Source organism: Pinus tabuliformis, chromosome Q, assembly GCF_031772625.1.
Source record: "Pinus tabuliformis cultivar Carrire ecotype Pingquan chromosome Q, CPIR1, whole genome shotgun sequence".
NCBI classification, from domain to species: Eukaryota; Viridiplantae; Streptophyta; class Pinopsida; order Pinales; family Pinaceae; genus Pinus; species Pinus tabuliformis.
The window spans coordinates 564,936,318-565,008,406 of record NC_142296.1 but is presented as its reverse complement, the minus strand read 5'-3'; positions in this window follow the sequence as shown (position 1 = coordinate 565,008,406).

Genomic DNA, 72,089 nt, shown 5'->3' with positions numbered 1-72,089 from the left:
ATGTCGGCCTAAAGGTCATATGAAGATGTGTATAAATATCCCAACTTGGCCTCATTTGAGGGCACACCTTGGACAAGTAACTCGACTTGCAAGAAGTGAGAAGAAAGGGAAGAAGAAGAAGTGACAAGAAGGAGGAAAAAAAAAGTGCGAAGAAGAGAAAGAAGATTCTTCGAGGTAATGCGAAGTTAGATTTTCTTCTAGATTAACGAAAAAGAATTTATTCTGGGACAACGAAGTTTCTTCTGGGCAATGCGAAGTTAGGGTAGAGAGGTTTCTTCTGGGAAAACGAAGTTTCTTGTGGGAAAGAAAAGGAGAAGTTTCTTCTCGGGAAACAAGATAATGATTCTTTTGGGAAGCCAAAGCATAGACCTAGAGATCAAGATTCTCTAAGGGAAGATGTGGAGGACCAGTAAGAAGGATATAGACCGATTTTATCTAGTAGAAGGTGACGTGAGCAATTTAAGATCAAGAAGAAAGGCAAGGAAAGAAAGAGGCAAGAGAATCGATGTTAGTGACAAGGTTCTTGAGAGGATACTAGAGTCAAGGGTCCATGTCATGGTCTTGGTACTTATCAATTGAAGATCTAGAAGAAGAATTTTGATCGAGTTTTCCTCTCAAGTGGTGAGAGGTTTTGGCCCTAGATGAGAAGCCTATATACTCTGTCACATGTCTTTATTGTGCATATTGGTAATTGTCTTGATGAAGAGAACACATTAATAAGCTAACAAAGCAAAGATCATAAGCTAAGAGGTAAAAGGATATCACAAGAAATTATCAAGCAGAGAAATTGTTAACTTTGAGTGCCCTAGATTTATCAACACAAGATTAGAGAGTGGGACAGTGTGAGAGCTGATTGAGGTATTATGCATTAATTACCTGATACATATGAAGCTTATGTGAAGCAGATTTGAGCAGAAGAATATGCAGAAATGAAGATGGAGATATGCAAAATTTATGACTAGGTAAACCAACACATGGTTGTTTCTTGTTTGCATAAGGGGATTGTAGTCTCCTGTCAAGTAGTGGATTGATAAACATCAGGTTGGAGCCTATTGAGGTAGGAGCCTCCTGTGGGTTGTAGCATACAAAAAACATATAGGAGTTGGAGCTTCCTTGCATGTTGTAGCTTGCAGAAAATTGAGGTTGCAGCCTCCTGTAGGTTGTAATCTATAGAAAATCAGATGTAATAAGGAGTAGGAGCTTGCCTTTGCGTTACAACAATAATAAAATCATGGTTTTCTCCCTTTATGTGTTTCCACATATATCTGGTGTCAATATGTGTTTTTATTATGTGCTGATGTGATGTTTTGGTTTTCTTATTACTTGCTGTTCACATATTCAATTTGTTGGTCATTATTCGTTAAGATGCTCATGTAATGTTTTAGTTAATGAGTTTAATGAAAATAATTTTAATTTCCATGAATATACTAAACTAATTAACCCCCCCTCCTAGTTTAGTCAAGTTTTTATCAATTGGTATCAGAGCAAGTTCCTTTTGTATAAGCGTAACAACTTGAAGGTAGGTATGGTCGAGTCATGGACTATCAAAGTGTACCTATGTTGAGTGCAAGAAACTTTCATGAATGGAGAGATAAGGTAAAATCTGAACTGATAGCTTATCGACCCGGTGTGTGGAGACTAGTATGTGATGGCTACTGTATAGACTTCCCCTCTGTGCAAGAATAGCAATGGAATGCTAAGGAAAAATGTGTTATGTATAAAAATCTTAATACTAAGGATATTGATACAATACTATACTTAAATTCTGAAAATGAAATCTAGGATAGATTGCAACTCATGCATGAAGAAGACACTAGTAGCTGCACTGTCGAAATGGAGAAGAAAAATAGTGAGAAGAAAAAGGTTTGTCAAAAATAAATTGTTCAATCAAATGAGGCATGTTCTGCACCTGAATCTTGTGAAGGAAAGTATTGTAGCGGCTACAACCACCCTCCAAAATTTTGGCCTACACCCAATTTCAAAGGCTCCCTTGAGAGTTTCACTTGATGACTGCACACACTCGGGTTCATTCTATGAGCTCGTGTGAGTCTTCACATCCACCTCGCTTGTTCATTTCACCCAAGTTTTTGCATTTTGATGTCGAAGTCATGCTTGCAACCATGTTCTGGTCATTCTCAAGGTATTCACTTCATGTGTACATGTTGTGTTCACTATGAAAACATCTATCGCACTCACACACAGAGTCACATTCACTGTGGCACAAGTGTCATCATGGTCGACCAACAATCAATCACAAGTGTCGCACTTTTCACTTGCACCCTCGGTCAGTCATGTTGAACATGTGTGTCTGGATGGTTTGATTCGTATCGTCGTCGAGTCATGTAAGTGTGTGTTTGCAAGATCACATATGCATCTTTCACTTGTTCACACACTTAGTCATTTTGCTGAAGTTCTAATGATTGTACTCCACTCTGAATGCCGGACCATCACCCTGCGATCGACTCAATAGAATGTCACCTAGAACAATGCAGAAGCACCAAGCAAGCCATTTCAAGCTACACTACCCGCAAGAAAATAAATCAGCCTTCATGCTGGTCAACCAAAGATTTTAACTCGACAGTCACCCTGGGACTAACTCCCCTAAAAAATTGCGCAAAGGCTACAAAACTTGCCCGCTCCGCTGACTCGAAAAATTGCACAAACAGGCTGGACAGAAACTCAGTGCCCGTCCCTATGCGATTTTTCCAGTCAGGCCTCTTGACAGTCAACTGGCTACACACCAAGAAAATTGTGTAGTTTTCATGAGCAAGCTCTCTACTGCCCAGTAGCCCTCTCAACTCAAAAACTGTAGAGAGGTGATCAGTAGGCTAGCCTCCCAACATTAGGGCAGTTTTTCCTGCCAGCAGCTCCCTTCCAGTTCCCTCCAGGAATTGTGCAGTTTTTTTCTGCCAAGCTTTAGCAACTGACTGCCAGTTCCCCTCAGGAATTGCACAGTTTTAGCTGCCAGTGACCCAACAGAAAACTATGAGTTCCCTCTAGGAATTGTGTAGTTTTTGCTGCCACTGTCCTGACAACCAACTGCTAGTTCCCTTCAGGAATTGCGCAATTTTGGCTGCCAAGCTCCCATGCCCGCTCGTTCCAGAAACTGTGCAGATTTTGCCTACCCAAATTTCCTGCAGCCCAGACTCATCCCCTCAAAAACTACGCAGTTTTGCCCTCCAGCTGAGCTAGACCTCATGGATAGTCAATGTCGATCATCTTCATCACCCAGTGACTCTTGCACAGTTTTCATCAGTCGTGCCTGGAGCATCCATCCCGCCTCACAACCTTGTTGCCTCTCCCGATCACCTACATCCAAAATGATCATGTATCATGGTAGACTAGGAGGTTTTTGGATTTGATGTCGTCTCTTCATTAGTGACTGCAGGAACAGGTACACACGCAATTACATGACGCGACAACAAATGGGATGAACGAAGGGAGCACATGTAGAAGGATAGGTTCACCAACGAATGAACAAACAATGCATGCAAAGAGATGTGCTCATGGCTGGATGATCATGCAGAGATGTATTCATGAATGGACGAATGGACAAACATGCACCTTTCACAAACAGACGAATCTGTCAAGCCTTCCAACATACAAGCAAGGAACAATGTGCAAAAGAAACATCAAGAAAACCACCGACCATCAAAGACTTTGCGCACTTTGCCATGTGGAGGTGAAGCTATGACACACCATGAGGAAATACATCACCCAAAAACACAGTAGCTCGACATGCACACTAGCAACAACACCAATGTACCAACACTGTCATGTTGAGTCATGTCATGAGTCATGTCGTCCACATCTCTACTGTGGCACATACTATTAATCAATGTAATGTAACGTGGAAGTCCAAGAGACCCACTTGTTGTACAAAGAGTCATGTAAAGTTGAAAGTCATGGAAGTCAAACAGTAATGAGGGTAGTCGAACAACCACAAGGGTCAGGTTTACCCTTGGCAATAAATAACCCCTCATTTGCACATGCAAAGGAATTTTAACCTTAGCTCCTCCCGCATAGCCAAGAGATTCTGTAATATTTTCTTTGAGGAGTAAGTAGTGGCTCCAACGGCCCGCCCATGGGGTTAGTGATGTATGGTGTAACGATGTGTCTTGGAAATTTCAATTAATTCAGAAGCCTGCTAATAGGCCAACACGTTTTCACACATGTATTGTAACTGTTGTAAGACTAATCTTGAACACTTGTAATGCATGTTGCTTTAACCTGTGTTTAACACTTGAACTCATTCATTTGTTGTAATACATAATCTATTAATGAAAATGTGTTGTATATTTTGTTAATGATGTCCTTCCCATGGTGGCTACCTCCCTGGACATCAAACAAACCTTTCACATAAAATTGCTATAACAATCGTTGCACTTGCACATACTCATCCACTGAGTGTTGCACGTGTTATCTTCCCCTGTGTGTTGTGACTATCGCATCTGTGTGGACTGTTCCTCTGGAAGTTGTGCACATCCTGTTGTTTTGTGTGTTCCTATCAGAGTTGGGGCTTCCTCCTAACCGACTTGGGACTCACTCCCACCCTCTCCCTCTACAGTGAAGGAACCATTGACACAAGTGACACTTACAATCACCAGGCACACGAACCTTCTCGAAGACAAACCATACCACTCTCCTGTGTTGACAAGCAAGAGTTGAGGAAAATCCTTAAGATAATGGAAACCGAGCCCTCATACCGGATTGGACTCCCACACCAAATGGTGTGAGGTCTAGTTGGGACTTCATACCGGGGTGATCCCCTAAATGTTGGTAGGTCCAACAACGTCAACATTTCTGGCACTAGAAGGAGGGAAACCAGTTGTATATGGGTGAACATCCTCTCACACTCTTTCATCAACCATCTGGTCAAGGAAATAACTCACACTCCCTCTCACCTACGCGCGACTCTGCAGTTGGTTACTCCTCACCTCCCAAGACTGAACACGAGATTCTTTATCATCAACTTCGCTCCATTTGTCCCATCACTCGCCAGTTCGCGAAAGCAGTCGGACTGATCCCAGGCATAAAACATCTTCCATACACATCAAGAAATCCAAAAGCCACTCCTACAGGAGTTTTTGTATCATTGGTGGAAGAAGAAGTCCTTTCCACACTTGAAGGTCTGGCAGAAGCTATTGAAGATGGAGAGGAACCTCCATCTTCCAGAAAGGCAAACGAGACACTCTTGTGATCTTGGGATCAGACTCTGGTATAGGAGGCGGAGGTGGAGACGAACCAATGGACTCAGAGCCAGAACCATCAGATTTTGAAAGAGAGGAGGAGGACGAAGAAGAAGAAGAGATGGTTGACCCAAATCTGGAATGGATGACTTAGGGACCATTGGCTCTCCCAGGTGTCTTGCACAAGATGCTGAAGCGAGCGGAGAGAATGAACATCAAGTTTAACCCTGACAGCACGGTGAAGGCAGAAGATCACTTGGACAACTTCTACCTACAACTGCAGACCCTTGAGGTACAGTATGATGACGTAGCATGTAGATTGTTTCCATGTACCTTGGATGGTCATGCAACTGCATGGTATCACAACCTTCCATCGAACTCCATACAGAACTGGGGTGCATTCAAACACATGTTCCTTGAAAATTTTACTGATGACAAAACCCCAACCATGCTACTCAAAGAATTGGGAATCCTGAAGATGGAGGGAAAAGAGAAGGTAAAAGATTTCAATCAGAGGTTTACACACATATTGAATAAATTTGTAGTGGACACTAAACCTCATGACTCCATCACTGTTGATTACTACACATTTGCAATGCCAACCAGCATTGCGCGGTTCATCAAACCAGCTGCGAAACCAACACTTTTGGAAAAATGCAAAAAGGCTATTGCTGTTGTGAAAGACCTGCACGCAATTGGAGTCGTCATGGTGTCGAATCAGCAAAGGACTCCAAAGATGCGAGCAGGAAGTCCCAAGCAATGGCGAGAAAGGGTAGATACAAGGAAGAAACTGATATTGAAACCCTCACTCGCCTCATCAAGAACTTGACTATGGAAGTGTCCGAGCTCAAACAATGGAAAACAAACACATCTGCAAGCAGCCATCTGCCCAGGTAGAGACAGGAAAGCATCTCATCAGGTAGCAACCGGTTCACTCCAAAAATAGCATAGAAACTTGTGTTCCAGGTTGAATAGTGCGTAGATCCTAAGTTCTGTTCATTCCATGAAGAACATCACCTCGAGAACTCTTGTTCAGACTGGAAGCGAGTTGCAAGCTCTGTATGCAGTCATACACTTGATGCAGAAAGAAATATGCAAGAGCAACCAGAAGACACTGATGATGACAAAGAGGTTGCACCTGATGAAGCATCAAGTTCTAGGCATGTGGTGAACACATATCAGTGCTCACAACTAATGCTGAAGATGAACACCGAGAAGCAGCCCCAAAAGCAAAATGATCATTACAATCTTAGGAGTAAATGGGCTCCCCTTACACTTGGGGAAGCACAAGAAAAGATGAAACTACTATTGAGGAAGGTTGATCCACTAGCCGCCCCAAAGCAGAAAATATAGAATAAGTCCAGGAAGATAGTGACAGACAAGAGTACCTCCATTAGCATCAAACTACAGAACACTCCGCCGGATAACACAAACATCAGTCCTACCCCAGACACCTTGGTGAGCCTACTACCTCTGGACTACAATATTATGGATGACATGAAGAAAATTCGAGCGAACATTAGTTTGTTTGATTTAGCTAAGATCCAGAGTCAATGAGACATCTTGCTGCGTGGATTGGGACAGACAACATCGGACAATTCAGCCTCTACTAGCAAGGGAGAAAGCACACCTCCCGGATCACTTTCCACTGTGCTCAACACACTCCAGATGGAAGAAGAAAACTCAAGTTGCCCTACATTCCTGCTATCATTTGAAAATTTTAACTACAATGTTCACAACTTCTTGGTTGATTCTGGTGTGGCTGCCAACGTCATGCCACTTTCCATTGCAAAAAGGATCAATGCACAATGGAGCGAGATATCCACGCGAATCATCCAACTTAATTGAATATCGGTACCAGCCATTGGTGAACTATGAGATGTGATCATTCGAATATCTCATGACAGTCGAGTCCACCAATGCATCAACATAGTTATTGTGGAAATATCAGAAACATACGGTCTACTACTCAACAGAGACTAGTCCTGCAAGATGGATGAATATTTTTCTACAGACTAGTCCCACATGTGGCTTTCGTACAAGGGCGAATGAAACCAAATCCAGGTATTGTCCAAGAGGTATATGAAGCATAATGTTACCCCCCTTAATGGTGAGAATGAACTGTTGGCCTTTGCAAAACTCATGTTTGGCAACTGCCTCCTAGAAACAACATTGGGGTGTTATCCTACATGGCCAACTCCAACCCCACCAGACACGCAGTTGGGACTCCTTCCTTGCCCAATTGATGGTAATGAAACATGTACAATACATTATAACAATAGTAGCAGTAGAAGTAGCAAAAATACTAACATGTCAAACGGTCTGTGTACAGACAAGCTGTGGGCCATGGATTTTGACGGATCAAAGACACATGACGTCTTAAGAACTGGGTATATCTCAGTCACCCAAAATAATAGGAAATGCATGATTTCAAGCTGCTTGAAGTTCGAGTGCACAAACAATGTTACTGAGTACGAAACACTCGTGTTGGGCTTACAAAGTGCCATCAGCCTCAATGTGGTCACACTCAAAGTGGTACTGCACCCCGCGAACAATGTTGATGCTTTCAAGGACACAAAAGTTGATGAAGATGAGCACGCGCAACCCCCAAAAACTGTAGCTGATGGCAAGAAAGGAAACTCCACCCCCAAGGGTGTGGTTTCTCTAACCAAGCTCTATGATTTGTGGAACTTCTGTCAAGGGTCAAGAAACAACAAAACCCAGAGGTCCACCACTCTGAACGAACATAGCAACCTGGGAACCAACCACGATACAAAGATGGCCAGTCTCGGTACAAACTGCACACCGCAACAATGACAAGATTTTAACCACTTGATCAAACAATACCAGGATGTGTCCACGTGGACAGATGACGACCTGAGTACATACAACATGCAAATAATCCAACAATGTATTCCCGATAAAGGAGGAGCCAAGCCATTGCAGCAAAATCTAGGTAAAACACATATGTTGTTTGAACTCCTTATATAGAAAAAATTGACTAAGATTTTGGATGTTTGGATTACTTACAAAGTTCGTCATCATACATGGGTTTCTAATATAAGTTTTTCACGTAAGAAATCTGGGGAAATTCACTTATGCATTGATTTAAGAAATTTGAACCACTCCTGAAATAGAAACAACTACCTTGTGCCATCATCAGAGCCTATGTTGTACGCAGTATCTGAAGTAGTAGTTTCGTCTTCACTTAAAGGTCTTGTGGAATACCACTAGGTTTCGATAGTGGAACCTGGTCATCTTATACTGGTCCATGAGAAGCATGGCACACACACACGTCGTCTACAATCACTTGACGGGAGGATTGACCACCTTCCTGTCAACGACCAAGACCTCAAGCATTATTTCCAATAGGGTGGGCCGCGCCCTGTGCCATGTACATAGTCTTCTTGCTGCTTGTTGTTTTCATCGTATTTGCTTTGCTTACTATCTTTGTTTTTACTTTGTTTGTTATGCTTACTATTTATGTTTACGTTTGTTTTGTTTGCTTGATATATTACTATTTTTGTTTCTGTAAGTAAGTGCTGCCAACTACTATGCTCTGGCTTTTGAATAGAGTATGTGGCTAAAATTTGAAGAGAGTTGTGACACTACAGCACTTGGCCAATCTTGTGTTCGTCTTCTCTGTGCTTGGTTATAACCTTCGACCGATGAAGTCTTGACAGAAAATACGAACCATCCGCAAGGGAAGTTTTGGGTCAATAATGAGCCTGTGTCCACACTTGGAAGCCCCATGCCTGCACTCAGCCTTCTGCTTTGTGTGTTCAAGCTCATCCAACTAGTAGCAATAGAGAAGGGGAAAATTTAAACGAGCAAACCTATGTCAGAGGTCTTACATGATTCTCTGAAGGAACAACCTCTTCTGCTCTCAATAAGTTAGGATCCCTCTTCCACCCCAAAAATAAATAAGTTCCTATGCACAGTCCTCTTGAAAAAATACAAAGGTGAAATAAGAGAAAGGCTTCCTGCATAGAGAGTTGAAGCAGGCAACTCCTCTGGAGTACTGACCAGGCTCACTGTCAGTGGAGTAATGCATGTGTTCTTGCGTGACTCCACTGGGGTGATGTCTAGGCCTGCTGGCAGCAGAGCAACACTAGAGATGAAAACTTATACTCTGAAAATCTTCAACTCGCGAGCTAAACTATCCTTCCCGAATTCAAAACGCTGTGATCAAGCTGAACTTTTGATTGTGTTTGAATGAGTTGGCAAAAGATGAACCATGTATGTCCATGGGGTAAGTGGGGAAGCCGAAGTAACCCACATCGCGATTCAATACTCCTCGAAAGACTAAGGGCCTATGCTATCAATGAACCAAAACAGAGAAGCTAGAGTTCTACTAGTGTGTTGCCAAGTGTTGTAGCGGCTACAACCACCCTCCAAAATTTTGGCCTACACCCAATTTCAAAGCCTCCCTTGAGAGTTTCAATTGATGACTACACACACTCGGGTTCACTCCATGAGATTGTGTGAGTCTTCGCATCCACCTTGCTTGTTTATTTCACCCAAGTTTTTGCATGTTGATGTTGAAGTCATGCTTGTGACCATGTTCTGGTCATTCTCAAGGTCTTCACTTCGTGTGTACATGTTGTGTTCGCTATGAAAACATCTATCACACTCACACACAGAGTCACATTCGCTGTCGCACAAGTGTCGTCACGGTCGACCAACGATCAATCACATGTGTCACACTTGTCTCTTGCACCGTCGATCAGTCATGTTGAACATGTGTGTCTGGATGATTTGAGTTGTCTCGTTGTCGAGTCATGTAAGTGTGTGTTTGCAGGATCACATATCTGTGTTTCACTCATTCACACACTTAGTCATTTTTCTCAAGTTCTGATGATCAGACTCCCCTTTGAAATCCGTACCATCACCCCATTATCGACTCGATCAGCTGTCACCCAGAACAACACAAAAGCACCAAGCAAGCCATTTCAAGCTGCAATACCTGCAAGCAAACCAATCAACCTTCATGCTGGTCAAATAGAGAGCTTGACCCGACAGTCACCCCAAGACTAACTCCCCTCAAAAATTGCACAGAGGCTACAGACCTTGCCCGCTCCGCTGACTAGGAAAATTGCACAGACAGGACAGACAGGCAATTAGTGCCTGTCCCTATCTCCCTTAGAAAATTGTGCAATTTCTCATCCAGGCCTCTTGATAGTCAACCAACTGCTCACCAAAGAAATTGCATAGTTTTGATGAGCAAGCCCTCAGCTACCCAACAGTCCGCTTAGCTCAGAAACTGCGTAGAGGTGATTAGTAGGCCAACCTCCCAGCATCAGTGAAATTTTTCCCACAAGCAGCAGATTGCCAGTTCCCTCCAAGAATTGCGTAGTTTTTGTTTCCAAGCTCCAGTAGTTGACTGCCAGTTCCCCTAAGGAATTGTGCAGTTTTTACTGCCAGTGACCTAGTAGCAAACTGCCAATTCCCTCTAGGAATTGCGCAGTTTTTGATGCCAGTGTCGTGACAACTAGCTACCAGTTCCCTCCAGGGATTACACAATTTTGTCTGCCACACTCCCACTTCTTGCTCATTTTGGAAACTGCATAGATTTTTCCTGCCCAACCTTCCTGCAACCCAACCTGTTCCCCTAAAAAACTATGCAGTTTCATCCTCCAGCTGAGCCAGACCTCACGGAGAGTCAATGTTGATCCGGAATGCCCATCTTCATCACCTAGTGACTCTTACATAGTTTTCATTAGTAGTGCCTGAAGCCTCCATCCCCCCTCGCAACCTTGTTACCTTTCCTGGTCACCTGCATCTGAAATGATCATGTATCATCGTAGACTAGGAGGTTTTTGGATTTGATGTCGTCTCGTCATGAGTGAGTGCAGGAACAGGTACACAAACAAACATGGAGCGATGACAAATGGGATGAATGAAGGGAACACATGCAGAAGGACAGGTTCACCAGCGGACGAACAAACGATGCATGCAAAGAGATGTGCTCATGAACGGATGATCATGCAAAGATGTGTTCACAAACAGTCGAATGGACGAACATGCACCTTTCACGAACATACACACCTATCAAGCCTTCCAACATACAAGCAAGGAGTAACATGAAAAAGAAACATCAAGCGAACCAATGACCATCTAAGACTCCGCGCACTTTTCCATGTGGAGGTGAAGCTGTGACACACCATGAGGACATCCATCACCCAACAACACTGCAGCTCGACATGCACACTAGCAACAACACGAATGTACCAACACTGTCATGTTGAGTCATGTCGTCCACATCTCTACTGTGGGCCATACTATCAATCAATGTAATGTAATGTGGAAGTCCAAGAGACCCACTTGTTGTACAAAGAGTCATGTAAAGTTGAAAATTCATGGAAGTCAAACAATCATGAAGGTAGTCGAACAACCACAAGGGTCAGTTTCACCTTTAGCTATGAATAACCCCTCATTTGTAAATGCAAAGGACTTTTCACCTCAGCTCCTCCCGCATAGCCAAGAGAGTCTATAATCTTTTCTTTGAGTAAGTAGTGGCTCCAATGCCCCGCCCACGGGGTTAGTGATGTATGGTGTAATGACGTGTCTTGGAACTTTCGCTTAATTCCGAAGCCTGCTAACAGGCCAACACGTTTTCACACATGTATTATAACTATTGTAAGACTAATCTTGAACACTTGTAATGCATATTTCTTTAACCTGTGTTTAACACTTGAAATCATTCACTTGTTTAATACATAATCTATTAATGAAAATGTGTTGTATATGCTGTTAATACTGTCTTGCCCATAGTGGCTAACTCCCCGAACATTAGATTAACCTTTCACATAAAACTTTCTATAACAACTGTTGCACTCGCACGGACTCATCCACTGAGTGTTGTACGTGACATATTCCCTTGTGTGTTGTGACTGCTGCATCTGTGTGGACTGTTCCTCCGGAAGCTGTGCACATCCTCTTGTGTTGTGTGTTCTTAGCCATGTTGGGGCTTCCTCCCAATTGACTTGGGACTCACTCCCACCCTCTCCCTCTACAATGAAAGAACCATTGACACTTACAATCACCAGGCACACGAACCTCACTTCTCAAAGACAAAGCAGACCACTCTCCCGTGCTAACAAGCAAGAGTTGAGGCAAATCCTTAAGATAATGGCAACAGGGCCATCATATTGGATGGGACTCCTACACCAAACGGTGTGAGGTCTATTTGGGACTTCATACTAGGGTGATCCCTGGAATTTTGGCAGGTCTAACACCGTTAATAGAAAGTTAGCTCAAGAAAAAAAAACTTGACATAGCCTTGGCTTAAACATAAAGATTAAAGTTAATGAGATAGGATCACCGATAATGGAGTGCTTAATGAGACATGATCGCTGATAAAGTTAATTGGCGTTGAAGAATGCCGAGAAACTGAGTGGAAATCTGATGAGTCCTTGATTGTAAGACTGAAAAATGAAGGAATTGTCAAAGAAGTTTTCCCTTTACATGATTAAAATAAAAATAAGGAGCTTTTGTAGAAGTGGGCTTACAAGTGGTTGGATTTCAACTCACAACCAATAGATTCAATATACTCGTACTTTGGGGCTAAGGTAGCTACGTATTTTTTTTCTTGGGCATATACACAAGGTAGCTTCTATTTTCAACTGTGTTGGGGATAATTTTCCATTCTGTAAATTTTAATTTTGGAAGCGCTAACACAAGACATTATTACTTATTGTAAGTACCACTATACCAAATATAATGCTCTCAAAAGGAAAAATTACTTATGTTAAGTACCACTATACCAAATATAATGCTCTCAAAAGGAAAAATGATAGAATATTTTTAGTCGATAAATCAAAGCATCATATGCAGATAATAAAGAAAGAATACATGAGGCCTTCATACACTTCCAACATTAAAAATGGATTGGAGGATGCATCCTTTGATGATTTCCTAGAGTTGACATTGCAGTTTGGGATGGTGACCATGTTTTCCAGTGCGTTTTCTTTTACTTTTGTTTTTTCAACTACGAATTCATCATTACAGTAGAAGTATACGTTATGGATAGAAAAGACAGAGGAATGGATGAGATGGACATTACATTTGGCTGACATGTCAGTAAAGGTTGTTATAATTTGAACATCAGAAATTAGCCAAATGAGTTGCCAAAAGTGCATTATGAGATGAACATGCGCTTGAAGTTGCAGGATGTGTATTGCAGAAGGACGTTACATAGACATAAAACTGTGACCTAAGAAATTGAAGTCGACCTGACATACGTTACAAAGTCTATTCAATGGAACACTGGAAAAATTATGGAGCATCTCTATGTTTTCCTGGAAGTCGTGGAAGTAGTACACAATCATGGAATCCCTCCTATGTTACAAAAGTTGAACATGCCAAAGATATGATAGTGCAAAAATCCAACGCCTCATCTTCACTTCGGAAAATTATGTGTTGATGATAATTAATTGTGTTAGAGAAATTGCAGTACAATGTTGCAATTGCAGAATGAACAACATTGGGTAGCCTGATTACTGCGCAGGAATCTAAACTCTTACAAAATTATTGACTCTCTCTGTGACACAATCTGCTACCATTCGAGAATGAGGGTTATATCATTATCATGCAGTTTCCAATTTATAGAAAATTATGTGTAATATTATCATGGAGCTGCATTGTTATGATGACACATTAATATTAGGTATTGTGTTGTTGACCTGGGGTATACTATTGTGCTGTATTATATATATATTTATATTGATGTTGCGTGGTAAATATAGCATATCAGGATCAAGGTAAATATTTATATTGGAACTTTAGCTGCTCAAGTTTGAAGAAATCTCGTAGCCATAGCTACCACGTGGTTCAAGTTGAAAGTCCCTTTCTGAAGGAGGGACAAAATGATGGTCTATCTCGTCAAGGATTCTAGTGGACTGGAGAAGTGAATTGCAGGTGGAAGAAGGCAATATTTCATGGTGTCATGTCTGGAGAAACTTCTGCCGAGCCTAGAACGATTAAGTGATTATTAATGATGGGTTGTTATTGAGTTGTTTTAGAATCAAAGACAATGATGAACCTATAAAAATATAACCATGCGTGATATATTATGGCCATGTTCATATTATTTTATGGATTTGATATACATATACGTCAAAGGATTATATGATCTTGATGCTGAGTAACGTGGCTTGAAGATAATGCCTATATCTCCTGCACAACTTGAGGCGTGATACACTTGCAAATTGATCGCAATTGTAGTGGTGATATCGATAAATCCTCTTTATCATTGAATAGAGAAGTGAATGGAATTCCTATCCGTGACAATGTTATATGTTCTAACTTTGAAATTTTATGGGCATATGTTGAAACCGCCAACTCAAGGAGTAGTAGTGCGATTTGCAGAGGTTGCGATTGGTATGTGTGGAGATTCACAGTTAGAGCAAGCTGTTTTTTCTTCAATCTTCAAAAGAGGGATGGAGCTTGTCAAAGTTCAACTTTCAAGCCATAGAGAAACATTATATCAATGAGATTGGAGTAACGTTGTATAAATGTTCATTTTCCAACAATGTTTTTATATATTGGAAGCATTTTATGGTTATGGATGTGATAATATAACATTCACATTATTCGACAACAACAATGTTAATACAAGTGGCGAAGCATTATGCATTGTGTATAAGCCGAGAAAGATGCAATGATTGCCTTCGACAATGACACTTTTGGTCATTTTGCAATGTTCACGATTATGGCACAGTCTACTCCAATGTAATTGGAAATCGTCGATCATTTCTCACCGTCATGCAATTGGAAACACAGACCTGTACACACTATGTTGATGAAGGAATATTTTTTTTACGAAATTTTGCATAGATTGAAACACAATCCAAACCTTTGCAACAATAAAAAAACACATATCCATTGTGCCTCTTCTTAAAGGTACAATTTCCTTCTACCAGAGGAAGAGTCATGGATTCCCTTAGTCAAACTGCAAAGAAGAGAGACAAATACAATAGGGCAATGCAACGACATTAGGATGGGACAAGGACCCGAAAGAAGATGATCTGTCATGGATATTTGAAGAATCATCATTTGTTGGTGTGTTTCTTATATCATTAGAGTGTTTTCCTATCATGTTATTTGGTGAAACTTCTTTTCTTACCAGGTTGTTGCTAGGACATTTTACACATGATGTTGTTACTAAGTGTTCTATTATTCTTTTTTTTCAACCATATTATGGTTGTGCTGAAGATAAATATCAGTTTTGTGCTCATTTTTTCCATCATATAACATAGAATCATATTTAACATTGTGTGTTGGAGTTCTACTAATATATGATTGTATCGTTGTTGTCGTTTGAACTCAGGGAAAACCTGTTGTCAAACTTGGGACATAAGTCTGCAAGAAGCAAATTATTCATTAATGGAGAGCGATAATGTATTAGAGGAGCTTATTAATAAGGAAGAATAGGTGGTGTAACACATACACGTGCTGGTGTGTATTATGTATTTGGTGATTCTGCTAATTCTATGCCTTGGCTCAGGCAACCCGAGGACAATTCTTTTGCAGAAGCTGAGGAAATGGATATGCTAAGAGAGTTCAGTTATGATATTGAGAAAATATGGGTGCAAATTTGAACTCACCAACATGGTAAAGCTAGATATTTGTCTAGTCATGGGGTCTCCACTCATACATGGATTAACCAAGGTCCCCTCCCTCTCAAGGATCATAGGGTACACTTTCATAGAGTGTTTTTTCATTTTCACTTGAGAATTTGTCTTGACAACAGTAACAAGTATACCAAGAAGACAAATCTATTGGAGGGAAATTTTTTTTTTTTCATCCATTCTATGTTAAAAAATTTATAGCAGCATGTTGATAGAGTTGTTTTGGTCTTAAATATCCAAACCCCTTGCCATTGATGCCAAAGGGGGAGGTAAGAACAGGTTATGAACAACAAGGAGAAAGCATTTTCAGGGCAAAAGGGGGAGGATGAATGTGTTGTAATCAATGCCAAAGGAGGAGATTGATGGCATTATTTTCATTTATGGAAAAATACCAACAATATCAAGGTATGAAATACCAATAGCAAGGTATGAGGGAGAAACTTGGAGCAACAAGACAAGCAACATGAGCAAGGATCAAAGGAGCAACACAAGAGCAGCAAAGGAAAAGGACTAGCACAAGAGAAACAAAGGACTAGCACAAGAGAAACAAAGGAAACGTAGCAGGAAAATATGATGGCACATGTATTGTTGATGACACACTTGTATTGATACAAACATTATCATACCTTGGAGATAAAAGAGAACAACTTGTTAGATTGTTTCATATGTTGATTTCATATATTGTTATGACAAAGAAGTAGCAAGGTATACTATATATGGTTGTTATGTTTGCAAAGAAGATTGGTATGCTTGGTATGCTTGTTGTGTAAGGATGATTTGAATATTGGTTTAGTTGAATTGAATTGTTGTGATGCAAGGAAAAGGCAAGAATCCATGACAGCAAAGGCAAGACAAAGACATGATGCAAGGAAAAGGCAAGGACATAGACAAATTTTGTGATGCAAGACTATTTGAATATGAATGAAAGATTTTATTATTGCATGCTATTTATTTATTTTATTGACATGAAGAATATGAATGCATGACATTTGGATATGATGAAATTCATTTTATGTATTTTAATATTAAAAAATTTAAACAGTTTTGGATTTGAAGAGACACCTTTGGAATGAAAAGAGACAAGTCTTGTCATTTCATATTCATGTGAGTGGAACGTGAACAACCATCAAAGTTCATTTATAAATTTGTGCAAGGTTAGAGAGTGTGAGAGTGTGAGAGATGATTGAGTTATTATGCATTAGTTGCCTGACACATATGAAGCTTATGTGAAGCATATTTGAAGGGAAGAAGAGGCATAAATGAAGATGGAGATATGCAAAATTTATGACCAGGTAAACTAACACATTGTTGTTTCTTGTTTGCATCAGGGGATTGTAGTCTCCTTTCAAGTTGTGGCTTAATAAACATCGGGTTGGAGCCTATTGAGGTAGGAGCCTCCTGTGGGTTGTAGCCTATAGAAAACATATTCGAGTTGGAGCTTCCTTGCATGTTCTAGCTTGCAAAAAATTTAGGTAGCAGCCTCCTGTAGGTTGGAGCCTACAAAAAATAAGATGTAATAAGGAGCAAGAGCTTGTATTTGCATCAAAACAATAATAAAATCATGGTTTTCTCCCTTGATGGGTTTCCACAAATATTTGGTGTCAAAATGTGTTGTTATTATGTGTTGATGTGATGTTTTGGTTTGCTTATTACTTGCTATTCACATATTCTGTTAGGTCCCTATAATACTAGTGATTACCCCATTATTATTGTAGTTGTATCCCTTATTAATATTGTTGTGCCCCTATTGTACCCATATTGTTATTATTGTGCCCCATAGAATCCCTCTATTGTTATTTTTGTGGCTTTATATTATTATTGTTAGGTCGGCTGGGTTATATTGTGACTCCTTAGACTCCTATATATAAAAAGGAGGTTTTGTCATTTGAATCAACCAAGAATTGTTCATTTGTGTAATGTAAATGAGGTTGCCCCATCGAAGAGGCTGAATTCTAAGGCGTTCAACTATCTTTTCTATCTTTTTGTGAGCTGGTTTCATAACATTTGGTATCAGAGGTTTGGATTCTAGGGTTTCGCTGCTCCAAATAGGTCATCGTGGCATTTTTGCTATAACGTTTTTTCTGCGACATTTCAGAAGATGAAAAAGAAACCCATTTGAGACGAAACCGCACTGAACCGTAGGTCCGAATTTCAGAGCTTTTCGCATTACATTTGTGGAGATATGATCTGAGGAAGTTGGTCTTTTTGCAGACTCCTGAATTACATTCCAAAAAGGTGACCAGGGGAAAATAATCATAACTTTCTCTCTGAGCATCGAATTGAAATTTCTTAAGAAGGTACAGAAAGAGGACAGACTGTAGTTTCTTGTATATAATTTTTAGAGCCAAAGGTCGAAACAGGGACACATGGCACGTCGTGCAAGTTCGCTCTACTGAACTAGTCTATAATCAGGTCACTGTGGGAGATTTGGCATAACGTTTCCTTGGAGAATCCAATTTGGATCAGACTGGTGGCATTGGAAAGAGGACACAGAGGGCTACTATAGGTCACAATTTCAGAACTAAATGACCCAAAATTACAGAGATACATCAGAGGCAATATCGAGCTCCTACAAAGTGAAAAAAGGTGTGTAATTTTTTTTAAATTTTTGCTTAAAAAGTTATTTTGAAGGAATTCAAAGGGCATAGTAGAGCATTATTATTGGTAACTGATGCTCCGAGGAAAGAAAATGCAAACACCTAGTAAGCAACCTAAAAGCTCTAGCATGACTTATGAAGAAGAGGAAGAAATGCAACATGATATATCAAAATTACGAGACCAAGTGCAACAAATATCACGCGCACAAAAAGTAACAGAATATAAGATGGATGGTTTAAAGAAAGATGTAGAAGCTAAGATGAATGACGTGGAAGCTAAGATGGATGATTTGAAGATGATTTGAAGACAGATTTGAAGACAGGCATGGAAGATTTGAAGACAGGCATGGACGATAAGATGGAAGAATTGAAGATAAATTTGAATAAGTTGCTACAAGAAATGGTCACTAATGGTGAAAGGGTAGTAAAGGAAACTCATGATGAGAAAAAAAGAATTGTTAATCATGATTTCATAAACTCTAACGTTGGATCGAAGACCCACCATATTCCAAAAATCGATATGAGGAAGTTTGATGGCAAGGATTCCACAACATGGATATTACAGATGGAGCAATTTTTCGATCTCAATAATGTGCAAAACACACAAAAGGTACGTATTGCAACTTTATATTTGGAACCAAATCAGTTTGTATGGCATCAACGGCTTTTCTCTCATAAACAAATTATCACTTGGGCAATTTTTACGGAAGAATTGACAGCACATTATGAGGATACAAAAAGCAACACTTTTTTTAGCCAATTGATAGGTCTCAAACAAGAGGGTTCAATAATGGAGCACATTGAAGAGTTCCAAAAATTGAACATAAGGGTAAAAAATATTCCAGAGGAGCATAGGATTGATGTGTTCATAGGGACTTTAAAGGATAATATCCAACATGATGTTCGCCTTTGGGAACCTGATTCATTAGAGAAGGCATTCAGGTTAGCAAGAAAAATGGAAAGCAAAATTATGGCAACCAAGAAGCATATCACTCACAACTATAAAGATGGAAGTGTTGTTGCCCCTAGTCTTCCACAACCTATAACGTTGACACCACAACAATTGGAAGAAAAGAGAGCAAAAGGGCTTTGTTACAGTTGCGATAACAAATACACTAAAGGTCATAAGTGTGCTGAGAAGAAATTATTCTACATAGATGTGAAGAGGAAGAAGAAAAAGAGCAATAAAGGTCAAAAGAAGAGGATGTACTCCAGGAACAAAGCATAGATAAAGAAGAAATGAATCCAACCATATCTTGTAATGCATTGGCTGGAATTACCACTCCTCAAACCATCAAGATAGAAGGACAAATCAAGAAGAAAAAGGTAATAGTGTTGATTGATTTAGGAAGTACCCACAATTTTATTCATTGTAAGATAGCAAAAGAATTGAATTGCTTCCTATATCCAGCACCAGAGTGTCAAGTGATGATTGCAAATGAAGGAATGATAAATTGCTCTGGAAAGTGCCATAATATCAAGCTATTCATGGAAAATATGTATTGACTAGCCCAATGCTTTCCATTCCAATGGGAGGTGCTGATGTTGTACTAGGAGTCCAATGGCTACAATCCTTGGGTACAATAGCTTTTAATTTTCAAGAAATTTTCATGAAATTTTCTGTGGAAGGAAAGGAAGTTGAATTAAGGGGTATTGCAGGGAAACCAGGAAAGATAATCAGCTCTAACGGTATGACAAAGCTTCTAAAAAAGAAACAAAGAGGTGTAATTGCACAATTATGTTCACTAGATGTTTCCACATTGGAATCATCTATTTCTCCAGATCTCAAAAAAGTCTTGGACAATCATTCCAAGGTATTTGAGACTTCCAAAGGTCTCCCACCTATTCGTGATCATGATCACGCTATTCATCTGATTCCAGGAAGTGTTCCTCCAAACATCAGGCCGTACAGATATCCCTATGCCCAAAAGAGTGAAATTGAACGTATGGTTGCAGAAATGCTTGAGGCTGGTATAATTCAACCTAGTCAAAGTTCTTTCTCTGCTCTAGTAGTATTGGTGCACAAGAAGGATGGATCATGGCGCATGTGTCCGGATTATAGGGAGCTAAACAAGCTCACTATTAAAGATAAGTTTCCTATTCCTGTCATTGATGAATTATTGGATGAATTGCATGGATCAATTTACTTCACCAAGTTGGATCTTCGTTCAGGATATCATCAAATCAGAATGAAGATTGAAGACATTTCGAAAACAGCATTTAGAACTCATGAGGGTCATTATGAATTTTTGGTCATGCCTTTTGGCCTTACCAATGCACCTTCTACATTTCAAGGTTTGATGAATTCCATTTTCAAACCCTTCCTTAGAAAATTTGTGTTAGTATTTTTTGATGATATACTAATATACAACAAGTCTTGGAAGGATCATGTTGAACATGTTGACAGGTTGCTACAACTATTGGAGGAGAAACAATTATATGCAAAAAGATCCAAATGTTTCTTTGGAGTACAAGAGGTGGAATATTTGGGTCATATTGTATCTCATGAAGGAGTTAAGGTAGACCCTAGCAAAATTAAAGCCATTAAGGAATGGAAAATCCCCACATCCATAAAGCATCTGTGAGGATTTCTCGGGTTGACAGGGTATTATCGCAAGTTTGTTAAGAATTATGGGAGAATAGCAGCATCGTTAACAACATTACTGAAGAAAGATGCATTTTCAAGGACTCCAGAAGCAACAAAGGCCTTCAAACATCTTAAAGAGGCAATGTGCCAAGCACCAGTCTTAGCTACACCAGGCTTCACAAAAACCTTTATTGTGGAATGTGATGCTTCAGGAAATGGAATTGGTGTTGTTTTAATGCAAGATGTAAGACCGGGCATTGCTTTTGAAAGTCGTCCAATCAAGGGAAAGTTTTTACACAAAGCTATTTATGAGAAGGAAATGTTGGCAATACTACATGCACTTAAGAAATGACGACCCTACCTAATGGGAAGACACTTCAAGGTAAAAACGGATCATGATAGCCTCAAATACTTTTTAGAAAAAATATTATCCTCTGAAGAGCAACAAAAGTGGGTCACAAAGATGTTAGGTTATGACTTTGAAATCATCTACAAAAAAGGGAAGCAAAATGTGGTGGCAGATGCACTCTCAAGAAAGGATGAGGATGTGGAAGCATTTTTGTGCGCCATTTCTATTATCCAACCAGATTGGATAAACGAAGCAAGGGAGGAATGGAAGAATGATGAAGAAGTGTGGGCACTTATTCAAAAGTTACAACAAGATTCCAGTACATCTGATACATTTAGCTGGCAAAATGATTCATTATGGTACAAAGATCGCTTATACCTCTGTAAGAATTCCCAACTCAAACAAAAGATTCTTATGGAATTGCACACTTATCCCTTAGGAGGGCACTCAGGATTTTTTAAAACTTACCACAGGGTTAAGAAGGAATTTTTTTGGGATGGCCTTAAATCGGATATTCAAAATTTTGTGGCGGAATGTTTGGTTTGCCAACAAAATAAAATGGAAACAACTAAGACCCCAGGTCTATTACAACCTTTATCCATTGCAAGCCAACGTTGGGAGGAGGTTTCAATGGATTTTATCACAGGTTTACCCAAGTCTGAGGGAAAGAGTGTCATCATGGTGGTAGTTGACAGACTTACCAAATATGCACATTTTTGTGCATTATCACATCCATTTAAAGCTAGTACAGTTTCTACTGCATTCATGGAAACAATTCAAAAGCTACATGGAAATCCAAATATTATTGTAAGTGACAGAGATCCCATTTTCACTGGAAATTTTTGGACATAATTATTTTCTTGTCTTGGTACTCAGTTAGCTCATAGCTCATCTTATCATCCTCAATCTGATGGGCAAACTGAGATAGTAAACAAATGTTTGGAAGGATATCTTCGTTGCTTTGTATCTGATAAACAGACACAATGGACCAAATGGTTGCCTCTGGCTGAATGGTGGTATAACACTTCCTTCCATACAACAACAAAAACGACCCCATTTATGGCACTTTATGGATATCAGCCACCATCCATCACATCATATTTAAGAGAAAATTCTAAGGTTCAAGCAGTGGAACATCACATCGAACATCAAGAACAAGTCCTCCAACTCTTAAAGGATAACCTCATTTGGCACAGAATAAAATGAAACAACAGGCATATCAACATCGCAGCGAAAGAAGTTTTGATGTAGGTGATTGGGTATTCCTACGGCTACAACCATATAAACAAATGTCCCTCAAGCAAGCTAAGAAGGATAATAAATTATCACCAAAGTATTATGGTCTGTACAAGGTGTGGCAAAAGATTGGTACGATGGAATACAAATTGGAGCTTCCTGCAGCTTCTCAAGTGCACCGAGTTTTCCATGTTTCATATTTAAAGAAGGTTATAGGCGACAAGCTCCCAGTTCAAACAATATTGCCAGAACTTGATGAAGAAGGAAAAATTATATTGGAACCTGAAGCAGTCATAGAAATAAGAACTCGACAGCTACGTAATCGATCAATTTCGGAGTATCTCATCAAGTGGAAGAACTTATCTGCCGAAGATTCCACATGGGAGGATGAGAATTTTATACAGAAGCATCCAAAACTACTCAAGCGTTGAGGACAACACTTTTTTTGAAGGAGAGGGGCATGTTAGGTCCCTATAATACTAGTGATTACCCCATTACTATTGTAGTTGTATCCCTTATTAATATTGTTGTGCCCCTATTGTCCCCATATTGTTATTACTGTGCCCCCTAGAATCCCTCTATTATTATTTTTGTGGCTTTATATTATTATTGTTAGATCGGCTGGGTTATATTGTGACTCCTTAGACTCCTATATATAGAAAGGAGGTTTTGTCATTTGAATCAGCCAAGAATTGTTCATTTGTGTAATGTAAAGGAGGTTTCCCCCTCGAAGAGGCTGAATTCTAAGGCATTCAACTATCTTTTCTATCTTTTTGTGAGCTGGTTTCGTAACATATTCAATCTGCTCGTCATTATTTGTTAAGATGCTAATGTAATGTTTTAGTTAATGAGTTTAATGAAAATAATTTTAATGTCCATGACTATACTAAATTGATTCACCTCCCCTCTCAGTTTAGTCATGTTTTCATTAGAAGGTGATGATAAGGTCAAACATGTTAAATTAACAAAATATAGAGCTCAGTTTGAAAATATAAAAGTGGATGAAAAAGAAGATATTGCGACTTATTTACTCAGAGTAAATGAAGTTTTTAACTCCATTAGAGGATTAGGAGAAGAAATTAAAGATCCCTTGATAATACAAAAGGTACTGAGATCACTTCCTTTGAGATATGATGCCAAGGTATCTTCCATAGAAGAAACCAAGGATTAGACCAAAATGACAATGGAATAATTGCATAACACTCTTATAGCATACGAAATGAGAATAGATACCAAATATGTACCATCAACTAGAGAAACAACTTTTAAAGCCACATAGAAGACAAGAAACAAAAAACTCAAGGTGGAAGGAATTCTAGGTGATGAACCAGATGTAGAAGAAGCAAATATCATCAGGAATCTCAAAAGGGGAACCAGAAAACACAAATGTAAGCTACCTTTAAATGTTTCAATTTTGGTAGAATAGGTGATTATGCTAAGAGATGTCAGTTTTGGGAAAAGAAATGCTTCCATAAGAAAAATATTTATTTCTAAGGAAGACAATAGTTCTTTAGATGAGAGTGATACAAAAGAAGGGGATGTGTTGTAGTGGTTGCAACACCCTCCAAAATTTTGGCCTGCATCCAAATTTCAGAGCGTTCCTTTTTTTTTTCCCTTGATGGTCGCAAACACTCAAGCTCATCCCATGAGCTCTTGTTGAGTTTTCACACCCTCTTTGCTTGATCGATCACCAGTCGTATTTTGGCATGTTGATCACTATGTCATGCTTGCAAGTTTTTTCTGGCATTTTGAAGGTCTGCCTTTGTGTGTATGAGTTTTTTCGCTCTGTCGACATCAGTCACACTCACACACTAAGTTGTAAACACTGTCGCACAAGTTTCGTCATGATCGTTAGAAGACATATTTCAACTGTTGCACTTGTCGCTCTCAACCTTCTATTCAGTCTCAATGAGCACATGTTTTCTTATTGGTTTGAGGTGTCTTGTCATTGAGTCGTTCTAAGTGTGTGATCACATTGTCATGTATGCACGAGTACACTTGATTTCACACTTAATCAATTTTCCTAAAAATCTATCGACCGGGCAACCCTCTATCAACCAGACCTGATCTTAGTGACCTTGCACTACTGCCTAGAACTGCGTATAGCTTGAGGTTGTCCTTTGGGCATCCTTCTCTACGCAATTTTGGAAATGAGCTAGTTGACTGACTCTTAGAATTGTGTAGAAGTTGTCCCAAAAGCCGATCCACTTTGTGCTTCCCGCAAGACCTCCCATCAAGCCTCCTGCTGGTCAACCGAAGAAAGAAATTGAGCTATGACCCTGGGCTATACTGAGTTCCAAAATTACATTGATTTGTCTTTCCCTTCCCACCTTGCCTTCTCTGCAACCAACCCAGGAATTGCACAGAGTTGTCCTGCCTTGCTAGCCCTTCTTTCCTACTCTGAAACCAACCCAGGAATTGCGTAGAGCTATCCTGTCCTGCCCTTCCTTCCTGCTCTGCAACCAAATCATGAATTGCATAGAATTGTTCGGGCCCAAACTGTCTCTCAAGATTACACAATTTTGACCAGCAGCTCTCGTATCCCGACTTTGTGCTCCTTTGGAAAGCTATGCGGATTTTTCTGCCAGTGCCTCCTACTGCCCGTAATGTCCTCACTAGAGAAATTGCGTAGATCCCAGATGGATGACCTGCCTAGTTCTCCCTTGAGAAATTTTGGAGATTGGCTCAACAGCTCCCCGACACCCTGCCTAACCTTCCTCCCGAAAACTGTGCAGTTCTGCCTCCCAACTGGGTTTTGCCCTGTAGCTGTCACTGTTGTCTCAAATTGTAAAAATATGTCTCCTAGTGACATCTGCGCAGTTTTTTCCGACAGTGCTCCAGAGCCCCGCATCCCGGCCTTTGCTATGCTCCTGCAACCTCAATGCCTTGTCCCTCTCTCGGTCACCTGCACCGAAATGGAAAATAATGCATCATGGTAGACTAGGAGATTTGTGGGATTTGATGTCGTCTCATCATGAGTGATTGTAGGAATAGGTACATCGATGAAACATGGCGCTATAACAGATCCATTTGGGCACATCAATCCCATCATCCAGATCAGTGTTTTAGGGCTCATCAAACCCTAATTTCAGTTGCTACATGCCCTAAACAAGTCACCCCTTTGAATGCCTCCTTCCTAGACAGTTTCATGACTTGAAGACATCCAGAAATAGCCTCTAGAGGGACCAACACAGGTAAGCCCTTGTAAAGGTGCACTGCAGAGCAGTTGAGTCCATTGCCAGGGTGCTCTGCAGAGCACTTAGGCTTCCTTTCACCTGCGCTGGGCGAGATTGAGCGAAATTCACATAGGGTTTGGGGAATATTCTTATCTTTTGGAGTCATCTAGAAGGTTCCCTCACTTATCAACTCCTATGAGCTCGAAAATGGATGAGGAATGAGTTAAGGTGCATCCTATCCTCTCATCCCTTCCTCCATGGAACTAATTCTAAGTATGGAAGGCCATTCAATGCCACCATTTATGAAAAAACCTCCTTCATCTTCCTATAAATTGACCACTCATCTAAGTGATCAGGGGATGGATTATGTTGAATTGTAAGGAGATAATGTTGCTATGAGATTTGGCTTTGAAGCAATTATTGTAATGCTACAAGTTTGTCATTCTTTTGATGTGATGTGGATGGTATCCAAGTTGGGGGAATGGCTTTGAATCAGACACCAATGGTTCTAATTCCTTCTTCTATTTAATAAAATGTTTTAACCTTTCTCCCATATGTTTGTATTGTTTCATAATGCTTATATGTGTGAATTGTATCTGATTCCTTTCACTTATTTTCAATAGATCGTGTGCTTTGATCAATTCTTTGTTTTCTGTTGTGTTTATAGGTACTTCTCAAGTGTATTAAGTACGGGAAGGAGTGACAAGATCGATACAAGGGAGATGAGAGGAAAGTGGAACTACAAGTAGGTATTCTCATCTTCTCATCTTATCTATTTCTTTTAGGAAAGGACTAAAACACTTTAAACTGTTGTTCTAGATACAACTACTTATCTAGGGAATTAGTATTTATCCATAGATACCAAATTCTCCAAAACAAATTGGCAACTCCACTGGGGAAGATCCTCTTTCCTAGTAGCTTATCCACCTCCTAGGACATTCTTGCAGACCTTATTTGTGTTCATAGATTGTAATTCAACTCCTTGCATTGAAAAATTGGTCAAAACTGTGTCAAATTGCCTCTTGAAATGGCTCACTATCACCAACACAGGCTTGTGAGGGACACAGTGTGCTGTAGAGAACCCCTGGCTTAGGGACAATGCTATGAAGCGCACTATCTCCCATTCTAGGCTGCGCTGATCCTCCTAGGGTCAGTTTCCCACCTTTGGAAAGAGTTTTTGCCAACTTTTCTCTGTTTGTTTGTTTGCTGATTGATCAATGAATGTTATGTCTCAGAGAACAAGTTTCTATCTCCTTGTCTAGCCCAACTTTGATTTGATTTATTAATATTTCTCAATGTTTTCTTTGTCATTATCGATTGATAGTCAAAGTTATAAGATAGTTAGTTAATCTTCATCCGAAAGAAAGTGTCGTAAAGTCTTCTCTTCCTTCGAATTAGAACTGTCGTAAAATTCTTCGTTCTTATGAAAGATTGATTGATTGTATGTGCATATTTCCTTTTGTTCATATTCACATTAAGGAAATAAAAAATAAATACATGCATTTTGCATTGAAAAAGTTTGTGTGTGCTCATAGGAATAGTGTAGGGAAATTACATTAGATTGTGCTCTTTTCTCTTTGATCAAAGGAAATCTGATTGTTGTATCCCTAAGTAGCTAGGATTTTCATCGTTAAATTGAATGGAAAGAATGCTTATCATGATAGTTGCGTTCCTAAGAATTTTAGAATACATGACGTGGTGAACTTGAAAGGCAAATTCCTAAGCAAGATCAACTTAAAATTAACATCAATTTACCTAATGGAGCATTGTCATTAACGAGAAAATTTAGTAATTCTAGGTTAGAGACGTATTCTAGCGTCGTAAAACAAAGCAGTTGTCGCTAACTTTTCTGCAATACATCCTAGGTACGATACCTCATTCCACGTAAGTGAGTATATCGTAGCTCATCCATGTACCTTTGGGTATATAGGGCGGTGTTACACTACGTAAAGCATATGGGAATGCTCTCACTATGCGGTTTTGCATTAGACAGTGCTTATATGGACTGGGCCTCCACATACCTTCAAGTATATATGGGAGGACAATACTAGGTTGCTATCCATCCTTAAGTAACCAAGTTGGCCGCCTTGTACACTGTGATACACCGAACACAACATTCGGGGAGATTGCCTGCCCGTACTTCTTGGTTCACCAAGAGGTATTATGCAGTTCACAGTTTCTTGGTAAACCTTTTGCCTAGTTTACCCTTTTTTTTTTAATTTCTTTTTTGATAACAAAATTAATTAGCAATCATGGAGGAACATCAACCCTTACCCTATCGTTCGCGGAGAGCAGCAAGCAAACCGCCTTTGCCACCCGAAGCTACACATATTCGGTCAAAGAGGTCTCACCTCTCTGAGTCAAGTACATCAAGTACTCCTAGTTCTTCATATGAATTACCTGAATCATCTATTCCGGTAAGTACTGAGACTCCAATTACTCCAAACATTTCTGGTACATCCGTTTCTGAAGGAGAAGTTTCAAAATTACTTGAGGACATTAGCACTAATCCTAGTGAAACAGTAACTGAAGTTGTTCAACAACAAGCCTCAACTTGAAGTTGCTCAGCAAGAAATTACTTCTCAACTTGAATCAATTCAACCAGAAGTTAATCCAGAACCTATCACAGTTCAAATAGAAGTTACTTCTGAACCTAAAGTTGTTCAGGAACTTCTTTCTGAACCTGTTGTTCATTTACCTGAACATCTGGACTTTGAATTTGAACATTTAGAAGTTGTTACTTTACCAGAAGATGATCAAACGGTTACCCCTCAGACATCAGTAACTACTAAAACTTCAACTTTATCAACACCAAAAATCTTTTACGAACCAGACGGTGAAGTTCTTCCACTGTGTTTAATTGCTATAAAGGAAGAATTGGAAGAAGATTCTACACCTGGAACCCCATTCCACTTTGGAGCTGGGTTTTATCTTTACCCTCATACTCCTCATTTTACTGCTCCATTTGATCCTGCGTATTTTTAGGTACCCGTCGATTCTTTAGGAAAACTTTTGGGTCAGTTAACTATGGCTGAACGCCCGTCAACATCCCAGACTGTATCATCTAATGCAGCTACGGTAGAATCTTCTGTTGCAACTTCTTTGATGTTTTCTACCACACCTGAGTCACACCTATATGGTGAATCGTCCGTCCCGGTTGGTTACCAATATTTATCTGGAACCCACTTAGGGGTTGCTTTTATACCATGGTCATCACACATGTCCTCAACCAGAATTTTACCTGGTTCTTGTTTAACGGGAACTCAACAATTTGATCTTTCATATCAATATCAAGCTGGGAAATCTAGTCAACAAAGATCTATGTATCCATTAAATACTGGATTGCCACCATATGGAGAGCAATATGCTTATTCACCTTATCCTCCCTATTCCAGAGGACCATCATATGGTAATATCCCACAGTATTCAGGTCAACCTGGAATTCGAGTTTGTCAATGGAAACCAACAATGCCAGTTCAACCAAGGCTTGTGTATCCAACACAACCAATGAAAATTGTGTCAGCTATTCCTACTACACCTATTGTTACTATTGTACCACAATCACAAGTTCAAACTATTGTATCTCAATCGGTACAAACTGGTCCTTCTACCTCACAACCACAAGTTTCAGGTCAAGAAGTTCAAGTTTCTCAGGTTGTTGTACAACAACCACTTATTTTCGGGGTTCAACAACAACCTAAGGTTAGTATACCCCTATCTGGACTGACCCAAGCTTACATCGGTATAGTTTATTCACAACCTCACCAACCTTTCATTGTTGGGCAACAACAACAGTTAAATCAACAACTGTTGTACCAACAACAAAAACAGTTGATTCAACAACCGTGGTAGCCCCAATTTCAACAACCCCAATTCCAACAATTCCAACCCCAATTTGGACTTTCCCAACAGGCTCAACCTGGGTTTGGACAATATCAAGCTTACCAAGGTCTTGTTCAACAAGGCTTTGCAGGTTATGGACAACCACAAATTCAACCTGGTTATCAACAACCACCTTATGCCAGATTTGTTCAACAACAACCTTATCAAGGTTACCAAATGCATATGCCCTATGTTGGTATGCAAAGACCTATTGCTCAGGCAATTCCATCATATCTTGGGTATGCTCAACCTGACCTGAATCAACAGTTGCCATTTGTAGCAACTTTAGAATTACCAGATTTAAATCGGCTCACTAATGATCCAATATTATATGCACCTTGGTGGCTGGTGATTCTGCATAAGTTACCTTCTGACATTCCGAAATTCAATGGAAATCCCGAAGAAGACCCATCAAATCATGTCATGACCTTTCATTTGTGGTGTTCATCAAACTCCTTAAATGATGATTCGGTTAGACTCCGTCTTTTCCAAAGAACACTTACTGGTCTGGCTGCTAAATGGTATATTGAGTTACCAAGAGCTTCTTTTGACAACTTTACGACTTTAGCCACCACATTTCTGACCCACTTCCAGTTACCTATTAGATACGAGACTGGAACAGAACTCCTAACCAACTTTAAACAGACTACTGCTACCCATATATCAGATCATATTCATGAGTGGCGGCGTCATCGTCGAATGGTTAAGACATATGTTCTTGATCAGCTTTTAGATGAGTGGTTCATAAAATCCTTATTGCCATCAATCACCGAGGATGTGGAAAAAGGTGGAGTTGTCACAGAAGAGCAAGTAATTTCTCATGCCCAATACTTGGATTTGATTTACACACAATTCGGCATGCTCTACGACAAAATTCCCAATGCACCTCGACCAGCTTTCACTGTTCCTCCTCCTCCACAATCGAGTAAGGACTCTCATGTCAGCGATGGTGTGATCGGTTCTTCGAGCATGCAAACGGTAGGAAGACCATCTGGTCAAACTCTTTCCATTACCAATCAAACTACCAATGCATCAGAAAACACTCTTGCTTCCGAAGTTAATGCTGTGTCATTTGACAAAGACAAAAATCAAAAGCAACCAGGAGGCAAGAAAAAGGGGAAAAACAAGAAGAAACAAGATCATTCCCCTCAAGAGAAATCATTTGATTCCTCTACCTCGGAAAGGAAACTTCGTTATCCATGTCTAATCTGTAATGACGAGCATTTTACAAGAGATTGTCCACACCGCTCAGAGGTCTCTAAAATTTTAAATACTTCTAACACATCTGTAGTGTTGACTGATCCGTTTCCAAACCCGGAGACACATTTGGTTGTGATAGACCATGCTTCCACATCCCAAGTACTCATGTTATCCATCACAAAGCCACAAAATGAAGTTTTGGTGTCAACGAGAAACAAAGATTATGGAAATCCACCGTCATCATCGAATAATCAGGCCACTGATCAACCTAATCCTTTGACTTCGACTTCATCTGAAAATATTCCACCTATTGTACCAGAATTGACAATAAAACCACCAAAGGGAGTTGTGCACAAATCAACATTTAACCCTCGGGCTCAAGCAGCTCAGAACTATAACATAGTGGAAGATCTTGCTCAATCACCTTCTGCTATGTCGACTCTCGAGGTGTTACAAAATTGTCCCTCCCAGAAGAAGGCTTTACTGTCTTCAATTGGCAGAATAGACCCTATGGATTCCAATCTTGTGGTTTTTAACCATGCGGGATATACACCATAATTATCGGTGCAATTAGCTTTCCTAATTCAAGTAAAAGCTCTCAATAAGAATGTTCACTGAACTATTATTGATGAGGGGGCATCTACTTGCATTATGTCAATGAGATGCTGGAAAACACTTGGTTCACCGCTATTGTCACGATCACCAACCACGTTAAAAGCTTTTGACGGAAGAACATATACTCCTTGTGGGATTTTGAGTAACCTGCAAATCGAACTAGGGGGAAAAACAATTACTGTTGAAGTTGAGGTAGTTGACGGACCCCTCGATTACAACATTTTACTGGGAAGGCCATGGGTATATGCTATGGCTGTTGTGGTTTCCACGTACTTTCGTACTATTGCATTCCCTCATAAGGGTGGAATCATAGTCATCGATCAACTTGCCTTCTTTGCCAATAGTTCACAGGCTACAGGAAGTATTCCGTTGGTACACAAACCATCGCTGTCACTTCAAAGTGTTGGAGTAGGTCTCTTTAAAGATCCTTCCCTAATGGATACTTTTACACTACTGTCACCATCTGATTTGGCAGAAGTGGCAAGAGTAGATACTTGCAACATGATTTCCTCCACCTCATCTGATTTAAGGAGGATTACCAACAAGTTTGAAGTTGATAGTAATATTGAGGTAATGCCACTAAGCCCCATTGAACTAGCATAGCAATCAATTTTTTGGGCTTGTGCGGAAAACCCAAATCCGCATTCACCAATTGTATGGGTAGACCGTTCATTAGAATATGGTACTTCTTCAGATCCTTTCTCACGTATACATTCTACGGATGAAGGAATCGTCCAATCAATGATGATAGGAGAAGAACCTTGGGAAGATTATCATCATCGTTCCCATCTTCCAGATGACATCGAAGATTATTCAAATGAACTAAACCACCCTTCAGTTGTTGATTTTATTTTGAATTCAGTTTTCATAGACATAGTAGAATCTGAGTGAAACCTGTCAAATATTGAAGAAACAATTTCTATTAATATTTCGACCAAGCCTAATGTTGTAGAGAACATTCATGTCGGAAAATATTGTTCTCCATCAAAACTTGATAGTTACCGTACTCTCTTTCATGAATTTAGAGATATATTTGCATGGTCTTACGAGGAGATGCCAAGCATTGACTCCAGTATTGTTGAACACGAAATCAAAATGTATCCTGATGTCAAGCCAGTTCGACAGTGGCTTCGACTTGTTCATCCAAAGAAAGCCGCTGGAATTAAAGCAGAAGTTGAAAAACTCTTGTGGGCTGGTTTCATTTACCCTGTACCTCTTACTGACTGGGTTTCCAACCTTGTTCATGTCATGAAGAAACAAGGGACAATTCGAGTGTGTGTCGATTATAGGGATGTAAATCAGGCATGTCCAAAGGACAATTATCCTACTCCTTGTATCGACCAGTTTATTGACGAATGTGTCGGATGCGAAATATTCTCATTCATGGATGGATTTTCGGTTACAATCAAACCAATATCTGCCCACAAGACCAATCAAAAACAACTTTCATTTGTCCATGGGGCACATTCGCCTATAGGAAAATCCCATTCGGTTTGAAGAATGCAGGGGCCACATTTCAGAGGGAAATGAACTATGCCTTCCATGACATCAAGCACATTGTTCAACCTTACCTTGATGATTTACCTGCTCATTCATGAAAGCGGACTGATCACCCGCAACATTTGAGAGCGATATTTTTACGATGCTGACACTACAAGATATGACTCAATCCACACAAATGTGTGTTTTGTGTTGGTTCTGGTCGATTGCTTGGATTTGTAGTGTCTAGAGAGGGGATTCAACTCGATCCATTAAAGGTTCAGGCAATTCTTGATTTGCCTCCACCTTCAAATCTTTTACAGTTACAGAGACTCCAAGGGAAAGCAAACTTTCTGAGGAGGTTCATTCCTAATTATGCTGAGATGGCTAAAGGTTTTACACGTCTTTTGAAAAAGGAGATACCCTTCCATTGGGATCAGGTTGCGCAAGCTTCCTTTGATGCTCTTAAAGATACCTTGATTAGAGCTTCATTAATGTATTCTCCAAATTATCAAAATGACTATTACTTGTATCTCGCCGCTGCAGATACAACCATTGGCATGGTTTTAGTCTAGGAAGAAAATTGGATTAAACATCCAATTTATTACTTGAGTCATAATCTCAAAAGATACAGAAAATAAGTACTCTTATGTTGAAAAACTAGCTTTGGCAGCTGTGCAAGTTGTTCAAATATTTCACCATTACATCCTGCTACGGAAAACAACTGTCATTTCAGATTGAAACCCTATGACATACATTTTGTCACGTCAATTGCTGGGGGGGAAATACTCAAAATGGATAGTTATTTTGCAGGAATTTGATTTGGAATTCATCAAGTCCAAATCAAAGAAATCTCTAGTTTTCGCAGAGTTACTTTGTGACCTTCCCTCAACCTCCATTGATTCAACATCTGAACCATCGATTTTGGATGAGTCTCTATTTCTAATATCATCATCTGACACGTGGTATGGAGATATACTGATCTATCTCTAGACCCAAACTTTCCAGCCTGATACCTCTCACTCGCAACAACGACATATTCGATACCAAGCCAAAGATTATCTGATCATTGGCGACACTCTTTACCGTCGTGGTGTCGATACGATTTTACGAAGGTGCCTCACACATGAGGAAGCCGATAAAGCATTGAATGATTGCCATTCAGGTGCATGTGGTGGAAACATATCTGGATATACAACCGCACAGAAAATTCTCCGTGTTGGTTACTTTTGGCCAACTATATTCAAAGATTGTATTATTGCTGTCAGAAGCTGTCACGCATGCCAGATATATGACCAAAAAACCAGATTACCACCTACACCATTGCATCCAGTCATTACTGTTGGCCCATTCGCCAAATGGGGCATTGAATTTATGACATGTAGCCCCACCTCGGCCAGGCGGCATGGGTATATTATAGTCGTCGTTGACTATTTTACCAAATGGGCCGAGGCGATGCCAACATTGAACAACAGTGGCGAAACAACTGCTCTTTTCTTTTTTAACCATGTGGTTGTCCGGTTTGGTGTACCACAAGCCATAGTTACATATCATGGGTCGCATTTTCGTAATCACATGATGGCTGAGTTGGTTGCTAAGTTAGGACTGTCACATGATAGTTGTACCCCTTATTACCTGCAAGCGAATGGACAAGTTGAGGCTATCAACAAAGTCCTGAAGCAGATGTTGCAGAGAATGATAGGGGTTCATAAGTGAAACTGGCACTTAATCTTGTACTCTGCCTTGTGGGCATATCGAACCTCGGTGAGAAATGCAACTGGATTCACACCCTTTCAGTTGGTGTATGGTTTGGAAGCAATCTTACCGATACAATGTGAAATTTCATTGCTCAAACTCACGATTGACTTGTTACCCGACACTTCTGAAGAAGAAGCGCGTTTCTTGGAATTAATCCATTTGGATGAAACCCGTCATGATGCCGCATTGGCTAACGAAGCACATAAGAAATTTATTAAGGCGCAATATGATAGAAATGTCAAGCCTCGTATCTTCTTAGAAGGAGACCTGGTCTTGCTTTATGATCAGGAAGCTGATAAACTTGGAGCAGGGAAATTCGAACCAATGTGGATGGGTCCTTATATTGTCAAGCATGTTCTGGCAAAAGGTGCCTATGAGTTAGTAGATTATGATGGGATTCCATTGTCGCAGCCCCGAAACAGGTTGTACCTCAAACATTACTATGCTTGATTAAGTGTAGTAAAACTCACTGTATATATGCTTTCATTGCATGTGTGTGTGTGTATCTTTTAGAGATTTTATCTGGTTAGTAATCCGCTTTGCATTTGTTGCAGATGTCGGAGTCTTCAGAACCTTTTGTTGGTTACGCCGATGGTGCTAGTCGTAGTACGCAAAACTTGTCTTCTGCAGCATGGGCTATTTTCGCTCCAAGTGGCGAGTTAGTGAGTTTTCAAGGGATTTGTATCGGTCGATCGATGAACAACATCGCTGAGTATAGCGCGTTGATTGAACTTCTCTCTGATGCCATTTCACTTGGCATTCACTAAATCATCGTTAGGCTAGACTCACAACTCATTGTACTACAACTAACAAACATTTATACTGTCTGAAATCCAACAATTTTTCGTATGTTCCTTAGAGTTCGTATTTTGGAAAGACATTTTGAACACATTCAATATCAACATATTTCTATAAATCTTAACACATTAACTGATTCTCTAGCGAATTATGTGTTAAATAGACATTTTCGACACATCTAAAAGTAATATTTTCAATTCACATCATCAATTGAATAGGATTGCATATAACCATAGAAAACTCTAAAAGTAAAATAGTTAGGTGTTTTAAAAGTTTTTACAAAATTTGTGTCCAAGACACGTTAGGTCATATGACCCAAAAAACTCAAAATACATGCAAAACATCCTAAGTAGATCTAGTGGTGCTCATGGTAATAGGTCACAACCTGTGCTATCATGCGCAAATGCCTCGCCCAGCGGCTAGGAACACCAATAGTGTGGCGTTGTAGCTTCATAGGTAACTCCTCGATCCGGACATACGAAATACCAAGGGTTAACCCCTCTATGTGATCCTGCAACTCTGCTAAGGTATCGGCCAAATCCAAGTCCTAGAGAACTGCTCTCCTAATGTTTCTCCGCGGTGGCCCACCTGCAACCTGTTGGTGCCCCACAGTTCGAACAATACCCACATCTGCATGCATAAGAGTAATTTTAATTTAGTCTTGGAAACATTAAAAAACACAAAAAACATGTAGAAACTTGAAAAATCAAAAAACACTTTGGTCAAACAACTTACCCATAGCACCCCATTGTGCTCCAACTGGTAGAATCAAATCTGGATCTCCACAGAAATCCATCCTTGACTATGGATGCTCCTCAATGACAAGGTGTTGTCACTCGAGACAACTGAAGAATGCAATGGAAAAAATGATTGTTGACTGACCCGCATGTCGAGCCATCAATTTGACCGACCTCTGCATACGTGGATATCTAGGACCAGCTACACCCAATGATACATGATGTGGTTGCATCAATGGGATTCTCTCTAAGGTAAAAGCGATTAAGATCGAACCATAGCAGAAATTCTTTGTCTTACCACTTTTTACCTTGGTCAGTTGTTCTTTCAGTGAGGAAAGAACAACCTTGCACCAGTTGAAAACTTTTGGCTCTAGACACTCTAGTGCATACTGCATATAAGATCTATTCGCCAGATGTAGTGTCACACTGCCAGCCAATTTTGCAATTGTGAAGAGGATCATTCTCAAAGGAAAATCACCTACATCCCTGATATTTATTTTCCCATCCTTGCTAGGCTGTGTACATGGCCGACAAAACTATCTAATGTAATCTCTCACCAATTCACCTCCATGGGAAAATCCAGAAAGTGAGATGGGGGCACCTCGCCTTGATAGTCCGGTAAGAAAGTAAATATCATCAATGGTAATAGGGACCATCTTGTCCCTAATGTGAAAAGTCTGATCTGTCGGATCCCATGCATGAACAAGGAACTGCAGTAGTTCTATTTGTTGCCTCATTCCAGACAACTTGAAGTATTTGAGTAACCCACAGTTTTTTAGGGCCTCAACTATACCCGGATTGTTTAGGGCAACCATGTCTTGTTCTTCGTGCTCTCTTTCTCGCCATGTAATCGACATTCTGATCCGATGAAAGCCTAAAACACAATCATAAGCTTAATTAGGATCCTTTCCATGCAAAAAATAGGACAAATTTTGGAGCAAATAGCTAAATCAAACTTGGGAAACTCGCCCAGCATAGCCCAAGCACAGAGACAGTGCACTGCAGAGCATGCAGGCTTCTATCTGGGTGCTCTTCAACACAGTTTTCAATGTGAAATCTTGCGCTGATCCAAGAGCAAAATAATGAAACCCCAGGGGCCCCAAAAAACCCTAAAACTTGCATGAAATGACAAAAGAATGAACTGAAAAGAAAGAAGAGAGGTTTAGCTCCTACTTGGTTTGGACGACTCGAGAAATGGTCCACAAAATCTCTCGCAATTAGCTGGTGAAGATTGAGGTAAAAAAACTAACTCAGAGCACAAAACTGAATGGTAAGTTCCAAATGGTAAAATGTCATGGTAAAAACTTGTTTTATGTTTGTTTCATGTTCATTAATCGAGTAAAAATTAGTATTTTCCTATTTTTGCCTATGAAATAGGTATTTTTAATCCATTTGGTGGTGTTTTGAGCAGGTTTTGAAACTAACTTAGAGAATTCGACGTGCTCGATTATAAATTGTATCTTTGACCACAAAGCACAATTTTATCTCTTTTTCGAGCTCTGTTAAAAACAAAAAAGGAACCCCCTTGGAGTCCTCTTTAAGCTCTTTTCAGACTCTCTAAACATGAAAAGATTGTCGAGAACTTGTCTTTTCCAGTTCGTTAACGAATTGGAAACGATATCTCTCTTGTATTGTTTTACGTTTTTTCTGGCCTGAGAAATTAATTTACGAAAAAGAACTTGTGGAGTTTTCTTTTTTGTACCTTTTCAAACTCTCTAAACATGAAAAGGACTGAGTTATCTTTGTCGTTAAACTCTTTAAAATATCAAATAGTGAAAAACTTGTCCATCTAGACAAGACCGAGTTTCACCTTCGCTAGACTCGTTAAAACATCAAATAGTGATGGATTCACCTGAAGGGTGAAATTATACAACAAGCATATGTTATTCTCCTCAAGCTTGATAAAAATAAAGAGGTATTGGTAAAAAATGACTGGGGAAAATGAGAAAAAGGGAAAAACCACTTTATGGTAGCAGGTTGCTCTTGAACATGACACTTTCACTCCATCGTCGTGACTATCTGGGTTGGGTTATTAGCTTGATGGTTATCATACCATTGGTCTATCATACCATCCATCACTTTGTTTTGGGTCAATGCTACCAATTCATTTCAGTGTTGCCGATATGTTCAAGAGAAGTCATTCAGTCAAAATTCATCCTTTACAATACCATAAACCTTCATTTTCATGATCGCCATTCCTGAACCTTGTGTCGTCAGTCAAATTCCATCTCTAAAATCACTACACTTGTTTCGTGTCGTTGATGTGGGATACATCAAGGCCCTCCTGCGACGAGTCGCTTCTTGTCGACATCAACAAATTATCCAAGAAGTTGACTTAGAAACACCCTTCCAGTACCTTGAGGCTTGCATGCATCAATGGTAGGTTTCTCACTTCCGGTGATATGCATACATCAATGGTCTTCAATCGAAAGACTTTGTATGGTGTTCGACATCAAATCATCCATTCACACCATGCATAATGCAATGCAGTATCTTGAGGATCATTATCATTATTAGTGATTTCCCTCGCATCTGTTAACAACTTACATCATTGGCTGGTAATCAGATGGTGTCTTCCCATGTTCGACTTTAGATCATATATTTACATGGTTAGACTCGTACTTGAGCGAACGGTTGAACGAGATAGAAGATCCTAGATCTAGTTTCATCCATCCGGGCTACGATTTCAGGAGTACTAAATCATATGTACAATGGCTTTACATTGATGGTCATTCCGATCATGGGTCTATATATGTAGACGACTGTTTATGTACATGTAATGAAAGTTTATAAGTTGAGCATGGGTATGCCTTCCCTCAACAATTCATGTAAAATCAAATATCATGATATATGTATTGTAATTGATGCAGGTCACCTTCCACTTCGATACCTCCTCATCACATCATAAAGCATTTCATTCGACATTGGCATTTTTCCGACTTCATGCTTTAGGGGGCAGCTGTTACAGATCCATTTGGGCACATCAATCCCATCATCCAAATCAGTGTTTTAGGGCTCATCAAACCCTAATTTCAGTTGCTACATGCCCTAAACAAGTCACCCCTTTGAATGCCTCCTTCCCAGATAGTTTCATGACTTGAAGACATCCATAAATAGCCTCTAGAGGGACCAGTGCAGGTAAGCCCTTGTAAAGGTTTGTTGTAGAGCGGTCAAGTCCATTGCTAGGGTGCTCTGCGGAGCACTTAGGCTTCCTTTCACCCGCGCTGGGCGAGATTGAGTGAAATTCACATAGGGTTTGGGGAATATTCTTATCTTTTGGAGTCATCTAGAAGGTTCCCTCACTTATCAACTCCTATGAGATCGAAAATGGATGAGGAATGAGTTAAGGTGCATCCTATCCTCTCATCACTTCCTCCATGGAACTAATTCTAAGTATGTAAGGCCATTCAATGCCACCATTTATGACAAAACCTCCTTCATATTCCTATAAATTGACCACTCATCTAAGTGATTAGGGGCTGGATTATGTTGAATTGTAAGGAAATAATGTTGCTATGAGATTTGGCTTTGAAGCAAGTATTGTAATGCTACAAGTTTGTCATGCTTTTGATGTGATGTGGATGGGATCCAAGCTGGAGGAATGGCTTTGAATCAGACACCAATGGTTGTAATTCCTTCTTCTATTTAATAAAGTGTTTGAACATTTCTCCCATATGTTTGTATTGTTTCATAATGCTTATATGTGTGAATTGTATATGATTCCTTTCACTTATATTCAATAGATCGTGTGCTTTGATTGATTATTTGTTTTCTGTTGTGTTTACAGGAACTTCTCAAGCATATTAAGTACGGGAAGGAGTGACAGGATCGATACAAGGGAGACGAGAGGAAAGCGAAACTACAAGTAGGTCTTCTCATATTCTTATATTATCTATTGCTTATAGGAAAAGACTAAAACACTTTAAACTGTTGTTCTAGATACAAATACTTATCTAGGGAATTAGTATTTATCCGTAGATACCAAATTCTCAAAAATAGGCGCGATGACGAATGGGATGGAAAAGAGGTGCATGCTAGAAGACTCGCTCGCGGTTGAACGAACACATGAATCACAACGAGCAAGTGAGCGAAAGGGACACATTCATATGCACCATCAAGCAAATACCAAGACCATCGAAGGCCTCACACACTTTGCCATGCAGAGGTGAAGACATGTTACACTGAGAGAATATCATCACTCAGTAGCACAATAACTCGACACGGACACCAGATTCAACTAGTACATGTCAGTAGTCTCATGTTGAGTTGTGTCATGAGTTGTCTCAGCCACATCACTACTATGGGCCATACTTGTTGTAATCAATATAATGTAAAGTGGAAGTCCAAGAGACCTACATATGAAGTCAAAGAGTCATGTAAAGTCGAAAATTCATAGGAAGTCAAACAATCATGAGGGAAGTCAAAGAATCACAAGGGTCAGTTATACCCCCTCATTGAATGAGAACAATACTTTTCAGCTTGGCTCCTCCCACATAGCTTTGAGAGTCTTTAATCTGTTCTTTGAGGAGCGAGGAGTGGCTCCAATGTCCCACTACTGGGACTAGTGATGTATGGTGTATAGACGTGTCTTGGATATTTTTCTTAATTCAGAAGCATGTCTCAGGCCAATACGTTTTCACGCACGTTTTGTATCCATTTGTAAGACTATTCTTTAAATGTTTGTAATGCATGTTTTCTTAACCTGTACTAAGATAGTTGAACTACTTCGATTATTTTAGTACTCATATTGTTGAAGATGTGTTGTATTATTTATCAATGTTGTCTCGTCTGTGTGGACTACTCCGCCGAACATTAGACAAACCATCTTTTTGTATTTATTGGTGTTAATGACCATCACCCCCATGTGGACTATTCCACTGGATGGTGTACGTGTTTTCCCTTGAGTTGTGGTTTTCACGACTGCAACATCCGCTGTGGACTATTCCGCTAGATGCTGGACATACCCTTCTTGTTGTTCGCGTGTCTCTCTTCCTGGGTTGGGACTATTTCCTCTCATCAAGAGGCTCAATTTACCTCCACTCTTTGATAGTAAGAGAACCCGAACACAGATTTACATTACACACTCACCAAGCACATTCACCTCACTTTCTTGAAGTTACAAGCATAACACTCTCATGTGCTGAACAACAAGAGCTAAGGAAAATATCTAAGAGAATATCAACTAGGACATCGTACCAGATGGGACTCCTACACCAAACAATGTGAGGTCTAGTTGGGACTTCATACTGGGGATATCCCCTGAGTGTTGGCGAGTCTAGCACCATCAACATTTTTGGCGCTAGAAGGAGGGCCGCTAGTTGTTTATGGCTGAATGTCCTCTCAACCCCACGTATCTATCATCTGGTCAAGGAAGTAACACAAACTCCCTCCCTCCCAAGTGAAACTCTGAAGTTGGTTACTCCTCACCTCCCAGACTCAAACAAGTAATTTCATGTCATCACCTTCGCACAGTCCATCCCATCACCTGTCAGTTTTCCAAAGTTGTTGGATTGATTCCAGGAGTACACAATCTTCCCTCTTCGTAGAGGAAACAAAAGACTACACCCACAGGAGTGGTAGTCTCGTATGTTGAAGAAGTAATCCTCGCCACTCTTGAAGAGCTGGCTGAAGCTGTTGAGAACGAAGAGGAACCTCTTGTTTTCTTACAAGGAGAAGAAGTTAACAACACACTCTTGGGCTCAGGTTCCGGCGAAGGTAGCGGAGGGGAAGGAAACAGAGGAGGCGAAGACGAATCAACAAATTCAAAGGTTGAATCATTTAATTCAGAAAGAGGAGGAGTATGAAGAAGAAGAAGACATGGCTGATCAAAATTTGGAATGGATGACATAGGGCCCATTGGCACTCCATGGTACCTTGCACAAGATGCAAAGGCACGCAGAGAAATTGTTAACAAGATATGACCATGACAGAGTAGTGAAGGTGGAAGACCATATAGACACGTTCTACCTACATCTGCAGACACTCGAGGTACATTACGATGATGTTTCATGTAGACTATTTCCATGTACCTTGGATGGCAGAGAAGTTTTATGGTACCACAACCTTCTTGTCAACTCCATTGAAAACTGGGGGAGGTTCAAAATAATTTTCCTTGAAAATTTTGCTGATGACAAAACCCCCACCATGTTGTTGAAAGAGTTGGGTAGTGTTAATATGGAGCCGAAAGAGAAAGTGAAAGAATTTAACAAGAGGTTTAACCATATCCTGAACAAGTTCACTGTAGACACTAAACCTCATGAGTCCATGACAGCCGACTACTACACATCTACACTATCGATCAACCTTGCGTAGTTCGTCAAGTGAGCTGCGAAATCGATGATATCTGAAAATTTCCAAGAAGAAATTGATGTGGAGAAGGACCTATGCGCGATTGGACTCATTATAGATGATGAATCAATGAAGGACTCCAAAGACATAGGCAGGAGGTCACAGGCTACTGTGAGTAAGGCGAAGGAAAAATAAACAAGTGAAATTGAGACCCTTACTCATCTCCTTAAGTCCTTGATAACTGAAGTAGCAGAACTCAAGCAACAGACAAACAAGACATCAGTGAGCAACATACCTTCTGGTGTTGTGCGTAGAAAGAATGGGACATCAGGTAGCAACAATAGTCACCCGGATAAATCTGCGAAGAGTTCAAATGTTGTGTTCCAAATAGAAATGCTTGGTAGGGATAACTTCTATGAGTTCCACCAAACATGTCACTTAGAGAAGACCTGTATAGATTGGAACCGAGTTGTGGGATCTGTGGCTTTGAGAATGAACAATCATCTTAATGCCAGTGAGTAGGTTCAGCTAGAAGATGAAGATGATGAATAGGATGTTGCATTTGATGAAGCTCCAAGTTCTGGGCATGTGGTTAACATGTATTAGTGTCTAAACACTGCCCAGAAGAAAACAACCACCGAGAAGGAGGCCCAAAAATAGAACGGTCGATACAAATTAAGAAGTCAAGGGACTCCTACTGTGATTGACGTACTGAAAGAGAAATTCAAACAATTGTTCAGAGAAGTTGAACCACTGGTACCCTCAACATAGAAAACACAAAACACGTCTGGGAAGACAACTCCAACGAATGATACGTCCATGAGCAACTCACTTCAGAACACTCCACAGGACAATACAAACACAAGTATTCCCCCAGAAAACTCGGTGAGTCTTTCCGCTTTGGACTAAAATATTGTCGAAGACATGAAGAAGACTCATGCAAACATCTCCCTGTATGAACTCACCAAACTCACGGGTCAGCGAGATATTTTGTTGCACGCAATGGGGATAACCTAAAAAAAAATGTTTCCTCTTCTAGCAAGGGATCAAGTAAGCCTACCGGATCACTCGCATCTATACTCAATGCGCTTCGCAGAGAAGAAGTAAACTCACTTTGACCACCATTTTTGTTATCTTTCGAAATTTTCAACTTCAATGTCCATAACTGTTTGGTTGACTTTGGCACATCAGTCAATGCCATGTCACTCTCCATTGCTAAAAGGATCAATGCGCAATGGAGAAGTATAGCCACAAAGATCATCCAACTTGATCGAACATGTGTACCAGCCATTGGTAAACTTTGGGATGTGATCATCCAGTTATCATCCAACAGACAAGCTCAATAATGCATCAACATTGTGATAGTGGACATCTCGGAAGCATATGGCTTGTTGCTCAGTAGAGACTGGTCCAACAAGTTGCAAGGATATTTTACTATAGACTGGTCATACTTATGGCTCCCATATCATGGCAAAAGCAACCAGATTTGAGTGTTGCCCGAAAGGTACATGAAGCACACCGTTACTCCCTTTGATGGTCAGAATGAACCGTTGGCCTTCATAGAACTTTTGTTCGGAAATTTCTTTCTGGAAATGAAGCTGGGGTGCTATCTTGCACAGCCAAGCCCCACCCCACCAGATACATAGTTGGGTCTCCTTCCTTTCCCAACTAGTGAAAAGGAAACTTGTTCCATACTTTGTAACAGTAGTGTTAGCAGTACTAGCGTGGCAAGCGGTCCCTGTACAGATGATTTGTGGACCTTGTATTTTGATGGATCAAAAACACAGGATGGCTTTGGATCTGGGTGTGTTTTGATTGACCTCAGGAAAAGAAATAATTTAGTCTCAAGCCGCTTGGAGGTCAAGTGAACAAACAATATTGCTGAATATGAAGCATTCGTCTTGGATTTGCACAAATCCCTCAGCCTCAATGTAACTATGCTTATATTGGTAGGTGATTCATAGATTGTGGTATGATAGGTACATAACACCATACACTATGTCTCACCTCGTCTTAAAGGTTATCAGAAAGTGGTATAACGACTTGTTTCTAATTTTCAAGCTTTTAATATCATATATGTATCAAGAATGTGCAATGCAGCTGCAGATGCTTTGGCAAATGCAGTTGCTAGAATGACACCGCTTAGGGAAATATTTACTTTTGAGATTTTGTATAAGCCATTTATCCCTAGCAACATAACTAATTTGCGTGTTTTTGAGGATGATGAACATATACTGCACTTTATGGCCAATTCTGACGTTTTCAAAGATGAAGCCATAGATGAAGATGTGCACAAGAAGTCTCTGCTAGACATGTCTGATGACAACAAAGGAAACCCCATATCCAAGGGTGTGGTTTCATTTGAGAAACTCTATGACTTGCAGAACCGCTACAAAGGGCCCAGGAACACAAAAACCCACATTTCCACACTGATGCACGAACAAATCAACTTGGGAATAGAAAGAGATTTGAAATTTGTAAATATAGGTACATGTTGCACACTAGAGGAGTGGAAAGACTTTCTCTGCCTGTTTAGACAGTATTAGGATGTATTTGCATAGACATACGATGATTTGAAAACATATGACATGTGAATAATCTAACACGTCATTCCAATAAAATAAGGGGTCAAGCTGTTTCAACATAAACTCAGAAAAGTCCATCTGTCACTTGAACCCCTCATATAGAAACTATTGACTAAGTTGTTGGATGATTGGATCATATACAAGGTTTGTCATTCTACGTGGGTTTTGAATTTAGTTCCTGTAAGGAAGAAGTCCCAGGAGATCCACCTGTGCGTAGATTTCCGAAATCTTAACAGGGCCTCGGACAAAGACAACTACCTTGTGCCGCCTATGGAGCACATCTTGCAAAAAATATATGGAGCTGAAATGTTCTCTCTCCTTGACAGATTTTCTGGATATAACCAGATGTTCTAGCAGAAAAACCTGATAGACTCAAAACTATTTTCCATACCAAGTGGGGTACGTTCTCTTACAAAAGAATGCCATTTAGGCTTGTAAACGCAGGCACAACATTTCAGCACGCTATGGACATCACCTTCCTTGCGCTCATCGGATAGAGTGTGGTGGTCTACCTTGATGACATGATAATATTTTCAAGAAAGCAGTCAAGCCACCTGCGCTATCTCAAGAAGATTTTCAAGTGGTGTCGAAAGTACGAGATATCCTTGAATCCCAAGAAGAGCGTATTTGCAATGTCTGAGGGGAACCTCCTTGGGTGTATCATTGCCAAAAGTGGGGTCAAGGTTGATCCAGACTGAGTTCAGTATATCACGTAGATTCCTCACCCAGTGAATAAGAAAGCTATGCAATCCTTCTTGTGAAAAATAAACTTCCTCCGGAAGGTCATCTCAAATTATGTGCATACTGTCAAACCTATCCAAGATATGATCAAGAAGGATGTAGTCTACAACTGGGGAAAGAAGGAAAAGGATACGTTTTCCTGTGTCAAACAGGCAATAGAAAATGCACCTGCATTGTACAACCCAAATTTTAGCAAAGATTTCTTGTTGTATACATTTGCTTCTGACAATTCACTTGCTGCAGTTCTCACACAGAAGGATGATAAACAATGAATGCCCCATCTCCTTCATGAGCGCTAGCATGCAGGGACTCGATCTCAACTATCCCGCCATAGATAAATAGGCATATGCTGTATACAAGGCGGTGAAACATTTCAGACCCTACCTAATGAAAAATCACTGCATAGTCTTTGTGCCACACCCAACAGTCAGAGCACTGCCTGTTCAACAAGAGATGTGTGAAAGCCGTGCATAATGGATGACATGACTTCAAGAGCATGATCTCGATATTAAGCCAGTTCACATTGTCAAAAGTCATGGTCTCTGCAGGCTTTTAGTAGAAGCAGTACATGCCCAAGAGGAAGAAGAAGAGCTCGCCGTTTGGGAGCAAGAAATTGACATGTATAATATAGCGCAAGCACCACCCACTTCACATGATAATTCTTGGTACAAGGAAGTGCGCCACTACCTTGAGCATGACACCATGCCCTCTCATTTTTCCATGCGACAGAAGAGGGGAGTTCATCTTAAAGCCTTATCTTACCGGTTGGTGCACGAAGTGCTTTACAGAAAGCATACCAACAGAATTATGCTCAGGTGCTTGTATGATCTGAAATGGAGCAGATTAGTAATGTTGTGTTAATTCCCCATTCAGAATAAAACCTACATTTTTATCAATTTATTATAAAGTGCTTAAGGATTCACCATGTATTGTTTTCTTAATTAACTGATTCCCATGAGAGTTTATTATGTAAATGTTATAAACAATTTAACATAAAAATATGATGAACAACAACAAAATAACAACAAAGAACATCAAACTACAACACACAACATAGAGATTTGATGAGGAGTTCACCCCTCCTGGGCTACGTCTCCTTGGTCCAACTTCCAATGCTTGGGCCTCTCTATTATGCTCAAAATTACAACAAAAGTGTGTTTACAATGCTTAAATTCCTCTGAAACTTGTCTCAATGAGTTCAAAATACTCAAAATGGCTATTTAGCTTCTTTTTTCATCCAATTTGGATAAGAACTGAAGAAGTTATGAATTCTCCTAGTTCTCCCACTATTTGTTCCATAAATTGCTCCAAAACTGACATAACCCTACAAATTCGCTCCAAAATCCGCTAACTGAGCGAGAATTTGGTTGTGCCACGAGCCATAACCTGTCAGCCGTATCGCAAATCGTAATCGGCGTAAAAACCCAGTGGATGGTCTTGTAAACAAAGTGGAAATTGTGTGATGCAATATCAGCAGACCCAACGGGAACTTAAACTGTGGCTCATAAGTGTATTGCATCTTGGAAATTATCACTCATCACAATCGGTGAGGTTTGGCGGGCTGAAGGTCTTGTTAACATGACAGAATGTTGCGATAGCGATATTGCGGACTCGATGGACGTATAAAAAGAAACATATAATATCACGTCCGGGGTCTTATCGATATCAGAACTCATCACATTTCGCTATTGGCGGATAATCCATGTATCATATATATATCGGCGGGTAATGGGTGCGATATGCAATTGAGATATATCGCATCACAACCTTGACTATGCCGGGGGCAGATTCTATAACTCCTCCTTTCCTATGATTACGATATACGATATCACAAATATCAATCAGCACTGCCTGGGGGTTGATTCTTAACCCGATCCACCTGCGACTTGTGATATGCAAGGGCAAATGGCAGCCTGCCACTTGGCGCCTCCTCATTCGCTGGGACCTTTGCCACATCATCTAATCCTGCCATGTAGACAAGTCAAACTTGAACTTTGACTTGCTTTAAATTTTGCATATGAGCTCGGATTTGAGTACCATTCACACCGTTGGATTCAGAATGACGAGCTCTTCGATTTGAAGCTGAGTTGAACAAGATTATGACACTTTGATTTTTGAGCATAAACTTGAGCACTTAATCACTCCTCCCCACTGGAAACCTTTTGGACCCCAAAATATTATATTCAGTCATTGAACAGATGAGGGTGCTGTTCCCTCACCTTCCCCTCTTCAATCCATTTAGCCTTTGATGGGTTTATACCTTTGAGACCCACTCAAATATAATCAATATTTCCCCTTTTTGATGACGTTGTTCTTCTGTCAAGTATGGTGTCTTGCTGAAGCTCATCAAGAAATTCTGGAGAAAAATATTCAATTGATGGAATCTGTACACTTTCTCCTTGATCTTCAATCAAAGGAGGCTCATACAATCTCAAATTTTCAACATTAACAACAGAATAAATTTGCATATATGAAGGCAAATCAAGCTTGAAAGCATTATTACCAATCTTTTCCAGAATTTTAAATGGACCATAACGGATTGGTTTCAGCCTTTTACCTTCACCTTGAAGCCTTTCCTTGCTAATGTATAGCCAAACTTCATCACCTACTTGAAATTGATGATCCACACGATGCTTATCATGCCTTGCCTTATACTTGCCTTGACTCTTTTCTAGTTGTTCTTGAACTATTTGGTGAATCAATTGAATTTTCTCAATGAATTTCTTTGCTTTGTCTATGTCACTATGTCCAGCTACAACTACATCTTTCTCAAAGATGAAATCGAAAGGCGGTTTAGGCAAATAACCAAGACATGCCTCAAAAGGTGAAGTTAGAGTAGAAGAGTGTTTTGTTCGGTTGTAATCATGTTGAATATAATGCAACTGTTCATCCCACAACTTACGACGTTTGCTGCAATATCCTCTTAGCAAATGAATAACTATCCTGTTAACCACTTCAGTTTGACCATGTGTTTGCGGATGGAAGGCTGTACTTTTCTTCAACTTGGTGTCCATCAAGTTCCATAAATTTGACCAAAAATTCCCAACAAATCGGGAATCATGATCACTTACAATAGAAGTAGGTAATCGAAAATGAACCCATACATTTTTAAAGAAAAGTTAAGCTGTTTGTTCAGCTGTAATTTTTTTACAAGGCATTAATATGCACATCTTGCCGAACCTATCCACAACTACGTACAAATAATCATGACCTTTTCTTGATAAAGGAAGACCTCCTACAAATTCCATAGTAGGGAAAATTTTAAGAACCCCCCCTAAATTTATAAATATAATAAATGGGCGAATCTCCATGGTATATAGGAAAAATGGAAGGCGATTTTATCAATAATATAATATGTATATATAATTTTTTGGCGAATCTCTCACCAGGCATGGCGAATATTTTACTCAATTATAAAATCTTGTAAGATCTTGGTGAGTCTTTCACTAAATAATAAAACTTTGTAAAATCCTAGTGAATCTTAGCATAGGCTACATGCTGGTTTAATCCCCCCATTTGAATAGGCTACATTGCAGGTGAATACCATGGGTCAATACCATGTGCCATTTTGGTGAATACCATGGGTCAATACCATGTGCTATTTTTATTTTTATTAATTCTAATATTAGGGTTATGGTTTTTCGCATGGTATTAATAACAATCTAGTCCATGGTATTTGTCCCATAGTATTTTGGCCATAGGTTTCACCTAAATATAACCCATTTTTTGAGTGTGCGTAAATATAAGGTGATTTATGAAAAAATGTTTTATTTGTTTACCATACCTCTCGTTTATTCATATTTTTATTAATTTACCATACCTCTTTTACAAATATGGTATTTGGCCCATAGGATTCACTTAAATAAAACCTCTTTCTTGAGCCTTCATAAATAGAACGAGGGTTATGGACTAAATATAAAAAGAGGTCTTATTTATTTACGATACGTCTAGTTTATTTATATTTTTATTTATTTACCATACCTTTTGAGTAAGTATAAAAAGACGTTTTATTTATTTACCATACCTCCACTTTACTTATATTTACATGTATATAAGGTGACTTATGGAGTAAATATAAAAAATGTTTTATTTATTTACCATACCTCTCATTTATTTATATTTTTATTAATTTACCATACCTCTTTTATAAATATGGTATTTGGCCCATAGGATTCACTTAAATAAAACCTATTCTTGAAAATGGGCGAATGGATTCACTTAAATAAAACCTATTCTTGAAAATGGGCGAATGGAAGGTTGTAAGTCCTAATTTCAAGGGCTAAATTTACCTTTTTTACCCTCTCCCTTAAAATAAGGTGGGCTATTTGAGGTGATTTGTAAAAATGTACTATGATACAAAATATTCGCCCACTAAAAATTTAAAACCCCTTAATTTCGCCAAAGGGCGAACATTCGCCCCTAAAATTATCCTTGTTCCATAGAAACACGCTCCCATGGACGTGAAGGCATTGGAAGTGGTGTGTACAATCCTAATTTTATATTGCTAGGTTTACTGACTACACACAATGAACAACCTCTGATAAAACGTGACACACTTTCAAGCTTATGAGGGCAGTAAAAATAAATCTAAAGATTTGTCACTGTTTTACTTACACCGAAATGTCCAACAATAAGAGAAGTGTGTGCTTCCCTTATGGCATTCACTCTCTCTCCCTATGGAGCACAAAGTTTTCCCAAATGATACAACATATTATCATGTACATGGTAGTCTAATTCCTCAACTTGGTGGCCTTGACTCAAGTTTTAATATACCTCTTGAAAGTCAAAATCATGTGCGTATTGCTCAACATAACTTTTAGGAAAAATAAAATTATTCTTGAGTAAAATGGCTACATTAACAACTGGTCTGGAAAGCATATCAGAAACTTTGTTATAAATACCTTTCTTGTACCTGATTACCAAGTGGAATGCTGTAAGAATCCCATCCAATGAAAGGGACTTGATTGCTGCAATTTTGTTTGATATTGCAGATATTGCAAAAGTTGATGATCGATGTGAATAATGGTTTCTTTCCCATCAAGTAATGCTTCAATTTCTTCACACTTTTCACCAATGTGTAAATCTCTTTATCATATGTAGGATAGCTAATAACAACACCATTAAAAATCTCATAATGAAATGAAATGGGCTTACCATGTTGTAAAAGAACTGCACCCATGGTGTAGTCACTTGCATATGTTTGTATTTCAAATGGTTGTTTCAAATCTGGTAATGCTAAAACTGGGGCTGAACTAATCTTTTATTTTAAAGCATCGAATGCTTTTTTCTGTTTTCCTCCCCACTGGAAGGGAACCTTCACGTTGGTCAAAGCATGTAGTGGAGATGCTATGGAAGAGAAATTGGCAATGAAATTCCTCCAATACTGTGCTGCTCCCAGAAAACTCCTTACTTCTGTGACTGATTTGGGTATCGACCAATTCACAATGACCGAAAATTTAGAGGGGTCAATCTTCATCTCACCTCCTCCAACTATATGGCCAAAATACACTAAGGAAGTTTTCCAGAATTCACATTTATACATCTTCAGAAAAAACTGTTCTTTTTTTAAGACATCGACCACTTTCCTCACATGCTTGACATGCTCTTCTCGTGATTTGTTGAATATCAAAATATCATCTAAATAGACAATTACAAACTCATCAAGAAAGGATCTTAAAACATCATTCATAACTCTCATGAATGTAGCTGGAGCGTTGCAAAGACCGAAAGACATAACCAGCCACTCAAACAATCCCTATTTGGTCTTAAAAGCAGTCTTCCAAATATCCTCCTTAGCTATTCTAACTTAATGATATCCACTTCTCAAGTCTAATTTAGTGAAATATTTTGCATTCTTCAACTGATTTAGCAAATCATATATTCTGGGCAGTGGGTATCGATTATTTATGGTAATTTTATTCAAAGCTCGATAATCTACACACATGCACCAAGTTCCATCTTTCTTGGGTACAAAAACAATTGGTGAACCACATGGTGAAGTAGAGGGATGAATTACACCTTGATCTAACAATTCTTGGATTTGTTTCTTAATTTCTAAACTTTCTAGAATTGACATTCGATACATACCGATGTTTGGGAGTGGACAGTCTTGCTATAGCTGAATTTCGTGTTGAATTCCCCTTTTTGGTGGCAATCCCTTTGGTTCTTGAAACATATCTTCATATTGATTGACCACATCAACCAATTCGGCTTTCAGCTTCACGTCATAGCTTGCAAAGGATTCATGCTCCGTGTCATTCTTCTGCTTGATCATAACGAGCATGAGACTCTTGCTAGAATTGACCAGTCGCTTCATTTTCCCTGCGCTTGCCAAGGACAAATTAAGCTTCCTACGATGGGCTCTCACAATACACTCCACTCCGTCTTTGAACAAATGATATTTGTTCTCAAATCTATGGAAAACGACTTTCCTGTCATACAGATACGGGCTTCCCAAAGCAATTCTAGAAATATCCAGTGGCATTACGTCTAATTCGACTTCATCTACGAAATTGGCAGTAATTGCAAACCTAAAAACACATTTCTGTGTGACTTGAAGATGGCATCCTTGGTTATCCAACCCAATGGATATGGTTTATGATGAGGCACGGTTTCTAGATTCAATTTCTTGACCAAATCTATAGAAATTAAAGTTGCATGGGATCCACTGTCAAACAACATTTCAATCTTGGTGTGTTTGGAAATAACTCAGATGTGGAACAACTCAATTCTGTTTTCCTCATTTGAAACATTGTTGGAGTTATTTTCTACGCTGGTGCTTTCCACGACTTCCTCTTTGCTTTCTTTTTCCATTGCTTTTCCCTTAGTGACTGTGGCTGCAATCTTTGCTTCATCACCTGAGTCGGAACCCAAGTCTTGTTGTACATCAGTGTTTGTCTTTTGTTTCCCTTTATTGTTAAATTTATTTGGTCTTAATTCAGGATGAAGCTTCTGGCAACGTGCTTCATCATGGCCCTCTTTGGGACAGTTCTTGCACACAGGTTTCTCCCCTTCTTTTTTAATAAAAGCATTTTCTTTTTCTTTCCTTTAAATTTCTTCCCTTTTTCACCACTCTGAAATGGCTTCTTCTTACCTTCTTCTTGTAAATTTTCCCTCTTGCTTCGAGGTGTGTAGCTTGAACACAAACCTCATCAAGATTCGTGGGATTAAACCTAAGAATGGTATGTCGAAGATAGCTATGCAAACCTCCTATATATTTCAGCAAAGTATCTTGTGACTGTTGCTCTACTCCTAGCATAAGAGATATTCTCCTAAACTCTTGAGTATACTCTTGCACATTTCGACCTTTTAACTGTTTGAAAATTTGCCAATTCATGATAGGTTTTTGCGTATGGGCTAAATGGTAGAATTGTCTTTTTATAGCAGCAATGAAATCAGACCAAGTAATAGAGATCTTAAAATTTTTTAATATCCTCTTGGGTCTTTGAATCCCACCATACAAGTGTTGCACCCTCCATTCTCAAGGAAGCTAACCTGAATATTTATGTCATCCTCTTGAAGGTTTTGAATTCTACAATAGACCTCCAACTAACGAATCCAATTATCCAAATTTTATGCATTAACTTCTCCATTGTACATAGGCAACTCGAATTTAACATCAAGCTTTAGAAAAGGTGTTTTACCAGTTCCTTTTGTAAAATGATGATGAGTATGAGTAAGGGTTGTATTAGTGGAAGAGTCTGAAGATGCTTGTGAAGTAGAAGATGAATAAGATGGTGGAGAGGGTGGAGGCTTGTCTCCATTCCCATTACCTCCTTTTCCATTACCTCCTCCTAAAGAACCTTCTCCTTTGGGAGGTTTGGAACTTTCTCCTTGCAATCTATTATTCCTCTCTTTATAGAGGACCTTCACCATCTCTGTCATATCAAATAAAGCCTTTCTACATGTCTTCTCATCTTCTGTCATGTTTGTAGGTTCTCCTTCATGAGACATGGTCTCTGAAGACTCAACTGCAACTTTTGCAACTTGAGGGCGTACTGGTGTAGAAGACTTTGGCAACCTTTCTCTTCTTCCACTTGACTCAACTTCATGGCTTCCAACCAGCTTTCCTTCACCTCTTTTGAGCTTTAACCTTGTAAGCATGACATAAAACTAGAAAACAATTAGATCCTTCTTTCACAAATCAAATCTAGTAAGCAAAAACCAGTGCTTGATACCAACTTGATCTAAAATCGAGCAGATTAGTAATGCTGTGCTAATTCCTCATACAGAATAAAACCCAAGATGCTTATCATTTGCTTATAAAGTGCTTAAGGATTCACTATGTTTTCTTAATTAACTGATTCCCATAAGATTTTCTTATGTAAATGTTATAAACAATTTAACATAAAACATATGCTGAACATGATCAAAATAACATCAAACTACAACACACAACACAAATATTTGATGAGGAGTTCACCCCTCATGGGCTACGTCTCCTTATTTCAGCTTCCAATGCTTGGGCCTCTCTATTATGCTCAAAATTACAACAAAAATGTGTTTACAATGCTCAAATTCCCCTGAAGCCTGTCTCAATGAGTTTAGAATACTCAAAAAATGGTTATCTAGCCTCTTTTTTCATCCAATTTGGATAAGAACTGAAGAAGTTATGACGTCTCCTAGTTCTCCCACTATTTGTTCCACAAATTGCTCCAAAACCAACATAATCCTACAAATTCGCTCCAAAATCTGCTAACTGAGCGATAATTTTTCCACTCTACGGGGATTAACTTGTCGGCTGTATCGCAAATCGCAATCAGCGTAAAAAATCGGTGGATGGTCTTGTAAACAAAGCGGCGATTATGTGATGCGATATCGGCGGACCCGACGGGAACTTAAACCATGGCTCATAAATGTGTCACGCCCGAGAACTTATCACTCATCGCAATCGGCGAGGTTTGGCGGGCTGAAGGTCTTGTTAACACAAAAGAATGTTGCGCTAGTAATATTGTGGACCCAATGGGAGTATAAACTGCAACATATAAAATACCACGTCTGGGGTCTTATCGCTATCGGAACTCATCACATTTCGCTATCGATGGATAATCCCTGTATCATATATATACCAGTGGGTACTGGGTGCGATATTCAATTGCGATATATCACATTGCAACCTTGATTGTGCCGGGGGCCGATTCTATAACTCCTCCTTTCCTGCGATTGCGATATACGATATCGCAAATCGCAATCGGCACTGCTTGGGGGCCGATTCTTAACTTGATCCACCTGTGACCTACAATATGCGATATGCGAGGGCCAATGGCGGCCTTCCAATTGGCGCCTCCTCATTTGCTGGGACCTTTTCCATGTCATCCAATCCTGCCATGTAGGCAGGTCAAACTTGAACTTCGACTTGCTTTAACTTTTGCATACGAGCTCGAATTTGATTGTAGTTCGCACCATTGGATTCAAAATGATGAGATCTTCGATATGAAGTTTAACAAGATTCTGACACTTTTATTTTTGAGCATAAACTTGAGCACCTGATCACTGGAGGCACACGATTAAGAAAGAGTGTTGTGTGACATGCATGACGGACCAACCGAAAGTCACTTCGCAGGTAACACAACTATGCATAAAGTCATGAGAGACAGTTTCTACTGGCCCACATTATTTAAGGATGCACATCCTTATGCCTGCAAGTGCCCAATTTGTCAACGATGTGTCGCTAGAACACGAAGTTCAACAACCTCGCTGCATCCTATTGCAGTGGATGAACCATTCCAATAGTGGGGCTTAGACATCATTGGGGAAATATTCCCCATTCATCAATGCAATACTGCTACATTTTGACTGCTACATATTACATCACGCGATGGATGAAAGAAATTTCGCTTAAACAAGTGAACGACCAAGAATTCATCAACTTCCTTTAGCAGAAAATCATCTCAAGGTTGGAGTTCCTGTATCTCTCGTTTTTGACAATGCAACTTACTTCTCTTCATTGAAATTGTATGATTTTTCATTGCAATATGGTATTGTGCTTAAACATTCATCTAACTTCTACTCGCAGGGAAATGGTATCACTTAATCAACAAACAAGAATCTTATTTGCATCATCAAAAATACCATTTACTATGAGAAACGAAACTGGAATTCCACCCTGGTGAATGCACTTTGGGCTAACCGAGTTACACCCAAGCCCTCTCTGAACACATCTCCATACTTCCTTGTATATGGTAAAGAAGCCATCCTTCCACCTAATATCTACTTGCCTGCTCTTTAGTTATCCCAAGAATCCCGAGGCAAGCCGTGTCTATTGATTCAACATAGGATGGACACATTACACAAGTTACAGGAAGAACGAATGAAAGAAAAAGAAAAATTTACACTCCACCAGAACTGTATCAAGAGATGGTTCGATCGTAAGTCTGCAGGGAATGCTAGCTTCGTTGTGGGTGACTTAGTCTTGAAATGGGATAAACCCCATGAAGACAAAGGCAAACACACGAAGTTCCAGTCTTTGTGGATTGGTCCATACACGGTTCACAAAAAACTTGGCCAACACACGTATCACTTACAATCACTTGATGGGAGGATTGACAACCTTCCTGTCAATGGCCAAGATCTAAAATGTTATTTTCAGTGATCTGTGGCTGCGCCCCACCGATGTACATAACATGCTTACTGTTTCTATGTTGCTTTGCTGCTTTACTTTCCTGTTTTTGCTTTGTTTGCTTTGCTTTGTTTTGATTGTTTTGTCATAATTGTTTTTTAAATAAGTGATTTTCTATATTGCCCTGTATTTTGAATAAGTATGTGGCCGAGTTTAAAGATTATTGTGACACTGCAACGCTTGGTCAGTCTTGTGTCCATCTTATCTGTGCCTGGTTGTAACTTTTTGCCGATGAAGCCTGGATGGAAAATATAAACCATCTATAAGGGGAGCTCTAGTCAAACCATGAACCTGTGTCCAAACTAGGAAACCCCATGCCTATACTCAGTCTTCTGTTCTGTGTGTTCAAGCTTAATCCAACTAGTAGAAACGAAGAAGGGAAAAAATCTAAATGAGCAAACATAAATAAGAGGTCTTCTATGCTTCTCTGAAGGAACAACCTATTCTACTCTCAATAAGTCGGGATCCCTCTTCTGCCCCAAAAAATAAATAAGTGCCTATGCACAATCCTCTTTTCAAAAAAAAAAATACAAAGGTGAAAGAAGAGAAAGGCTTCGTGCATAGAGAGGTGAAGCAGGCAACTCCACCGAGGTACTGAACAGGATCACTAACAGTGGAGCATTGCTTGGGTTCCTGTGTGACTCCACCGGGGTACTATCAAGGCTTGTTGTTAGAGGAGCAACATGAGAGATGAAAACCTATACTCTGCGAATCTTAAGCTCACGAACCAAACTACCCTTCCTAATTTTGAAACACTATGATCTAGATTAAAATTTTGCTGTGTTTCAATGAGTTGGTACAAGGTGAACCATGTCTATCCATGGGGTAAGTGGGGAAGCCAAAGTAATCTGTACAATGAAGGAAATTGAAGGAAAACAAAGCATGTGGAGAGAATCGTCGCAATAATGATTGTTAGTGCAAAAATAGGGTAATGCATGCGACATTTGGGAAAGGTAACGAAAAACTTAAAACAACACTTCTAGAAGCTAAAACAAGTTAAAACGCCAACATTTGTTCAACAAAACGAGTGAAACAACACTCTTACAAGTTAAACAAGCAAAAGTGACATAAAAAGTGGCAAAAGGTTAGAAAAGAAATACTTACTTGGAAAAGCAACGATGATCACACCAAAGGTTCCTTGATCTCCTCAGGAATGCCAAAGATCCAAGATCAAATGTGAAAATTATCTCTGGCAGCTTCGATTAAATATATTTGGCCGATTTAGGGTTGATGACGCGAAGGTCAAAAATCAAGGAAAAAGTGACACTTGGCGGAAGTTTTCAAAATAATTCAAGTGCCTCCTTCGGACTACTAAAAATAAATCCCTATTTTCTAGGGATGCTTTTTCACTTTTTAATTTTTTGGGAAAATATGCCATGTATTTCTTGAAGAGATTGCGTAGTTCTGGGAAGGATTGGGCAACTCACTGGCTCATGCACTGAGCAACTTCTAAGCAAGAGGCTTCTACGCAATTTTTGGGCTGAGTGGCTCTAGGCTACCTTTCATGCTCTTCACAATTTCCCAGCTGAATACTAGTTTTCAACTAGTTCTATGTAATTTTAGAGCTAAAGGCTCACTATCAGCTTAAACAATGCAATTCCCAAGAGCAAGGCCGGTTGCCCTCAAGGATCGCATAGTTCTCTAAGGCAAGCCCGAAACTGGGTGGAAACCAAGTCAAGAGATCGACTTGTGGGTTAGACTAAACCAAGTGAGAAAACACAAGTGATGATGCAAAGGACGAGGCTTAATCAAAGCACAAGTACCTAGGTTAGTGCAAGATCAGCTGCTGTAATTTAGAAGGGAGGCTCCAAAATGAAGCATGGGAAAAATTTTGGAGGGTGGTTGTAGCTGCTACAACACAACCCAAACAAGTTTCTCTACTACTTCTTCGAAATGGGATGGCTCAATTTCTACAAGCTCAGTCATTAGAGGAATGTAGCGAGTGTACCTTTTAGGTCCTCCCTTGCTTGTGCAAATTTGAAGGAGCTCCCACATTCTCCCTCGTATCCTGCACAAGTCTATCAACTTCCCTAGTTCTTTTTTTGCCTTCTCTAGATGGTTATGCTTGAGTGGGTGTCTCCACTCTCTTTTCCTCAGTTTGTGGCTGCTCCACAACTTCCTGAGGCTCCTCCTTTGGACGTAAAAGCTCATCTTCTGGTGGGATCTGAAGCTCCCTCTCAAGAAATCACCGCATCGCTTTCTTCTCATAAACTTCACATCCCTTCACAAAATTGTCATTTTGAGGGAAGGTAAGTACACACGATAATTGTGTGGATTTTCGATGTAACCCACAAAACTCCCAAATTTATTGTCGTCTCAAGCTTCTAAATATAATATTTGGATACATGGAAGTAAACAAAGGCTCCAAAAATTTTGAAGCGAGACACATCCAAATTGCTCCCCGAGAAATCTTCCTTCGATGTAATCATACCAAGAATTCGATGAGGACTCTGGTTCTACAAGTAGACTATTGTGTTACATGCCTCCTCTAGCAACAAATGCAGTGGTAGGCCTTGGTCATGTAACATATCTCTCACAGATCCAACAATTCTACGGTTCTTTATCTCAGTGACCCCATTTTGCTGTGGGTTGTGGGGTGATGTCAGCTCTCTTCGAATTCCTTCTTTTGCATAGAAATCCTTGAAGTCATTCAAAACATACTTACCTCCATTGTTGCTCCTGAGAGCATTCACCTTCTTGCCAATATATTTCTGAACTAGTGCCTCAAACTCTACAAACTTTGAGAATGTCTCATATTTCTTCCGCATGAATAATATTCAACACTTCCATGAGAAATCATCAACAAATATAACATAATACTTATGTTTTGCAGTGGAGGCTGTCGAGAAAGGTCCACAAACATCAAAGTGGACTCTTTCCAAGACTAGATGTGATTTTCTTTCTCAATCATGGAATGTAGATTTCTCATACTTCCCTAAGGTACAACCCTTGCATACATCCTACTGCTCAAGTGCTCCTTTAGGGAGGCCAATGATTATTGTTTCATAATCTTTAAGGCACTGTGATGCAAATGGTCAAGTCTTCTGTGCTAAAGTTCGTCGACATCGCGACTCTGCTCTTTCTCTACCTTACTTCTTAATGCAATGCAATCTTCCACATCCAACTTGTACAAGTTCTTCACCTGAACCCCGATCTGCTTCACCTGTCCAGTGGCTATGTGTCTCAGGACTACTTTCCATTTTCCGAAGATCACATCATAACCACGGTCTTCCAAAACACCTACATAGATGAGATTCCCTGTTAGGCCTGGAACAAACATGACATCCTTGAGTTTGAAAGGGGATCCCAACTCCCCTGAAAGGTTATGATAGAAATCCTGGTAGAATTGTGCCTTCTGTCGTCCCCAAGCTCAATATGCATTTGGATATCTTTCTCCTCTATGCCACTAAAAAAATCTCTACACCCTGTCATGTGGAATGAGGCACCTAAGTCCAAGTACCACACACTCCCCATCGCAGTGCTAACCATGCATGCGATAAGGGCGAAGTCAAGGTTGAACTATGAAGCCAAAGCTTTACTTGTGGCTCCTCCTTAGGTCTTCTTGCTAGACTTTTTGTGTGGATAATTTCTAGCATAATGCCCAAATTTATGAAAATTGAAGCATTTTATTTTGGACAAGTCTTTCTTCTTGCCCCCTTGGCTAGAATCTGGTTTTCTTTGAGATTTCTTCACTTTTCCCTTCTTGCCCTTTCCAACCAATGAAAATTTTTCTTCATCCTCTCCCTTGGATGAAATTCCATATTTGGTATTTCTCTTGATTTCTTCTTGTACCAAATCGAACCACAAGCGTTCCCAATTCAATAATTTCTCCCTCCCATTCATTGAGTCTTGGTAGCTATGAAAAATTTTGGGAAGGCCCAGAGGAGCTAGGCTTACCAAGTCATCTTCTGCAACATTAACACCAACCCTACCAAGTTCTTCAAGAACTTGTGTAAATATGATTAAATACTGTGGGATAGAGTCATTCTTTTGCATCTTGATATTTCAAAGTTTATCCTTGATTCCAATTTCCTATGGTCACTGCTATTCTCAAACAATTTTGTTAGTTCCTTCCACATTGTGAAAGGAGTTTCTTTCCCACAGAGATTTGATACAATATGGTATCACACTCCCTCCAAGATTATTCTCCTTGCCTTGGCTACATCTTTCTTCCATTGGGCTAGGTTTTGTGCATCAGATGCCTCTGGTTTTGTAATATATGTCTTGAAATATTCTAGTAATCCATTGTCATCCGATACCACCTCCATGTGATCCTTCCAAGGCATACTCTAGTCTTAGCCCATTGAAGGTCATGTTCCCAAATTTGAAGAGATCCCACTACATTGAACTGCAAATTTGAACCTCCTGAGAAACAACTTCGAAATTCCTGTTCTAATTTGAATCCTCCTAAGATACCATGTAGAAATTATGGTGTAGAATTGCAACTGCTCATGATGTTTTAATCTAAATCCAACTCTATTACTTTGCAGACATAATCCTACTCTATTACTTTGAAAAATTCAATTCACAATTTAGAACATCAATCACAAACATGCAAAGAGAAATAACTCACATGCACACAATATTTTTCCAGGGGAAAGCAATCTGCTAAAAACCCCTTTGCCTACTTGCCTTAATTTGATGAATAGAGATGTATTACAATTGCTTGCTGAGACTGAGCATAATCTGCAAGTGAATAACTTATCTCTCTACTCACTGAGAAGGTCTGACCCATACTTAGTCAATTTCTGCCTTAGCTTGAGCCCCTATTTCCTTGTGAAATTCATGAGGAAATTAGGCCCTTATTATTTACGAAATTTCCTGCAATTGACTGCGCAATTCCCAAGGTTGATCATCTAACTGCATGCAACACCTGTACATGCAAGAATAGTCTACAACTGATGTTACACTACCTTGGAATATCCACCACAGCCGAGGAACTTGAATTCTCTGCATGCACTAGTTATTTTGGGCTGATTGATCAGTTAACTAGTTGATCATTGAGTTAGACTATTGTCCCACTGCACAATTGACCTTCCATTAGTTCCTCCAATAGTAAGAACAAGTTTAACTGAAAACAACTTGAAATAACTGACCTTGATTTCTAAAAATTAGTAATCACACATGCTTAACTGAACTCCAACTCCTCTAACTTGAATTACTGATCTAATTGAGTGACAAGAACCATGTCACCTCAGTTAAATGCATCCATGTTGTCTACTTACGTGGAAATTCGATTTTTCTCAATTTAACCAAGGAAAAATCAATTTTAGACTTTCTTGCTGCACGTTTCAACACAATATCATCATGATACCATCATTCAGATCAATACCTCATACCTATGGTATATCCTCACCATAATTCATGCTTGTACTTAAAACACATGTTACATATTTTAACATCAACTAGTCGCCATAATTCGGGTCAATAAATGACACATGTCATCCAAAATAGTCTTGGTCCATCATCATTTGGGTCAATGTATAGACACATGGTGAATCGCCAAAAGCCACACTCTTAGCAGAGTAATTCGAGGCCTAATGCTAAATGAGTCTGATACTCCAGGACCATTATTCCTAATTTGGGTCATACATGAAATAGCAAGAATGTTAGTACTTTACCAGACCATTCTCCCTAATTTAGGTCAAAGTACTTGACACAAGGATAATATCCCTAATGTGGGTCATAGTACTTGACATACAAAGAATGTCAGTCCATGATGATATCTCATCAACACTCCCTCTCAATGAGAGAGGCATTCTCCATAATTCCAAGATTGTTTATGAAGTATACAAACTTCGCTCGGGACAAAGGCTTTGTCAAAATATCTACAATCTACTCATTTTTGGAGACATACTAAAGCTTCACTTCTCCTTTCTACACCGTCTCACATGTGAAGTGGTACTTGATCTCACTGTGCTTCGACCCATCATGGAACATTGGATTCTTTGTCAGCTTCACACAACTTTGATTATCACAATATATCATGGTCGGTTCAAGCACATGATTAAACAGTCCCCTGAGTAACTTTCATAGCCACACTGCTTCACAACCCTCCAATCTAGCTGTAATATATTCTTCCTCGACAATATTGAGTGCGAGAGATGTCTACTTCCTGCTCATCCACAAAATCAGAGTGGAGCCCAAACTGAAGCAAACTTCGGATGTACTATTCCTCTCTTCAATACTCGCTACCCAATCTCCATCTGTATAACCTTGTAGCTGAATATCACTGTTTGGGACATATCTCAAACCAAAGTCAATCGTACCACGCATGTAACTCAATATGTGCTTTGCTGCAAACCAATGATCATGTCTTAGTTCCACTTGGAACTGGCTCAATGTGTTAACTACAAAGAAAATGTTTGAACTGGTATTAACCAAATACATCAATGATCCAATTAGCTTCTGGTACATAGATGGATCTACCAAATCAAATTTAGAGTCTCTTAGCTTTCTCATGTTTTTAACCATGCAAGTCGACATCATCTTGCAATCCGTCATACCAAAATTTTGTAGGATCTTGATAATATATTTTCCTTGACCAATAAAGATTTTGCCGAGATTTTTTCATACTTCTAGGCCCAAATAATAGTGCATCAATCCAAGATCCTTCATATCAAATTTGGAAGCTATATCAATCTTACACTGAATAATCAGATGCTCCATACCTATCAGAAATAACTCATCAACATACAATAATAGAATCATAGGTTCATTCTTCTCGACCTTGAAGTACAAGTTTAGATATTCATCACTTTTGGAGAAACCAAGTCTCATTACATAATTATCAATTTGTATATAGCAAGCTCTTAATGCTTGCTTAAGTCCATACAAGGATTTCTTCAACCTACAAACATGATGCTCTCTTCCATGGACCTCAAAACCTTGAGGCTGCTCTATGCACAATTCGTCTTCAATCACGTCATTAAGAAAAGCAGTCTTTACATACATTTGATATAAATTCCATCCCATAAAGAAAAAATAGAAATGATGGATCTAATGGTAGTGTACCTGGTAATTGGAGCAAAAGTATCATCATAGTCTTCTCCCTCTTTATGGGAGAAACCTATAACCACAAATGTCAACTTGTATTTTTCAATGTTGCCATCCACTACATGCTTAATCTTGTATACCCATTTGGAGGACACCACTGATTTTTCTTCAGGTCTAGGAACAATCTCCCATAGATCATTCTTCATAATCGATTGGTATTCTTCCAACATCGCATCCTTCCAAATTTGCTGGTTAGCTGTTTCTTAATAGGTGGAAGGTTCAACATCAATAATAGTAGTTATATCAATGTTTCATAACCAAAATACCTCTTTGGCCTCTTTCTTTCCTTGAAGGAGCCATGTGGTGTTGCATGTCCTTCGACTTCCTGCAAAGTGGATCTGAACCAAGTTGGACTTTTCTTGATTTCAAGAACAAAAACCAAGTCATGTAGTTCGCTTGACCATTCTGGATCTTCTTGATGATCAATGAGATGTTCATAAGGATTTGATGGAATAAATCCTTTTTACTTTAGAGATTCATGTTATTTGTCCTCATTAGAGTCCACTTCTTTAGACTTCCAATAAGACACATTTCCATCAAAGGTCACATCCCTGCTAACTTCAACTTGTTTTTTTCCTGGAATATATATTATATAGGCCTTTGATGAATCACTATAACCGACGAATATCCATTTCTTTCTAGAAGGCTCTAACTTTCTTCTCTTATCCTTAGGTATATGAATATAAATAAGACAACCAAATATTCTTAAATGAATAACCTGGGGTTTCTGTTCAGTGAACGCTTCTTTAGGACCTTATCTTCCAAGATTTGATGAGAACTTCTAGTTTGAATGTAAAAAATTGTCATCGATGCTTCGCTCCATAAAAATATTGGTAGGTTTTGATCACACATCATTGCCTTGACGAATTCTTCAATGGTTCTATTATTTCTTTCAACAACCCCATTTTATTGAGGATTGTAGGGGACTATCAATTCCCTCTTAATCCCAACTTATTTATAAAAGGAAACAAGCTCCTTAGAAGTATATTCTCCTCCATTATCATATCTCAGGATTTTGACCTTCTTTCCCTTCAAGTTTTCTACTTTAGCCTTGAATTCCTAGAACTTGTCAGCGATTTCATCTTTTGTCTTCTTGAAGTACGTCCATGTCTTGCAAGAGAAATCATCAATGAATGCTAAGTGGTACAAAGATCCTCCAATAGGATTCACCGACATTGGACCACATACATCATAATAGACTAGGTCCAAAACTTCCTTGGATCTACTTTCACTGCTTGGAAAAGGCTTCTTTACATTCTTCCCAAGCACACATCCTTTACATACACCTTCATGTTCTTCCTCCAAATCTCGAACACCTAAAACCATCTGCTTTAAGGCAAGCAAAGATTTATAATGAAGATGAGAATATATTTTATGCACTAAAGTTCACATGGATTAATATCATTATGTACAAGTAATTGAGGTGGTTGTTTCAAAAGTCTATACAACCTTCCTTAAAGAACTCTAATTACTATAGTGGAATCTATGCTAGAGCCTTTGGGCCAAACAAGAACTTTGCCGTCAAAAAATGCTACTCTATCTCCTTTATCTTCCAAGCAAGAAATATAAACCAAATTCTTCTTCAAACCTATTAGATATAATCCGTTGCTAAGATGAACATTTCCACCTAATTCCATCTTAATGGATGTCTTCCCAATTCCTTTGAGTGCATAATTGTTATTGTCTCCAAGTTCCACATTTTCTGATAATCTTATTTCCACTAGATTTGTGATGTTGTCTCTATCTCCCATCATGTACCTTAAGGCATCAATATCTACTAGCCACAAGTCTTCACTATCTGCAACAAAACTAGTAAGAGAAGAGAAATATAAAAGTTCTTTATTACCTGGATCTTCATTCTTAGGTTTATTTGGAAGTTCATCCAAGTCTGCCATGGTAGCATGTTGCTTTCCCTTTCTTTTTCCGTCATTCGATCTTTCACGATAATCATGTCCAAAATGATCATATTTGTGACATTGATAGCATTGAAATTTTGACATGTCTCTCGTCCCTTGAGGAACATATATTCTACATTCAGGCCTTCTTCCTTCATTTCTTCTTTGGAAACTAGACTTTTTCTTCCTCCACCCTTCTTGAAACGTGCTACGTATTCTTGAGAATCACATTCATCCGATCTTTGAATCTTTGCTTTTGATATGAGCCTTGATTGTTCTTGAGTACAATTTTTCCAAAGTTATTAAAACTTTGGAACTTCCTTTATAGCACATATACCTGCTGCAAATGAGTTCCATGAATCCGGTAAACCATTAAGTGCTATAGTCACTAATTCCTTCTCAGAAATGACTTCTTCAATTGCTTGAAGTTGATCTATTAGTTGAGATATCCTCATGAAATATGAAGCTATATAATCATTCCTTTTCATTCTAACATCATGAAGCTCATGCTTTAAACTCATGGATTGACCAATATTGTTGATAGTGAACAAACCAGTTAGGGCATCATACATCTACTTTGAAGATTGAAGACTTGAAACATAAGGAATTAAGTGATATTTGATAAAGTATACAATGATTCTCATAGATGTGATTCCATCTTTCTCAAACTTTGATTTCTCTTCATCCTTTTTTGTTTTAGTGACCTTGCCTTTCACAATACCCAAGAGACCTTCGTTTGCAAAAAGAAGATCAATCCTTGTTTTCCAAGCCCTAAAGTTTGAGGCTCCTTCTAATTTGTTCTTAGGACCCATAATCATCAATAAGAATGTAGATGTTGGTATTCTTCAATAGTGATCTATTACCAAAACGTCTTCAAGAGTGATCTCTATGTATTTTTCATCACCAAATCTCTGATACCATGTTGATTTTTCAAGTGCAATAGATACAAGCACAATATTTTTGAACTACAACTAATTATTTCAAATGACATAGATCTTCTTTTAAAAATTCTAGTTTATCATTAAGCAATTACACTTCATAAATTCAACCATAAACCATAAATACAGTAGAGATCACCATGCACAATAGAGAACGAAAGATTTACCCTGGGAAAATCTGCTTGGGGAAAAAAACCAACAACCTTTTTGTTAGAGAAATTATTTAGTTCAATAAGAGATACATCTAATGCAACTAGAAAAATATGACATCAATAATCTATGGTAAAAATTGGTCTCCAACCCTCAAGTGAAGTCAAGCCAAGTCAAACTTCTACCTTTCAGACTTCGACCCTCTTAGATCTGCCTAGAATTTCGCTCTGCCCATAATTTTGGCTGTCCTAGAATATGCTGCCTAGAAGCTGCACAAAATTTCAGCCTTACAACTCGACCTGCGACTCAACCCTATAACTCAACCCTGCAACTTCAATCTGCCCATAATTCACATGTGCGAGGTCTAGGGAGAGAAAAGTGAGCTAGAGAAGGAGAGAGATCTTTGTCCTTCTTCTTCACCCTTCTTGCCCTTTTCGATCTTCACTTGGATGCCCAAAACTTGCCTTTCTTGTGTGAGATCGAATGTGTCTTTGTGGAGGAAGTAAAATGAATTTATATAGTGATATGCCTTTCACAAATGGGTGTGTCTCTTCACTGGAACCAACTTGACTATTTTAGAGCCAAAAATTCCAAATTCAAATTTCAAAGTTTTCTCTTTTAAATCCGACATGAAGAAGATGTCTTACAATAATTATTTCAAGGACTAAATAATAAAAATGACATGAAGAACATGTATTGCAAATTCTTTATACATTACAAGGGCAAAAATATAAATTATGAAGACTGACCATAGCTATAAAATTCAACACTAGGAAAAATTTTAGTTTTGTCACATTCGTTGGGGCAGGCCACTCATGATTGCCCTGATTTTCTTCCAGTATACTTGTATTGCATTCTCCTTAATCACTTGCCCCAAATAAAGCATATCAGTCATACCAAACTCACATTTAGACTCTTTTGCATAGAGCTATTGTTATTCCAGAATTCCCAACAACTTGTCCAAATGCCTAAGATGATCCTCCTAAGTCCTATTGTAAATGAGTATGTCATCAAAGAAAACCAACATATACTTCCACAATTGTTTATTGAACGCATGGTTCATGCAAGCCTGAAATGTAGTGAGGGCATTGGTTAGCCCAAATGGCATAACCAAAAATTTATAGTGCCCATAATGGCACCAAAAAGCAGTCTTCATGATATCCTTTTCTCAAACTCTGATTTGATGGTATCCAGAGTGAAGATTTATCTTTGAGAAGTACCTGGCTCCCTTTAACTCTTCCTTCAATTCACTAATCCTCATTTCTTGATTGTTTTCTTATTAAGAACCTGGTAATCAATGCACATCCTCAAGGTGCCATCTTTCTTCCTGGCCAACACCACTAAAGAAGCAAAGAGACTAAAACTAGGACAAATGTGGTCCAATTGAAACAAATCTTTGATTGTCCTCTCGATCTCGTCTTTGTATACCTTGGGATGACAATATGGATTGGTTATGACTGCCTGAACCCCCTCCTCTAACTCTATGACATGCTAAAATCATCTATCCGATGGTCTACTTGGAGGAATAATGCCAAATACATTTTGATTTTTTTGGAGCAATGCCTAGATATCCTATGGATACTATTGATGATGCTCTAGTGGATTCCTATCAGAAATATAACATTCAACTAGTTATTCTATGTCTTCATGCTGAAACACTGCCTCCATGCTGTGAGATGACACTATCTTGGGTGAATTTTGATGCATGTATCACAAAAATAATTTTTTTCCAACATGGTCTGTGAACTCCATCGCCATCCTCCTCTAATATGTAGTGTACCTCCCAGTGAAATACAACCACTGAACTTCGAGTACCACATTGCTATCTAGTACATACATCACAAAAAATTCATCTGCCAATGTGTAATTTCCCATGGTTATTTTCAGATTGGGAATCCACCTAGTGAACTCTATTTGATGACCACCCAGTATGACTATAGTGAAGCCTTCAAACTCCTCTTTGGGAATCTCCCTCCAATCCACCAAATTTGTGTCTATAAAGTTGTGGGGTGCCCCACTATCAATCAACATAGTCACCTTATGTCCCAACAGAACCCCCATGAATCTAAATGTGTGGTATGTTGGAAGTCCCGACATGGATGTAATAGAAAGACCCGTAGCCCTAGCATGTGATGTCTCCTCACCTACTTCCTGGTGTCCCTATTCTTATACCAACTCCTCATACTCCTGATCACTATCACTATCTGAATAAACCTCATTGTAATGGGATTTTCTTGCCTTGTCATTCCCTACACATCTGTGCCCTATTGCCCAAGGCTCTTGATAGCTAAAAATAACTTTTTCTTCCTTATTTATTTTGGGTCTCCTCAACCATATTTGGTTACCCGGTCCACTGCTTTTGAAATGGATTAAATTATTTGTTCTTCTCGGGGAAGGATGATTTAGGAGGAAATATGCTTTTAGGAGCAACAACCTACATGTCTATGGATCTATTGACTGCGTCTTGTAGAGTGGTAGGATTGTAATCCTTAACCCAACCTCGTAGAGGCTCAGATATCCCCTTGAAAAATAACATCACTAATCGAGCATCAAATATATCGGTGACCATCACTTCCAACCTTTGAAAATCTGAGATATATGGCTGTGGATTGCTAGTCTTCCTGAGTTGTGTCATCTCCCTAAAGTGAATATTTGGGTCTTTCTTGTCAAAATGTTCAATGAGATTTTGTGTAAATTCATCGTATGTGTTTATGCCAACATGACCCAAAGTCACTAACCCATGGTACCACCATTCATGGGACTCACCATCCAAATGTAAGGTAACCAACTTAATGGCATTTGTCTCTATCATCTGATGGAGTTGGAAATATGTGTCCAACTTTTGAATCCATGATCTAGCTGAACATTTTGCGGACCCATTAAAATAAGGAATGGTCACTTTCTCCAGTGTCTTTTGAAGCTTTTGGTTTTGCATCATAGCCCTCTTAGCTCCCTTATGCTTATTTCTCATTTTGAGGTTGGAGAAGTTTATGAAATTTATGGTAGCTTGAAAGTCTTGTCCCTACCTTCTATACTCCAAATATGCCCCAAAAGGCTCATCTTGATCAACTAGCACCATTTTTCTTGTTGTTGACACATCTAAAAATTGTGGCATAGTGGCTCTAAATGACTTGTTGTATATGTGTGGGTGGCTTTGCATGGTTGTGCATGCATGGAACCCTTCTCCACTTTTAGACCCTTCAAAGTTAATGCATGGGTTACTTCTTATGTTGTTCCCCCAATTTTTTATTGGATAACTTTCCCATCAACTCCATCATCACCTTTTGGCCCTTAGTCAAATCATTTAGAATGCTAATCAACCTGTTAAACTCTTGGGTTTCCCTATCTACCATGGATGCCTCACCCTTTTCAAAGCTTACGTCTCCCTCTCCTTCTGTTTCCACAACCTCTTCTTCCTCTTCTTCTTCCCAAGTAGGAGTGGGTTCTCTGCACTTGTAGCTCCTCTTATAGGTGATAAGTCGACAATCCTTAGTACTCATCAAATTTCTTGTTATAATCTTCCCTTCAAACCACAAAACTTTCCAAAACCATGTTCTAATACCACTGTAAGATACCCCCCTCATAATATCTCAAAATTCCCCTTAAATTTTATAAGTTTGTTTGAGTTGGTCACTATGGAGTTTTTTCAAACAGTTTGTATGCATATGGTTGTAGGTGCACTTTTCTTGTAATTTATTCAAAATAATCATACATAGTACCAAAAAATGCCAAAAGATACTTCCAAACAACAATATATAATTATTTTGTACTAAAAATGATACAAACCATTGATAAGGGATTGTTGCAGCAATATTAGAGAAATATGACAAGGAATATCAACAATCTGTTAATAAACACTTGGCTATTGATGACTGTAAACCCATAAATATTTGTCTCCAAACAATAACACAAACTCAACTCCAAAGCAAGGGAACTTAGCCTCAAATAGGTGACTGAGCTTGGCCTAAGAAACAGAGAGAGCATTGAACAAAAAATGGACCAACAATGGAGGGTACTCACCCCCCTCATTTGACTATAGACAACCAAAAAATAATAGAGGATAAACTTGACCCATAGAAGGAGATTAACTTTGATAAATAAACTCGACTAGTGAGAGGGATATAGAACTTGGCCTAGTTTTATCAGACTTGGCCAGCCACGCAAAAATGAACTCAACCTCCTTTTAGATGTGTAACTAGCCACCCTTTTTCTCAGAACTTAGTCCTATAAGAGATGATAATAATCGACCCTTTGGAAGTAATAGATCTCGACCTCTTAGAAGGTGTGAAATCAATATGTATAAGAAATATGGAGTACTAAAATTCAAATAATAAAATTAACTGATAACACCTCTCATTTACTCCTTTCTACCAATGTCTTCTTCTTCTTCAACAATGAAGAGCAACGTCAGAATCTGAGTGACTCCACTCCCACACTAGTTAGGGTGTACAATTTTAACACCGAAACCAACAACCAAAATGATTGTTTCTGGAAAAAACCCATAGTCTCTTTCTCAACAACTCTCCAAAATTCTATTTTTCAAGCAAGAAAATGCAAGACTGTGGAGAGACTCCTCATTTTCCCCTTTTTATAACTCACTTGACTCTTTTGCCACATTTTAACCTTTTAATATAATAAAGTAATTTTAGTGGGTTTTTCTCACTTTATAAATTAAAAGTGGATTTTTGTTAGCCTAGGATCCATGTTCTCTTTTCTCCCCTTTAGCTTTTTAAAGGTTTTATCCTAGGAGAATTGTGTTCCCTTGATTAATTTTCCTGTCCTAGACTACGAGAACTTAATTAGGATAATAGAATCATCCCCTTATGTCTCCTAAGCGTACAAGGACATTATAGAGTTTTAAAAAATAATAAATAGTAAATAAACACATCTTAGTGAAATGACATGTCTCAATAAAAGACATAATTCTTAATGAAAGGGCACTCCCTCTTAGGTATTTATATGGGACCCTCATTTGTAATTCGATCATATCATTTCTCATACATTTTATTTAATTTTTATCCTAAATAGATTTATTTATATTTCAAGTATTTTGGCCGTTCACATTAGAGAACTTTTGAGGTCTAAAATGGGCCTCCTAAGAAAAATGTACAACCAAAATAAACTTTATAAGAATCAATAAGATTCAATATGATGTCAACTATGGGGGATGATTCACTATTTTTGGGGTAAAAAAGTAAAAATATTAAAAAATAATAAAATAATAAAACTAGTTTTTCAACTTGTATTTTCAACATATCTCCCTAAGGTTTTACTCAAATTTCGAGCGGGAGTACTCATTGGATTCAAAATTTAATTCCTCATCCAAGGAGTACCCATGTTGCATACTTTCGATGGACCCTGCTACAAGAAAAAATAAGAAATACATGAAAAACATGATTGTAATCACATTTTTTCATGTATTTCTCATTTTTTGTGTAGCAGGGTCCATCGAAAGTATGTAACATGGGTACTCCTTGGACGAGGAATCAAATTCTGCATCCAACGAGTGTTACCGCTCGAAATTTGAGTAAACCCATAGGGAGATGAGTTGAAAATACGAGTTGAAAAATAGTTTTCTTCCCCC